Source organism: Pipistrellus kuhlii, unplaced genomic scaffold (genome assembly GCF_014108245.1).
Source record: "Pipistrellus kuhlii isolate mPipKuh1 unplaced genomic scaffold, mPipKuh1.p scaffold_m20_p_10, whole genome shotgun sequence".
Classification (NCBI taxonomy): Eukaryota; Metazoa; Chordata; class Mammalia; order Chiroptera; family Vespertilionidae; genus Pipistrellus; species Pipistrellus kuhlii.
Genome location: NW_023425405.1, coordinates 33,204,933 through 33,277,021, shown reverse-complemented (window position 1 = coordinate 33,277,021; position 72,089 = coordinate 33,204,933). Strand labels below are relative to the sequence as shown.

Below are 72,089 nucleotides of genomic sequence, written 5' to 3'. Positions count from 1 at the left end.
TTGGGACAGCATTCTATTGAGAACAGAACAATAACAGCTCACATTTACTGAACACTTGCTATGTGCCAGGCACAGTTCTAAACACTTTGTATGTGTTAATTCATTTAATCCTCAAAGTAACTCCGGGAGTGGAGTATGAGGTGGAAGACAGAAAAATCTCCCCAGGTTCTTTGAGAACTATGACTGATTTCGAATCATGTTAAGCTCTTGACTTTATGAGTCTGGACATTGTGGGACTCTTGATCAGTTTCTGCAGGCTACTAATCCAAAGATATATATTTTATTTATTTTTTTACACACACCTTCATGAAGTATGTTAAGCAATGAGCACTGGAATATCTAGTGTATTTTCCAGCAGCTGGCCAAAGTTAAATATGATGCCAGGAACAATTCTGACAAAGGCTTCTATTGACATTCAATAAATATTGACTCCTTCAAGCCTTGTGTTCACAATAAAAGATGCTGCTCACCCAAAGTAATACTGAAATGAATGAAAAGATAGAGCCATGTCTCTGAGAAAGGTGTCTGAACTGATGAGAGTTATTATTATTATTTTTTTTTTTTGCTACGTTTTAATGGAAATGTGATTGCAAAAATTTGAAGCTGGGCATGGGGAATGTATAAGCTATATAAAGAGATGACAATAGAAAATACCAATTAATGGGGTATTGGTCATACTTGTTTTTAGCACATCTTGGTGATTTTTGATTTCATCTAGATAATCAAGAAAAATTTTTTAATGTGTCAAAACCCAATTTTTCTAGTTTAAAAAAAAATCCAGTCTAGCTACTTTGTAAAGGTTTCCTTTTCTCTTTATTTCAATTCTATGCAAAAATTTCTCTCTGCTCTCTCAGCAGTATTCTTTTCCCCTTGAAAGTTGCAAACCCTGTTCTGAAGCTGTTTCATGACTGTTTTCAGGTTCCTGGTGAAGTACTGCAGGGTGTGTCTGTGTGTGTGTGTGTGTGTGTGTGTGTGTATTTGTGTTCACCCACACAAGTGCATTCATGTGTGTTTTTAACAGTAAAAAAATAAGAAACTACCTTTCCATTTGGGTTAGAACTGAGATGAAATGAGGAACGGTCGCCACCAAGCAGAAAATGTGCTCACTTTATGTGTGCCAGTTAATTACGACACTTCAGAAGCGCTTCGGAAAGGATAAGGCAAGCTGCATAAATTTAGCTGTAATCCAGGCAGGCAAAACTAATTTGCAGGGGATGGCCTTATCTAGCCACTGCAGCTTTCTCAGAAAATTAACCTTGGATATTTGGGCCCAATTCAGAAAGTGTTTGATTTTTTTTCCTTTCCCTGCTCAGCATAAGAGAATTTTTGAATTCAATACAATACCTGACTTTTAAGAGGCACGATGAATGCTGTAGGCAGTTCAGAGTTATTACTGACAAGCAAAAATATATATTTTATATATACACACAGATGATTGTCCTTCATGCCCATTATCCTGCCTTTTTACATGCGCACCAGAGGGTTTATCACTGTAGGTATAGGAGGTTTCTCAGATTAAGAGAAGGATGCAACTCATTTTTAATGTACTTAGAAAAATTCATCAAAGTTCATTGCAGAATAAGTCATGCATACTGACTTGTTCACTCCAGTGTAAATGAAGAAATCCCCATAAAAATATAAGTTTAATTAAGTGTTGAAGCCAAGTGTTGTCTGTCATTGCAATTATCACTGGTTTTGACCCTTTCTTGATCCCCCATTATTAATTAATGTCATACAGTCTAGTTAAAAGTCTACCTTTTTTAAAATCATGCAATCATTCATTCAACCAACAATTACTGAAATCAGAAAACTTTCATATGTTTTTTTTCATTTAATCCTCATAATAACCCTGTTTGTATTTTAATCATTTCACCAGTGCAAGAGTCAAAGATTTCATATGTCAATGTTTTCAATATATTTTTTAAATATCTCAAAGCAATGGCAAAATATAAGCATAGAAAGAGCTCTTGTATTTGCATAATATTTAAGGGTTCCCCAAAAATTTTTAAATTCTGTTTTAACAATATCTTTACAACAAAGATATAACTGGTACCTATTTTTCTAAATTTTAAACTGTGACTGATTTTTTATTGATCAGATTTACTCATAAATTCATACTATGCCACACATGACCACCATCAATAGTGGCTGAATTGAACTTTAAAGAAAATTTCTTTTTATACGTCTCATCAATAATATCATTGTTTCATTCATTTCAAACTATAGGATTTACTTACTCTAAAGTACCATGAACTCATTTGGCAGTAAATGTTCTTGAGGATGTCACAATTAGGCAAAAAAAAAAGAGAGTATTCACAATAATAAAAGAGCCATTTTAAAACATAGATTGCACACTGAGTCATGAAATGTGAAGAAATGAATCCCATTTGGACCTAAATTTTCCTCATACTTGTTCAATAGCCAAGGCTAAATGTTATGGCTATTTATAGTTATACTCTAGGGTGAAAAGGGAGAATTACATGTCATAAAGAATCATACATAATGCATAGAGACTTAAACTATATTTTATGAGAACTGAAAATTTTAAGAAACTCTGGCTAAAATATAGAAATCTCACACCAAGCAGAACTTCCTTATACACAATAATGTTAGTAAAGATTTAGAAGGCAAGAACACAGTAAACCCTCAAACCATCCTGGTCTGATCTGCATTTCTCCTACATGTAATATATTTTAATGAGAAATTGGAATAAATATGTTGAGGCTCAGTTTGAAGGACACTGGGAAGAAGACATCACTATAGACACCAGTGCATTAAATATCTGCTATCTATAGAATAAAGTTACAAAACAACTAAAGAGATGTTTGCTTACTCTTCCCTATGAATAAGTCATTTGTAAATGACTTTTTAAAAAGTCCTAATTTTTTAGAACAGTTTTTGGTTATAACAAAATTGAAAGAAAGGTAACAAACAACATTTCCATATACCTCCTACCACACACAATCAGAATCTCCTCCATTATTAATCTCACTCACAAGGATGGTACAATTTTTTTCAAATGTATCAATGTTTTGTTTTTTTATTTGGTTTTTCAAAAATATTATTTTATTGATTTTTTTTTTTTTTTAGAGACAGAGGAAGGGAGAGGGGGACAGAGAAACATAGATATGAAAGAAAAACATCTATCAACCACCTCCCACAGACACCCCAACCTCAGACAGAGCCCATACTTGAGTATTTGCCTTGACTAGGAGTAGAACCAGTGAACTTTCTGCGCAAGGGACAATGCTCATCCAACGGAGCCACACCAGCTGGACAGATGGTACAATTTTTACCAAGAACATCATAATCACCCAAAGTACATAATTACCTTGCCCTTGTGAGTAGTAAGCCTTGAAGACTTATTTAAAATATAACATGATCCTAAACTTTCCTGAGTCATCTGGGCCAAGTTGGGCAGTTAGCTCCTGGTACTTTATAATACTTTGTTCACACTTCTACTGTGTCACTTTTCACAATATATAAAACTTTGAGCCGAAACCGGTTTGGCTCAGTGGTAGAGCGTCGGTCTGTGGACTGAAAGGTCCTGGGTTCAATTCTGGTCAAGGGCATGTACAATATATTGTTTGTGGGCACGTCCCCAGTAGGGGATGTGCAGGAGGCAGCTAGTCGATATTTCTCTCTCATTGACGTTTCTAGCTCTCTATCTCCCTTCCTCTCTGTAAAATATTAATAAAATGAATTTTAAAAAAAACAAAACTTTGAGCTGCAGGAAGTCATAGGGAATAGGATCATTATGGCAAAAATAGTTAACCAATTCTGAAACTGTTCATGGTCTTGATCCCTTCCTCCCAATTCCCCTCTATGCCACACAAATAGACCAATGATCAGTTCTAATCAGGCCCAATTAAAAGAAAAAAAATCAACTTATAGGTAACACTTCCTATCTCTTTAATTTTCTTTCTTTTATTTTAATGTTTACAGTTGAGTCATAGAAATTATTATTTTTAAATCCTCTACATTGACTTTTAAAAATGCCAAAGCACCAACTATAACTAAGTAGGCTCTAATGTTAAGTAAGTGTTGTTAACAAATTTCTACACACTCATTATCTAAAAAAAAAAAAAAAAAATTAATTCCAGAATATTATTTTCAGAAAATAATTTCCATACTTTTTGCTTTTCTAAGCAAGACTTTGCAGAGATTACTTTTCCATATTATCTGGTACCTAGTAAAGGAATTTTTACTAATAAGACTTCAAAATACCATATAGTTACCGTTGAACTTAGCCCAGGGTAGAATTCTGCAGTTTAAAGTCAGTGATCCATTGTAAAATTTAACATTCCAATTGCTTAAGTAATTTACAATAAGTATACAATTTAATAATATCTAACAGGATTTGCATATTCAATAAATATAATAAGCTTCCAAAAAGAAATCTAGGACAAGATTCCAAAAGTACTCAAGTTCTTATGATTTTTTACTAAAGACAATCAGCAGACATTTAAAAAAAATTAACTCACTTTACCCATTATGAAGTATATAACATTAGAAAACCAAAAATAGTCAGCCATTTATTTGTGAAATATGGAAACAAATAGACTATGCCACTTCTTCATGTCACCAAATTCCCTATGAAGCTACCTCACCATTGATACTTTCTGAGTAGCCCCTGTAAACATCTTAATTAATAATTAAGCTTAATTTTATTTTTGCCATGTATTACTTCTTTGACGATCTTCTTTAAAAATAATAATAGGAATGCTAGTGACAAAAGGACACCTCTATCTTAGAAATGAACAAACTAAAGTCACATAAAATACCAACCAAAATGATTTAATAGTGTGGAAAACTATTTACAATATGAAAAATTATAGGGTGATATCTGTCTGATATTTTTGTCTCAAAATATTGATATGAAACTTACACTATTAAGAATTCATTTTGCAAATAGCATTGAATAGAATATAATTGCAAATTATAAATTTTGAATAGAAAGAGCATAGATATTAGGGTGAATTTGACCTGACCTCACATCCTCACTCACTCAGCCCTCTGAGCTTAAATTTCTTCATCTGGAAAATATCTTCTCATTCATTCAACAAATATTCTCCTAGCAACATCTTGGGCAAAGTACTGTGTAAAACATTTGCTGCTCCCCTCCTGGGGCTTACTTTGTTGCTAGGGAAACAAATATTAGACAGCTAATTTCACAAATAAAAGTTTAATCGTCATTATGGCAACTCTGAATTAAAAGCATTTATGGTGAGTCTTGGCCTGTCTATCCTAGAGAGTCAGGGAAGGCTCTTGGAGGAAGGGCTACCCAAAATGAGTTTGGAAGCAAAGGAGTAATTAACCAAGAGTGGGGGTAGGGGGGGCCTGGAAAACTGCTTCTTTGGCAAACTGGAACAGAGCCAGAGGATGGGACTGCATAGAGAAGGGAGTGGTAGGAGAAGGGGCTGGTGAAATAGGCAAAGGCCATAGCACATCTGTTAAGTATTTTAGTTTCTATCCTAAGGACAAGGAGGAGCTACTAGAGTGATTTAAGGAATAAAATGTCTTGAGAGCTTTGACATTTTTTGAGAAAATCTCTGCAGCTACAGCAGTGATAATGGATTTAAAGGGATTCAAGTGGGTAGAAGTGCAGTGAAACCAACCATTGAACTTTCCAGCTGAGAATAATGGCCATTTGTAGAACAGTGGTAGCAATACAAATAAGAGAAGTCAAGAGATTTGAGAAATATTTAAGATATATTTGGTATGATTCAGAGATAGACTATGTTACGCATGAAGGGGCTAGGGTAGGGTGTCAGTTTTAGGTATTCTTAGCACAGGGTGCCTGTGACATATCCAAGTAGATACCCTCATTAAGCAAATGGATACTAGTAAATAAGATACATAGTTCAAGGCAGAAGCCAGAGCTACAAATATTAATGAAGATAAATATATTACCTTACATATATTAGGGGAATTCAATATAAGGAGTGCCTAACAATGCTAAAAACTTAGTGGTATTCACCCCTCTCCTAAGCAGCCTCCTTTTCTACTTGGTAAATTTCTTCCCTGAGCAAAGACAAGTAGTCCTGGGTCCAATTTCCCAAACTCCTAAGATAGATAAATGAACAGAGTACTTGCTTTATTTCCAGGTAATATCCAAGTCCTCTTAAATTACCTCTATGGTGACTCTAAGAACCTCCCACCGAATATTGAAATAGGGGAAGTTGTGTATGAAAGCCCTGTCCAACCATTTGGCAGGAGAACTCAAGCAAATAAGAGTCCCAGGTTTCTGTAGGGAAAGCTTCATGTGGTAAAGCATATGTTAAGTCAGCCATGTTCAGATACCTGACCACTGAGCCAAATTTCTCAAAAGAAACCTAGGGCCCAAAGAAATAGCCACACTTCTCCCTCTGTGTGCTTCCTCATTGGCTTTTGTGTCTACCCCCAGTAGACACTTCCTGGGGTTCTTATGTGCTACTTATAGCTAGAGTTTAAAAGCAACCCTTTCAAAAGGCATTCCATTTGGGGGTGAACTTACTCCTCATAACAAGACACTACTTGTCATAATTCTAGGTCAGTGGTCGGCAAGCCGCGACTCACAAGCCACATGCGGCTCTTTGGCCCCTTGCGTTTCTAATGCCGCTTCTTCAAAATAGACTTGCCCAGGCCAAAATCCGACCTCTGCGCAGGGGCCATGAAGTTTCAATCGCACTGTATGTGCGCCCGCACATGGTATTTTATGGAAGAACCACACTCAAGGAGCCAAAGAGCCACATGTGGCTCATGAGCCACAGTTTGCCGACCATTGCTCTAGGTTAAAAGACTATTCCCAAATACAACTTTTATAGACTTTGGCTGAAAGACTGATTATAAAAGTAAACATCTCTCCTATATCTAATCAATAGATGATTTGGGAGGGGGGGAGGGAATTCCCTTTTTTCTCCCTAGAGCAGGTTATAATTAATCTAAAGAAATTGAGTCAGTGAATGTATATTTCCCATGTTCAGATCTGTGGCATATGTCCAAACTTTGCACATTTTAGTTTTAAAAATAATCTTCAGAAATATCATTCTTGTCAGTCAGCCAGTAACTGCCTACATGCTGTTCAAAGCACAATTAGTTAAAGCTTTTTCTTACCTTAAATTGGGCTCTCTTGCACCAAAATGTTTTGACTCAGCTCAGAATTTACAAAATTATGCTTTAGAATAAGCCTTAAAGTCTAAAGCTAGAATTATTTTTGCATATATAGATACATGGTAGGTAAACAGATAAATTATAGGTAGGTAAATAGATGATTGATAGTTGATAGATGGTAGATAGATAGATAGATTAAAACATTTAAATTATGTGTGAATCAGCTAAATCAAGATCATTCCTCTTTTCTAGTCTAAGAAATACAGATTTCCACCGAGTCCATACACATTTCAATCAATTAAACTTTTATGAAACATAAAATTCTGAGAAACACAAGGACACAGTGTCATGTAAGGAAATTTGTTATGATCTCCTATGAAACATTTAAACTGAAATAAAGTATGATCCATTAACCTTACATCACAGCTTATACTTTCTCTAAGATCAAGACCATTGGTAACTTGCCCTTTGTAGAAAGCAGCACAAAATATCAGAAAGACAACCTACAGTGGGACTTTTGGCAAGTCATTTAACTTGTTTGAGCCTATTTTACCACATCTAAATGAGGTGACAATTCCTACAAGCAAAAATAGCTGAGAATTAAGCTATTTTATATGAAGGTACTGTCAGATCATAAATACTAATAAAAGAGGGCCATTATTGTTTACTATTGTTATGATTGTTATTGATCTGAATTTCATTTTGAGATAATTTATTTAAGTATTTTATCATTTCTTACCCAATATCAGTTCATCACTGAAAAAAAAAAAAAGTTTATTGCTGGATTGCCGGGAGTCCTTGTTTTGCATTTCTCAATAACTAATAGGTAGTCTAGCCTGTTTTCTATCAAAATATCATAATAAGCATAACAAGATTGGTTAGGTCATTCATGAGCTATCAAATTATTTTATGTTTCATAATGTTGCTGTACTTGCTTAAGTGTTTTATTTTTTTAATCTGAAAATAGCGACAGTTTCTCTTGCTGATCTGTTATAATGAGAATCAAGGATTGCCTTTTTTATTTGATAGGTGGAATTAGACTCATCATCCTGACTTACATTAATGTATAAAGCCATAATTTGTACTAAACCATTACACAATGTGTTGAAAAAAAATGTCTTCCTAAAATATTGGAGTAGGAATTCTCTAACAAGAAGAAAATATATCTTACCCAAACTAAAGATATGGACATGCCAAGGCAACTAGAGTAAACAAGTGGCTGAAGAGGTTAATTACCTAAACAATTAAACTTTTTATTTAAATTGACTACATTTTTCCTCTTATCCATACTAATAAAATGGTAATACACTAATTAGACCAAACGTCTTCCTGATGGTCCTTCTGGACAAAGCCACAGTGGTAGGGTCAGAGGCAGATGTGGTTAGGGGCAATCAAGCCAGGAGGGGAGCAGTTAGGGGGTGATAAGGCCAGCAGGGGAGAGTGGTTAGGGACGATCAGGCTGGCAGGCAGAGTGGTTAGGGGCATCAGGCAGGCAGGCAAATGGGTTAGGGGCAAGCAGGAAGGTGGGCAGGTGAGCAGTTAGGAGCCAGTGGTCCTGGTTATAAGAGGGATGTTGAATATCCCCCTGATTAAAGAGGGTACAGGCCAGGCTGAGGGAACACTCCTCCTTCCATGCATGATTTCATGCACCAGGCCTCTAGTTTTAGTATATAAAACTGTATTCTTAAAATGATATTGCCATATTATTCATGTGAATGTTTTATAATGTACTATAATTTAAAATGATTACTTTTTAATATTAAAACTATGGCACTAACCCATATACCATATTGGCATAAAATTATAAATTTTGGATAAACACCCAGATACGTTTGCTCTCCTCTATGGAAAAATATTAATGTTGGAAATATCAAAGAAATTAGGTAGATATTTCTTTTTACATTCAGATGTGTTTTTTTTTATCAGATAAGAAGTTCTGTATTATTTGACTAAACATAAACTCAAAAGGAAAGGTAAAATTTCTTATTTAATGTCACAAAAATGAAAGTAAATTGGAAAAAACAGCCTGAATATCAAGTTAACTAAAAGTTTCAACTTCTGCACGTGCGCGCACACACACACACACACATGTGTAAAAAGGATAGATAGATAGATAGATAGATAAACAGATAGATGATAGATATTCCTTTCTGTTCCCACTTCAATTGCACTTAAACTACTCAAGTGTAGGTTTATATTTCCTCTTGTTTAGTTACTAAAACTTCCTGCCTCGGTCTTTCCTCCATTTCCCCTGCCAATCCAGACCTGACTTGGGTCACACGGTCATTTGTCTCATAGCCCAGTTATTCTCATGAACAATCTTGCCAAAACCATCAAATGCTTTTACTGCCTACTAACTACATTCCAGATAATATAGCTTTGCAATTTTGACCCAGAATGTCTTTCTTTCTTTATCTCTTACTATTTCCAAAGTCTGTTCCTCCAACACTGCTTAGATATACTTCACAAAAAGGACATGAGTTGGGAAGAATTGCATGCTAACCTCTCCTGGCTTTCTCTAATATAATAAATACAGAAATAAATTAATAAATTCTATAGTAAATAAACTTGTTTCTTTTATTTATTAGCATTTTCTTTCTTACCTGACTTCAAAACTAACACACTTAGTGAAAACTAACACAGTCTCTCTCCCTCTCTCTCTTCAAAAATACTTATTAACGTATGGTATTCTGCAGACACACTTTGGGAAATTCTGTCCTTAAATTTTCCCTGTGCACCAGGCAAGTGGAACACCTATCTATCCTTTGATTACACTTGTATCTTTGATACTGAGTCATTTCCATGTTTTTTCCTCCATCCACAACACCTTAGCTTCTACTTTCTGCCTAGTGATTTGTGCATTTATCTAATTTTGTGCATTGGAATATTTTTGAGGACCAGGTTACATCCACTTAACTTTATATGATCTTCAGAATGTCATATATACTTCACAAATGTTCCTATTTATAATCTTAATGAAAGCACAATCAGAGATTACATGGCGAAGACCATTGGGAGAAAAGACAAGAATTAAGGGACTCGGGGGCATGTCTGGGGGAAGACAGAGCTTTCATAGTATTTTGTAGGCAGAAGAATATTGCTTATATCCGTGATGGTGAATATAAGAACACTCAAGTGGTGCTTCTTTGCTTGCAACATAAAGAAAGAAGATGCAAACTAACAAAAGAACTATGACAGACAGCAGAACTCTTCAATAAGAGAAACTATTTTGAAAAGGTGGAAATCTTAAAGAAATAATTTCCAAGTTCTCAACTTCTGTACTTATTCTGTCTAAAACTTAATTTGTCCGTAAAGCCACTGAAGTTCAAGTTCTCTTTTCCACCTTCCTTTTTATACTCATCAGTTCGCCTTGCAACAGAAAAAAATCACAGCCCTATTATGGCTTATTGCTTCCTATAATATACTGATAAATCTTCAACAGCAGTCAAAAGCAACTTTACTATCACCTTAATCAAAGCATTGTAATTAACCCTCCCATCCATCCATAGAATTTGACATTTTACTTTAAATAATTACATATGAAAAATCATAACATATTTATATTGTTTTGGTCAATTGTATGTTAATATTTATAATGCTAACTCAAGGCAGGAAAGGAGTTTAATACTTCAAGCCTTTGGTTATATGAAAAAAAAATTCAATTTGTAAATTATTTTTGTTGCAGAGAAGTATGATATTGTGATTAATAAAAACCTTTCAAGCATATAAGTATATTATATTGGGATAAAATGTGTTGCAGAAAGTGGAATGAAAGCACAAGTTCAAGGAGAAAAAAGAACAGTATAAAATTTTCAACTATTACATTAGGTCTTATATATACATATATAATATATACATATACAAACATATATTCCTATGCATTTTAATAGATAATGGTTATCAAACTACTTATGTTTTTATATTGCTTTGAACATATTTAAAGGAGTGATGGAAATTTTTATTTCTTAATGTCAATACTTATAGTGTATTGGTAATGACATATTTTCTAGCTATTTTAAAAGGTTTTTGTAAAGTTACAAATGTCTATTTAAAAATGTGAAATGAGTAGCTTTTAAAGTGGTTTTTCAGAGGTACCTGGGCAAAAATGAGACCATATGCTTAAGGCTAGAAGGAAGAGGTTTGAAGCTCCTGGCTACTACTGCCTCCTTCCACTTCTGACACCTAACCCTCCTCCTCTGCCTATCTCCTCCACCACCTGGTGGTTAAGCCAAGCCAAGGGTTTCATTCTTTGGTAAGAATCAAAAACCAGGAACCTTAAATTACTCAAGAGCAATCACATGTGTATGTCACCCTGTCCCCACCCTAGAAAGAGCCATATTCGTGGAGCTAGAGGAAACAGCAGGAAATATAGGCCCCAAGGAAGTAGTAGCAAGTACATTGACCAATGGGGGAGGTTCATCAAGGCCCATATACAACTTGGGAAAGAGTAGAATGCATTTTGAGTGAAGACAACAGCAACCACTTCAGAAAATGAACAGCCCTAAAGACATTGCTGTGACTAGATTGAGCCGCTCCAATCAAGGCTGAAAGATTAAGAAGTCGGCTGTGTAGATGGAACTTTGTGAGGAGAGAGATACTTAGTTGGTTCAGTGATCAAGAGTGGGGCTCTGACCCAGACAACAAGATGATATGGCCCTGTGTTCCTTGTTGTCTCAGGACAAAGACCTCCATGGCTGGGTTGCATGGGCCACACAATTTTTGTTCTGAAAATCCCCTTAGAAATCCTTTCCCTCTATCCTCTTTAAACCTTGGTTGCAGGAGTAAAAATTACACAGAGGGCTAAGAAAATATTTATTCAATTAAGATTTAATTGAGGGGGAAAAATAGTTTGTGATTTTCCACATGAATCAAATTCTGAAAAGAATTACTTGATCTTCCACTTAACTTACATGTGTAGGTCAGACTGCCTTTACCGGAGGGAAAAACACCAGGCCAAAACATGTTCAAGGCCATGTGCAGACCACAGGGTTGCAGATTCAGGTCTGTGATCCAAGTTTAGTATCATTAACAATGTTTTTCTCCCAAACTCACATACAAATACATATATTATCAATTACTTGCCAAGATGCAAATTCATTTAAGATAAAGTTTATTTTGGTATACAAAATAGCCAAGGAATTAAGCTTTTGAAATTTATTTCCAAACAAAGGAAAGTTCTCTGGCATTCTCTTGGATAAAGCTTTGTCTATACCTAGGAATTATGTGCTGTGACTTGAAGAAAGGAGCACTACACTGGAGTCAGATGGCCTCTATTTCAACCCAACTATACCATGTACTATTTGTGTTACCTTAGCCCCTCAGGTACCTCCTCCTTAAAATAAGGTCATGACTGCCTCAATGGCTTGTTAAATAAGAATACAGAGGCAAAACTGAAGTCCTTGTTAATTTTTTTTCTTTTTGATACTTGAAAGGTATTATCACAGCATTAAGTGTTTAGATTTGAATTGGTCTCCACTTGAAAGCAAAAGGACAATGAAAAGAAATGGAAAAATAAAAAAAATAAGGACATTTTTATGGATTCAACATCAAGATCAACATTAGAAAAAAGCCAAAGCCTGCAAATTTTATGAATCTAGGCTAATTGTTCAGGAGCTTTTTCTGGTTGCTGTGAATGCTTAGAAACTTAAATCACTTTCATTCATGAATATGAAATCAAATACATCTAATTTAGCCTAAGTTGATCTCTCAGCATAAATAAACAAGTCATATAATGAGTCACAGAATATTAAATTTTTAAATGAATACCCAGAGGATTATTTTATTTTAAGGGGCTAGTTTCATTTTTTTAGAAAGCAACTGAAGCGCTCTAGTCAGTCTGGCTCACTGGACAGAGCATTGGACCCAGGACTGTATATGGGGTCACCAGTTCAATTCCAATGAATGGCACGTACCTTGGTTGCAGGCTTGATCCCTGGCCAAGGTCTTCCAGGTCCAGGTCGGTGCACGTTCAATCAATGTGTCTTTCCCACATCAATGTTGCTCTCTCTGTGTCTCTCCCCCTTCCTTAAAAAAAAAAAAAAAAAAAAAAAAAAAAAAAAAGGAATTAAAGATATAGAAATGCCAGTGGAAAATACTAAGTATAATAATAATAATAATAATAGTGACAGTGATATTTAGCTAAGACTAAAAAATACTTACATTGCCCTGCCAGTGTGACTCAGTGGTTGAATGTCAACCTACAAACCAAGTGATCCAAGTGATCATGGTTTGATTCCAGGCAGGGTACATGCCCGGGTTGTGGGCTCAGTCCCCAGTGTGGGGCATATAGGAGGCAGCCAACCAATGGTTCTCTTTGATCATTAATATTTCTCTTTTTCTCACCCTCTCCCTTCCTCTCTGATATCAATAAAAATATATATTTTTTAAATGCTATGTTCTAAGTACTGAATGTTAAATATGTTAACGGCATTGGTGGGGAGATTTTACATATACTACTTTTTCACAACAACTCTACAATATAGGTATTATTATTATAGCTCAGTTGTGTTATTATTATTATTATTGTTTCCACTGTGAGAATAAAGAGCACAGGGCCCAAAAATTCCCCACGACTAGAATGGGGAAAGGAGCTATTAAACAATCCAAAATTCAGCTTGCTTAATCACTAGCCAGTAATATTACTAGAACTGCTCTGTGACTCCTGAGGAAACTAGAAATAAAAAGTAACCTGCCAAAGGAATTTTTCCTTCTGATTCTGTTCTCACTCCATGTGCCCATGGTGCTGATACAAGCACAGATCCTTTGTTAGAGCCAAGGAAAGGAGCATATTCTGCTTAAATCAAGGTTTTTTTTAGTATAAATTTAGAGATGTGATGAGTCAAGTCCTGGCTTTATTATTGTTGTTGCTGTTGTTATGATTATTTCCATCTCTAAATGTATGATACTTTTCTCAGGAATAGTAAACTGTTTAAGTAAGTGAATTCTTTTTGCCGTAAGCAAAAAAAAAAAAAAAAAAAAAAAAAAAAAAATCATTTCTAATTCTTGTCTAGGATGTCCATATGGTCATCAGATGTTCAGTGACACTGAAGATTCAGTTTGCATGACTATCAATTTTGACACTAGTGTCTGGAAGCCTTTTCTAACTTGTAACACCATTCATGGTCTCGAGTTCTTATACACTCACACTGCCATAGAAGGGCAGCCAGAAAGGCAGATTGGTGCCCTAAAGGAATAAAAAGAAAACTGAAAACAATATAACCTCTGTTTCAAGGAATCAATTTAAATCTAATAGGAAAATTGCATAGCAATGATAATAACAAAAGCAACAACCAAATTAGCATTATTTAATGTCATAACCACTATGTGGACTTGGCCTAAATTTTCTAGACAGTCTTTATGTTGGAGCCACCTCAGACTCAAAATTCTTTTTTGCTATTAAGCAAATGTTTGTGCCTATTATGCATCAGTCATAAACTAAGCACCAGATTCAAGTGGATAATTAGCAACCAGACACAGTCTCCAACCTCCTGGAGCTTATGGCCTACATCTGTTCACACCATGGAGACTGAATTCTGTCAGAGCAAGACCAAGAGGTGATGGACAGTGGTAAGATGATAGAGTGAGATGGTAGAAATGAGAACAGAAAAAACAGTGTGAGTGACATGATGAAAAGTGAGAAAGAGAATGGTGCCCCCAAAGACTCAGGAATGCCCAGCACTGCCCTATTCATTGATCTGAGAGCACCTTCCTTGTAACATTTTTATATCACCCAATCTTTCATTATTACAGCAATCTTTATGAGGAGCCTAACTTTATATTCTTGGATTAATATTTATAGTTTCTAAGGCAAATAGTAAGTTTCATATTTTATTATATTACATTTCTTTTTCATTAAAACTAACATGCTACAGAGTTCAGAATCTAACAGTGAGGTGATAAAAAGTGAAAAACTAAATGTCAGCTGCTTATGAGATCATAATAGCTTAATGACCGATACTGCACCAACAATGTGTATAGATACAATATGCACAACATACGTATATTTTAATTAACTTTATATTATCTGAACTGTATTTTAGAAAATTACTATAAATAGGAATAAACAAAATTAATTTTTGTGTTTCTACAGAAATAATTTATTTCTAAAATAAACAAGTTTTTATTATTAACTATATGTATATATTATGTGGAATGCACAGTTCTATATATTATAAACCTCATATATTTAAGAGCAAAATGCTATGCTAAATTAGGAAAGAACATTTTTTAGCCATTACATGACTATACCATTTAATTCACTGAAATTTTCAAATATCTTTATTGTTAAAAAATTATTTTAGCGCCGAAACCGGTTTGGCTCAGTGGTAGAGCGTCGGTCTGTGGATTGAAAGGTTCCAGGTTCGATTCCGGTCAGAGGCATGTAAGTTGGTTGCGGGCACATCCCCAGTAGGGGGTGTGCAAGAGGCAGCTGATCGGTGTTTCTCTCTCATCGACGTTTCTAGCTCTCTATCTCTCTCCCTTCCTCTCTGTAAAAAAATCAATAAAATATATTTTTAAAAAATTATTTTAGCATACAATATAGCATAATATTTCCTGTAATTATTAATTAGAAAAATAATTTTGACGTTATTTTTTTAATTTCTTTATTGATTAAGGTATCACATATTTTTAAAGGTAACTACATGATATCCTCCCAAAAAATGAAATGCATTTTAATAAACACTGCTTTTATCATTATATTTAAAGTATTTATACATTTTTGTGGTGACACCCTATATTTTGTGAAAATAATGTTAAATCTCTATATCAGTCAAAAATTTTACATGGTTTGCTTTAACATTAATTATGAAAAGCATGACCAAAACAATATATTTCATACAAAGAAAGTTAACTACAACATAGACTCAGTAACTCTAGTGTTATAGCACAGATGATTTAATGGGATCACTTAGCAATGGATAACTTTTTTAAATCAGCACTGGATATTCAATGGTGAATAAAATAGACATGATCCTTGGCATATTCAAGAGTGTAGCCTACTCAGAGGAATCGTAATATCTAGAATAGATCTATTTGGACATTACAGAAAGAACAGAAATTATTATTTGAGAATGATTTGAATTCCAAACTCTAGGCTATTCACAGTTTATGAAACATTTCACATAAAGTTGAACTTGGTACTATATCCTAAGTTAGCATGAAGCTTGTATTACTCCAAACCTAGTTTGGTACTTATATTTTTCTAAGATGCCACTGGTTACAAGACATATTATTTTTTTTTATGTTCGGCGCGAATGAAAAAAATACTACCAATTAAAGATGGCATATCCTTGTTTGCAAGACACATCCCCTTTTCAGAAGTAGTAAAGTATGAAAAAAACGTGCATTTTTAAAATCAGTGAAACCCAATAAAGAAAATCTCACTTATTCCTCCCTTTGGTCTTACCTAGCCTGTTCATCATTAATGCTTCCCCACTTTTCCAAGCTGGTTCATGTCTCACATCCAGTGTCAGAATGGTAACTTTCTTGAAACAAGTCTTCTTTACTAAATTCTGAATAGTCTATCCCCTTTCTTGCAATAGATAAACTTAGTCACTTCAGAGTGGACTGCTTTCTAAGATAATGCTGGGGTGACTAATAGAAAGAAAAGAAAATGAGTAACATGCCTGGTAATTAAGAATGCAAAGACATGTTGCATGAAGTAAAGGGAGGAAGAACGGAAACTATAAACTTCCCGGGGGCTCAAATCGCTACATGGCTCTGTGCTGACCATGATATTGTGCTGACCATGAGTAAAGATCCTGTCTTTGAATTTTCAAGATTTTCCTATTCTCCAATCTATCACCAACTAAAGACCCCAGATATGTGGGACCTGCTTGTCCAAAGGTACAATAACCGTCACACATCCAGCACATTCCTGAGTAACTGCTGGGAGAGTAAGTAAAACATAGGTCAATTCCCCAGATTTACTGTCCCCCAAGGAAATATATTTCAAGCTTGAAATGGCTTTTTTATCCCTGTATACATTTTATTTCCAATTCTGTTTTGTTTTTGTACTGAAAGAACCCTTTTTATGTTGAGCTTTTATCAGAAGTCTCTCTCATTGAACAGGCATTGGGGGATTTATTACATGCACTCTGACACAAGCGGACACTGTCCTGTCCACATCAGAACAGGGCATTAATATTTCTGACTAACCACTCCAAGTCTACTAACAAGTGGAATAATCCACATAGTTTATTCAACATGTGGAGCACACTGGCCGTGGGAGGTTTGATTCTTTAGGTAGAACTTGCTGATATTCTAATGACACTTCATTAAAGAAAGAGAAAAGGTGGGTGGCACATTGAATTATAGAAAGTTCACTTCCAGCACCTACCCAGATACACATGTAAATGCTAGTGAGAGAGAAATATGGCTCACCTGGAATGGATGTTGCTTCTGAATTCTTTCAGTTCTGTTCTCACATCAAGAAAACTAATCATTAGGGATTAAAACCTACACTGTTTTATTTTTAGCTCAACTGAGGAGAAATGTGTTATTTCTTCCACTCCCTGAATGACACAGAAAACAGACTCTTAAAGTCTAACAATATGAATAATTCTGCTGGTTTTTCCAATTTGGGGGGAAATGCCTATATTTTATTGCAAATGAAGATAAATTATGAGTCACAGATGTGAAGAATTTTTTCTATTTCTAAAATTCCACTTTGATTACAGATAAGACCAAGGGCGGCCTACTTCAACATGCAGGGCTGGGAAATGGTCCTGAGAAGGTTCTGGCAGTGGGGGGGTTGGGCCCATTTCTACGTGTTTCACTGTAGTGGGTGGTGACAGGGGATGCTCTGGACCTGGGGAGGGAGAGAGTCAGCACCAACCGAACTATATGAAATGGGTTTCTCAACCAAAAAGGGGGAGAGCTCATACTATTATAGAAGGGAGCTGGGCAGACACTATTTTATTTTTTTAATTAAAATTTATTGGGATGGCATTGGTGAATAAGATTTTATAGGTTCAAAATGTGGGTTTCTATAAACATAAACTGTATATTGCATTGTGTGCCCAAAGTCAAATAATCTTCTGTCAACATACATTTGCCCCTGTACCCTTTACTAACTCCCCTACTGCTAATGTCACTTTTAAACCATCAACTCTAGGACCAGATATAGGAACGAAGCATCCCGTAATGTAACACCGAAAAGCAACATGATAGATTTGAATGCCTCAAATATCAAGAACATCATTTAGAAGGAAAGTGTGCTAGACTGTGAACCAGAAGATATGCTGCAGTGCACTGCTTGGGAAAGTCAGAGAAGCCTCTTAATCTCTGTAAATTTAAGCCATTCCCAGAACACATTGTCCAAGACTAAAATAAGAAAAATTATCACTGCCCCTCCCTGCTGCCAGGAGATGTGAAGAATTGTTTGATAGTACTCTGTAGTTTTTTAATAATATTTATTTTTTCCACTTATAAAAGCAATATATACTCATTGTAGATTTTTTTAAAATCAGGACAAAGATACAAAAACAATTAAAAATTATCCTACTGCCTGGCTGGTGTGGCTCAGTAGTTGAGCACCCACCTATAAACCAAGAGATCACATTCGATTCCCGATCAGGGCACATGACTGTGCCCTGGGCTCAATCCCCAGTGTGGGGCATGCAGGAGGCAGCCAGTCAATGATTCTCTCTCATTATTGATCTTTCTATCTATTCCTCACTGAAATCAATAATAAAAATATATTTTTAAAAATAAAAAAACTACCCTGAAAACCTACTATTCTGACATAACTTTTTATGTATTCTTTAATGCTGTTTCCACAATTTTTATTTCAATGGTATAAAATTAGATATGTCTCTGTACATTCCCTCTGACACTTCACATTGTAAGTGTTGATTTCAAGCACTAGCACAGCAATTTAAAATCGAGTGACATATTATGATTGACTGCACATTATGGTAGGGTAACAAAGAATAATCTTCAATATACTTTCATCAAATATTTCTCGATAAAGTAGGCAAAGCAAATTCCTTTTATGCAGTGATCAGGCAGCAGTCACAGAAGCAGTGGTTTCCTGATATTGGTACTCTTCCCAAAAAAATACTAAAACTGCAGGACACACTGTGGGTCACCAGGGATGGATGCAGGACCTGCTAAATCCACACAGCCTTATGCAGGCACTATATAGACAGGACAATCATCTGTGTATTCTAAGAAGCTTAATCATCTATGTATTCTAAGTGAAAACTCTAGAGCCAGCACCCCACACAACATCTACCTGCTCACCCACCAAGCATTACCGTGAAGTGGGGGTGTACACCACCACCAGGTAATTAGTCCGATAGACTGTATCCCAGTTGCCTGGCTAGGGCCACCTATTCCTACTATACCGCTCTAACAAAATGTTTTGTGTAGTGTTTAGCTTAGAAAGACCGGGCAAATCTGTCTGGTTTGAAATCTACTGGTTTGAAAATAAAACTTTTTAGTCACTTTGAGGACATCTTTTCATTTTCCGTAGATGGTAGGTCCTAGAAAAGCAGTCTAAAAATAAGGTAGAAAATCATATTTTTATTTGTTTTTACAAAATAATGTAGGCTTCTCCCTAAAATTCAGAAGAACAGTCTATGGTCTGTTTGCACCTGGCTATGACAACTGCCCATTCAAAAAAAAACACAAACCTAGCTTCCTCCCCATGTGTGACAGCAAAGTGGATGCTTCTGTGTGAAATGTAACTGGTAGAAAATTTAATACCTCCAACTCTATGTCTCCCTGGACCTATTGTTATAATTCTATACTTCTATGCTACCAGTTTGAGTTGGGCAGGTGTGTGTAACCTGCCCTCTTGGACTGGAACTTTATTTGATTTTTACTGTGACCACTCATGAAAGCTGCATGGCGGGATTTGGAATGGGAACTTAAGGCTCAGTCTTCACCAAATAGTTGGGTGATTTTAAGCAAGTGACTGAATGTCTCTGATCCTCAGTTTCCTCATGTGAAAATGGAGCAAAGCAATGTCAAATCTTTCTATGTTACAGTTATTTGAGGCTCCAGTGAGATAAGGTTTATCTAAATGTTTACTCACTAAAATGCTAGTGTAATCATAGCTTCCATTCTTAAACCTTTGAATGGCTCCTCTATCATTTTAGAGTCAAGTCCAAAATACTTATGGAGTCCTTCATTATCCTGACTCATTCCTATCCAGCCTCATCTCCTGCCAGCACTCAACATTCCAGGCACACTAGCCCATCTCACTGAATCATTTCCTTTTCTAATATATAATGGGGGAAGGGGGGTTAAATTGACTATCTTTTCAAAACATCTGCTACCTCAAGGCAAGGTCTCCCAAAGCTTGCCTCCAAAATGTCCTTTTAGGGTCTGAATCACCACTGCCAAGTCTGCATGCTTTCTGCAGATATTGAGAAATACCTATTTAATATCAAAAGTGTAATATTAATATCAGAGATCTGGTATTATGACTTTATGTCTGGCCTTCAAAGAAAATCATTTACTCATTTCAAAACTGTTTATAAATCAACAGGTGTTGTGCCCTGTTTAGCTAATTCACAGTGGAGTCAACAGCAGACGGATGAACAGCTTGGCATCTGGCTTTGGCCCTACTGCAGAATTGCCAAGAGAAGCCCAAGCATCCTGAATCACCTGCCTTTTCTAAGGCTTCTGTTGTCATACAAATGGCTCATTTTTTTTGGCTCTAGCAACGCTTGAAATTGGCTGTCTGGTGTTACAGAATGCCTGACCCTGACCAGGGGGCAAATGTCAAGCCGTGCCAGAATGCACAGCTTGGTTTCCAAATGACTAGGAAAATTCACTTCTTAGGAAAAGGGCATCGTGCTGGCTTGTTGCCAAGGACTATGGGAAATTATTTCATACTTAATTTAAAAATTCACTTCCCTGCCTGCAAGTCAGCCGCTGTGATGCTGAAATTATAGAATGGCACCCCTTCTTTTATCTTTTCTCCTACATTTAGTCACTGAATTGATCAAAAACTTGAGTGGAAATACAAAGTATTCAATGCAGTCTGATTTTGCAACGAATTTGCCTTATGTTGGATTCCCTAGAAGCAGAGCTTGAAATGGATGTTCTTAAGCAAGTATAACCTATTGAGGTAGTGCTCTAGAGAAACTAAAGGAGGCAGGCAGGGAAGGGGAAGAAGCTGGGCAATGATGGCACTTTAGGAGAATTCTGGCCTGAGAGCATAAGGAGTCTGGGAACATGAACTGAACCTCACAGATTGTGTCAACAGGAGGCTGTCACCCTTCCATGTCAGCCAGTCATTGACCTCTGGGCCTCCCAGGCCATTTCAGGCCAATGTCCAGAAAAGTGCAGCACCTACAGCATCTGGGGATGGGTACACCAGCCTCATAAAGGAATCTGGGGGGAAGCTGTACCTACTTCACTGGTCTATTATACTCATCCCATAAATCTTTGCCATCATAATCCTATATAATCTTATATAATCCTACATAATAAAAGCATAATATGCAAATTGACAGAACAGTGGAACGACCGGTCACTATAATGTCTACTGACCACCAGGGGGCTGATCCTCATTGCAGGAGCTGCCCCATTGTGGTCAGTGTGCTCCCACAGGACACAGCCAGAAGCTGCGCTCACAGCTGGCAAGCGCAGCGGCCATGGTGAGAGCCTCTCTTGCCTCCGCTACAGGTGGGCAGTATGAGGTGAGCGATCCCAGACTGAGAGGAAGATTCTGACTGATGGGGGATCAGGCCTAAGCCAGAAGGCAGACATCCCCCAAGGGTTCATGGACTATGAAAGGGCACAGGCTGGGCTGAGGGACTGCCCCCCCCCTCCAGTGCACGAATGTCATGCACTGGGCCTCTAGTTATCATAATATTGTTATAATCACTGTGTTTTCTAAGGAAGCCTATCTACAAGTAAGAACTATATTTAAGTCCCAAACTTGGCCATACCTATTACAATTTTAAAAAGATAATAAGAAACTCAGAATTTGGAAAAGATGTCATTTGCTTTTGGCCCATCATATTATAGATAGCTGATCATGGTCAATAGGAAATTCATATGAAACAAGAGTTGTGTTCCTGACCCATGTGGCTCCATGGTTGAGCATTGGCATATAACCCAGGAGGTTGGGATTCAATTCCCAGTCAGAGCACATGTCCAGATTGCACACTCAATCCCCGGTAAGAGGCATTCAGGAGGCAACTGATCAATGATTCTCTCTCATCATTGATGTTTCTATCTCTCCCTCTCCCTTCCTCTCTGGAATCAATAGAATACATTTTAAAAAAATAAAACAATAACACAAGGGATATGTAACAGGTTTTTTTTTTTATAAGGACTCTACTTCCATTCCACTATTGCAAAGAATTATTCTAAGAACACAAACAATATAAAAGCTAAATTTTTTTCAAGACTCATAACTTATACAAAATAATGATTTATCTCACCAGTTAGAATTCAATAAAAATCATCTTTATTTCACTGGAGCTAGTCCAGAATTGCAGTCCTGAATGCAAACTACAGTGTACTAGATGGCATTTTACTGAAAAAGAGTTGTATTATTAAAGTCCAATGATTTATATAGTTATTCAATTCCTGTTATCCCTGTCTGTTTTTGTTTTGTTCAAGTTCTCAAACACCCACTGATTACTGTTTCCAACGTTCTCATATCTAAATACTTGGGAGCATTTTTCCTCTATTTTGCCAGAACTTTTTCAAGCTTAAATAGACATTTTGGGTTTTACTTCTCATTTAACATTCCGTTTAATCCTGAAGAGAACACGAAGGCACTAACTGGCCAGACCTAAAAAACTCGAGCTGCAGGTGAGCACATTTGCAGCCAATCCTGACACTATGTCAGTGCCTTCAGCAATACTGCAGACCACCCATAAGTAAATAAATCAACAGCTTAACCCGGAACCCTAAACTATCAAAGAGTAGAGCAATTGCCCTAACCTTCCATACCCTAACTCTCCATAGTGTGCTAGAAGCAGAGAGAGCTTTTACCTCAAGATAATGAAGCTTGAATTTCAGTGCCCTTCCCTTGCTTGTTCCTATCTAAAGGGAGGAGCCCTACAGTGTTTCCACATGTTCATCTCTCTTTTTTTTTAATTTTGCAGAAGCCATATAGTTAATATTTCTTTTTTCTTATATAGGAACTCAAAAATTATAAATTTCATGTCCTATAAAACTTGGATTTACCCCCTGCCATGCCAAGACCCCATTTTTCTACTTATGTAGAAAAATGGAAGGTGATAAGTGGAACTGATTCTTTTGTCACCTGAGACCCACATATCTTTGGGGGCAGAAGATTCAGAGCCTGCTTTCATCAATTCTTCATCTCTATGACTAAAATCTTTCTTTAGCAATGCTTACCATGAGTATTCCCACCTCAGCTGATGGAGATACCCTGCAAGGGACTAGGATATGCAAACTTCATGGTCTCTTTTGGTTTCCTGCCCTACTTGCCACACGTTCTTAAATGATAGTTAGGTAAGGGGTTCTGAAGCATGTATCTTAGGATACAAGACTGTCTCTTTATTAATGTGTCTGCGGCACCTGAGCCTGCATATGCCATTTAAAATTAAAAGGCCATAGCATTTCAGAGCCAATCATAAAGTTGTCAATTAAGGTATCATTTGTCTTTGCATAGATAATATTTGGGGCTGTTTTTCTTCTATCCCCAGACTCTTATTTACTATAAATTTCCAGCAGGCAGTATGGACAACAGCTGCTCAACCTATTTGAAAATCATCCAGCTCCAACACAGATTCATTTGCAAATGGACGCTAGATAAATACTCATTGATGCTATGGGATGATTTGGGAAAGATGTTCATTAAAAGTATTTGATGGGGATCAAATCTTTATGAAAACACTTCTGAGCCAGGTGCCTTTCCCAGTGTCATGACTAGACCCTTTCACTGGATGTGGAAATCCCAAGTATTTAAACCAGCTCCAGAAATTATACAATGCCTCTGAAACCTTAGTCCATTCACAGCCTTAGAAAATATGCTTGTCAAGTCTGAGAAGAGCTAAACAATACCTTCTCCTCTACCTGGGAAACAAGGACTAATTCTGTTCACTCACTAGTGCACACTCCTCCGCTCTTGATTGGATCTCCTCATTTAATATTCTTAACAAACATATTTCCAGTATTTTAGAACAGGGAGACATACACTGAGACTTAGAACAATAAAATGACTTCAAAACAGTTGTCCTTTCCAGTTGGATAATGGTTGTTTTCATTAAAAAAAAAAAAAAATGTCAAGTACTTTGTTTCCTTCCTACTATCCTGAGTCGATAGATCTGAAGATCCCAAACAAATTTGTTCTGCCCTATCTCTGCTCACTGGGGAAAACAATATCCAAGACTAGTAGTAGAAGTAATATCTTATATAATAAGCTTGGATTTCATCATGTAGTAGAGGCAATATCCTATATAATGAAAGGCCAATATGCAAATCAACCAAATGGCAGGAAGACTGGTCACTATGATACACACTGACCACCAGAGGGCAAATGGCTGCCCCCTAGTGGTCAGTTCACTTCCACAGTGGGGAACACCACTCAGCCAGAAGCTGGGCTCATGGCTGGAGAGTGCAGCGGTGGTGGTGGGAGCTTCTCCCACCTCTGTAGCAACACTCAGGATGTCCGACTGGTGGTCTAAGCCTTCAGTCAGATATCCCCCAAGGGCTCCCAGACTGCAAGAGGGTGCAGGCCAGGCTGAGGGATAACACCCCTCCCCCCAAGTGCACAATTTTCAAGCACCAATCTATAGTAATTTTATAAAATCAAAGGAGGAAAATCTGAATTCCTGCCCTCTTTGTCTGCCTATTGTTTCTGTGGATAAGGAAGAGGTCTGGATCTCTCTGCTTGCACACTCAAAGGAGGCCCCCTGGCCATTCACTCCTGGTCTCTTTAAGAATCCCAGGGCCCTGGAAGCAGCTTGTCTCCAGACCATAGGTCTTATCCTCAGAATTTTGATGTCCAAATTAAAGTTACACATTGAGGGGCTGGGGGAGGAATAGCAAATCTGGCTGTTCATTGTTAAGTGTGATCATCAAAAATAGATTTATTGTCTATGACAATATATATATATATATATATATATATATATATATATATATATATAAAATTAAGGGATTCTTTTTGGTCATATCTCCAGTTGATTTAAGTAGAGTAAATTAATTTTTCATAGTCAAAGTGTTTGTTTATGGCAATCACCCTTCTTCAGAAAGGGAGCCCGCACATGTCAGTACTTCAACAGCTCAGCACAGGTCAATTTCCAAGGCAAGCTCCAGCTTAGTACTATAATCCAAACCACTTACTGTTGCAGAATAGCGGTTTGGTTCATGCTCTATCTGCAAGTCCAGAGACTCAAAGGAAATAACGGCCTCTTCCCCGGGATTCAGAGCTCTGGACAGTGATACATACAGCAAATAGCACACAGAGGATGAGCAGTCAGTCGCCAACAGGGTGCAAACAAGACAGAACAAGGCAATAGGTACTGCATCCATAGTACTGAGAGGACCAAGCTGTATACCTCCCCAAAGCCTTCAGACCCTTGTCAACTCATGACCAGCAGCAGATCCAGCAAAGAAAAACTTGAGAGGAGTCAAATGTCTGAGGATTGTGAGGTGGCACAGAGATAAAGAATATCCTCTATTTAACTAGCTGATTTTGAGCTGACAGAGCCACTGAAATACCACATTAGGAAAGACATATCAACATTTCTTTGCCAAGAATCCCCAAATACTATTCCTGGTCATATTACCTATACAAGATATTATTTGTACTATAAGTTATCAGTCAAATATGTACATATGTGAATAGTGTTTTTCATCTGCAAAGAGTCAGTATCAAGAAACAACAGGAGTGATAATATCAGCTAGCATATACTGAGTACTTAGCATGTGATGGGGCATGGCCTAAGAGCTGTGTATCCTATATAATAAAAGGCTAATATACAAATTTCCCCCTTGACTGGGAGTTTGACCAGGGGGTGGGGCCAGCTGGCCAACTGCCCAAGGCCCCTTCCTGGCTGGCCCCAACCCCAATCACCCCCCCCCCATCAGGGTCTAGGCAGCCAGCCAACCTCCCACGTCCCCTCCCCTCAGCTGGCCCTGCCTGATTGCCCCATCCAGTCCGGCTGGCCAGACCCCACCCACGCACAAATTCGTGCACTTGGCCTCTAGCATTAATATGATCCTCATGACATTCCTATAAGGTAATAGAAATTCTATTGACCTTGTAATTAAAATACTGAATTTATACCTCTACTCTCCCACTTATATATGGTGTGATGTTCTGTAAGTCTGTGTGACCTTGTGTAAGTCTCTGCATCTCTTAGTCTGTTTCCTCATATGAAAATTAAGAATCTCATTACCTGCCTTCTATACCCCATATGATTATTGTGCGGATCAGAGACAATGATGGGAAAGCTTTCTACAAACTAATAAACTCACAAATAAAATTATTTTATGGTCATAGAATAAGGTGTGTTTTTATTAAAGTGTTTATGTGTCTACTTGTAGTCACTGGCTATGCTTTGGGGAAAAAAAGTTTTAAAGGCATCAGTATTGTTAGTATATATGTCATAAACCTGTGTGTGTTTTTTCTGGGCCATAGCCCATCAAAATGGAGAGAACACATAATCTAGCTAATACCTGTTAAGATTGCCATTAAGTGTGTAAAAGCTTCAACAAAAGCCAAGGAAATTCTGTGAAAGCTGCAGGTGGTAAAATTATCAATTCCATCTAGGGTTTCTCTTAATAAGTTCCTTTTAAGATGGCTTTTTGTTATATCTTAGAGCTGTTTAAAAGGTGTTTTAATAAACACTTCTCTTTTATAGCTGCCAATGTATTTCATCAACTTCCTGTGTACCACAGAAGTTATCAACATCAACTTGCTATATCTTAAAAGTCTTCATTAAGCAGGGCTAATTATTTGAGAGTTGGGCCTCTCTTTTCTACTTCATGTTCTTAATCAATAATTCTGCAGAGAGTTGCCTCACAGTATGGGGTTTTGTGGGCTGAGTATTTTTTTTCTTCTATTTTGGGTCACACTAGGGCTACTTCTGTGAAATTCAATTAGAACCTTATAATAGCTCTCTGTAAATTTCATTACCTCAAAAACAAATGGTAAGATCTTGAAAGGAACCTACAACTGCTGGAGAGAGTTTATTAACACTTTGTCAGAAAATGTGTTTTTTGTCTTAAGCAGATCAATCACACCCGCTTCAACTGGTAAGTCCCTCCACACTCAATGTGGAGAACACAGGCTCTCTCATGTCCCCAGTTCTTTATCGCCATAACATTATTGGAGAAAATTTCCACTTTCAACTTGGAAAAAAAAGTCACTTTTCATTTGGCCTAACAATTACCTAGAGATTATAAGTGAGTTGGGGGCGGGAAGGGGGGGAGGGGGGGAAGGAGGATTATTTTGAGGTAAAGAGCTAAGAGAGAAAAAGAATCCTGTAATTTTAACAAGATTTAAACCTCATTTACCATACTATTTAATAGAAAGAGGTGAGTCCAGCTCAGCAAATCAATGTAATTATGAGCATATTAAAAAAAAAGAGAGCACACATGGAAAGATCAAAATTAGGTAATATCAGCAATTAAAATTTAACTCTGCATTAAACAGCCTGCTATTTAATAATTTTGACTATGTACAAAAAATAGACACTGATTTTTATTTAAGAAATGACTAAATTTTAAGATGTAAGTTTAAATAAACCAAGTAGCAATAACAGCAAATGAAAGACAAATCAAAACAAAACACACACACATACACATACACACACACACACACACACACACACACACACACACACACACACTTCTATTTAACCAATATTCAACATGGTCTTTTATTGCCCCCAAACTCTAACGAGCTAATTCTATCTGAAATCACTGCAACATCCAACCAAAGCACTCCGAAGGAGTAAGACATTAAGACTGAATGACAGCACCCTCAGGCTGGACATAATAATCTGGGTGGACAAGAAAGGAGTTGATAAGGAAATCTGATATAATGGAGGGATTGTGAACTGAATACAGTCACATTCAGAGAGTATTGGGATGGGGGAGCTACAAGACATGATAAGAGACTCTGAACATCTATTTTCACAGAAGTAAATGCATCATTTTCAATACCCAGAGCTGGCTATGTAATTGTTAGTATGTATATTTTCAATAACTCATTTGTGGTCTTTATTTCTGCTTTTTCTTCTTAAATTGCAAGCTATTAAAGATAGAAACACAGTGTCTGTTTCCATTATAACTAAATCCTTTAAGGCACCTGGTTCAGCTCTCTTGTGATGTTCTATAGAGTGCATTAAATTTCTTTGATGAACTGACTGGCTTACCAGTATGGCAAAATTTTTGTTAGTGTTTAAGCTGCAATAAAATCGGTAACAATCATGTCAATTTCTAGTCACTGAATGTATGACTCAACATTAAAAAAATATCACTTTCACTACCTGAAGAGTATTGCTTCTGACTGCCTCAGAGTCATGCAAATAATAAACTGTTATACAATGATTTTCTTTTTAATACTTTTTTACAATAAATATTAGATAGTGCTTTGTAGTTTACAAAGTGCGGCTCTAGGATATTATCTCATTTAATCTCACTTAACCCTACAATATTTTATTGAGCTTCTGTTCATTTTTCCAGTAACTTCTGTCTGTAGCTCCACTCTGTGTTAACCTTCATGTGGCAAGGAATTTACTTTAGAGAAAAAAAAGAAAACACTCTCAGAAATGTCTGCAGTCACTGAATATAATTTACACGTTAGTGCCATCAGTTAATTTATACATTGTCATCCACCTTGACCATGTGTACCAATTTGGCAAATAAAATTCAGTAAGAATTATCATCACAACTAAAATATACACCTAAACTACAAGGAAAAAGTAAGCCGAAACTGGTTTGGCTCAGTGGTAGAGCGTTGATCTGCGGACTGAAAGGTCCCAGGTTCGATTCCGGTCAAGGGCATGTACATTGGTTGCGGGCACATGCCCGATAGGGGGTGTGCAAGAGGCAGCTGGTCGATGATTCTCTCTCATTGACGTTTCTAGCTCTCTCTCTCCGGTCCTCCTCTCTGTAAAATATCAATAAAATATATTTTTTTTTTTTAAAAAAGGAAGACTGTAATGTCTTTGATGAATCTTTCCTTTTTCACAGGTTTTCATTCACAATGAGCTTCTTGACAAAATAATAGAATTATGAAATAATGACAGGTTTATTCTTTGTTACATTACTATTAGAGGCCCAGTGTAAAAAATTCATGCATGGGTAGGGTCCCTAACAGATGCTGGCTGCTGACCAGGACGTCCCTTCCCCCAGCTGCCTGCCGCTGCCACCAGCCAGAGCCTCCTTCCCATGGTTGGCCAGCCAGCCCCACCACCTGGTCAAACTCCCATTTGAGAGGAAAATTTGCATTTTGGGCTTTTATTATATGGTGTGTGTGTGTGTCTGTGTGTGTGTGTGTGTGTGTGTGTGTGTGTGTGTGTGTGTGTGTGTGTTTTAGAGGCCTGATGCATGAAATTCATGCACGAGTTAGGCTTTCCTTCCCCCAGCTGCTGGTACCAGCTTCCCTTTGGCACTAGGGACCTGGGCTTCCCTTGCAACCCCAGCTTCCTCCTGAAGGTCATCCAGAAAGACATCTGTTATAATTAGGATATTATGCTTTTATTATTGTATTTTTTGTCATAAAATTCCTGACCTCACCTTAAGAAAACGAATCTACACTGAATAAAATTAACACTAAGACCGCCTTTTTGGACATATACAGCATACATATTAGGTCCAAATAATAGAATTACAGGTTATCTCATCCAATGAAAAAGTATCAAAATTATTATATGATAATGGCTTCCTAAATGTATGTCCCTCACCTGATCCCTCCCCTGGACTCCAGATACTATACCCAACTGCTAGCTTAACATATCCACTTAACATATCCAAGCATCTCAAATTTAATATAACCTAAATAGGCTTCTTGATTATAAACTTCTCCCAACTTTGCTCTCCCGCTTTCTCAGTAAATGACACTATTCAGTTGCTCAAGCTAAAAACTTAGAACTCATCTTTGATTGTCCTTTCACTTATCCCCTCGTCAAATCCATCAGCAAGTTTTATCAGCTCTATATCCAAACCCAATTCAGATCCAATTATTTCCAACTTTTCCTCCTTGCTACCACCTTAGTCTAATGAACTAACCGAGGAGATAGGGTCACAGAAGAAATTAGGAAACAGATATTTTAAGATGTTTAGGAGTCTGGGGCAATATAATATCAAAAAAAAAAAAAAAAAAGAGGAGGGTGCAGGTAGGAAGCAATAATCTACATAAATACCTAACGATGTCAAGAAAGAAAAAGACTGAGAAAATAAGTTTGTGATGCCTAAGAAGTCAAGGTAGAATTTAAAAGACTACTATATACACTAAAGGAATGCATAAAGAAACAGTTTAAGAAAGAGAAGGGAAATGATAAGAGCGGAATGTGATCTTAAAAAAAAAAAAAAACAGTAATTTTGAAGACATCTTCCAAAGTAGGAGAAATCACTGAGGAGCTGAGGAAGGAAGGGAAGGTTTGAACACCCACTTCAAAAACAACTGCTACAGCAACATAGGATGCAGAAATAAGTAATTTAGTTAGCCTTAATGTGAAGTTGTGTTCCGGAGTTTCTGACCACCTCATTTATAAATGGGTCAAACAGATAGATCCTCCAATCATTAAAACACGAGAGGCCCAGCATGAGACTGAAATCTCACAAGGAGGCACTCCGTGGGGCACCAGACCCCGCACCTGACCCACCTAGCACCAGCTGCCACTTTGTGTCCACTGGGGTGGGGGCAGGCACTCCTGTGTGTTGTCTCTCCGCTCCCGCCCACCCCAAGCCCCAGCCTCTCCGTGTGTTGTGTCTCTGCTCCTGCCCAGGCCCAGCCCCAGCCCCAGCCTCCCTGCTGCAGCTGGTGCTGCATGCAGTCCCCTCCCACCCATCTGCGTGCAATCATATGACGAGTAACACAGACCTAGCATTTCTAATTACATGGGACCCCGTCCCTTCCTTGGTAACTATTTGCATTGCTGTTTGGATAAGATGGCTACTTCAGCATCCAGGAGTGTCAGGTAATTTCTAGCTAAAATATTAAACGATGAGGAAATTACATGAATAAAAAAAGATGAACCTGAATACAAAGTGAAAGACATAAGCTGACCCAATGCAAAGCTAAATCTACAGTATATACAAAATAGTAACCAAGTTCTACCTCATATTAAAAGGTTATTTGACTCATGGGATCTGCAGGGGGAAAGATAACTGCTTATTTTTCCTTAAAGTTAGAAGTATTTTCCTCTTTTTTAATATATTTTATGGATTTTTTTACAGAGAGGAAGGGTAAGGGATGGAGAGTTAGGAACATCGATGAAAGAGAAACATGGATCAGCTGCCTCCTGCACACACCCTACTGGGGATGTACCTGCAACCAAGGTACATGCCCTTTACTGGGATCGAACCAGGACCCTTCAGGCCTACGCTGTATCCACTGAGCCAAACCGGTTTTGGCAGATGTATTTTCCGCTTAACTTCAGCTGAGTGACGGTATGTGCCTGGCCTGGTCCAGATGTAGGGGCCATGGAGCTGGCATCAGCACACCTTGGGCTGAAAGGGGCCCAGACCAGCCCAGCCAGAGCCCAGCAGCACCACTTCCGGAATCAAAGACAGGCAGCTGGCCAGGCTGGAGGGGCCAGAGAGAAGGCAAAATGCTGGTTGTTAAAGGCCATGGTAAGTACGAGTTTTCAAGACAAAAAAAGGGGGTATCCTTTCCTCATAAATCCTGGTTTCCCTAATAAGTGCTACTCAAATGAGGTCTGCAGACTGGGGCCAATCCACAAACTATTCCTGGTCCAAGATAAATAAATAGAAAAAATTAAAGCAAGCATTTGAAAATTTTGATATCAAATTGACAGGGTAACTATAAGTTTGTTAAATCGAGCAATATAAAGTCAGAATTTGTGTTTTGTATCTATTTGTTTTTATCCCATTGTGCTGGTAACTCACTTCCATTTGTTTGTTTTTTTTGAAAGTACTGGTCTGTAATACACAGGAAATTGTGTTTTAAAAAATTGAGTGAAAAACATGTTCACCCAAAAACATGCATATGAATGTTTATAGCAGCTTTATTCATAATTGCCAAAATTTGGAAGCAACCAAGATGTCCTTTAGTATGTGAATACATATGGAAATTCTGGTACATTCAGATAGTAAAATATTATTCAATGCTAAAAATAAAAATTATTGAGCCATGAAAAGACATGGAGGAAACTTAAATGCACATTAATAAGTGAAATAAGCTAATTTAAAAAGACTACCTACTGTATGATTCCAACTATATGATATTCTGGTAAAGAAAAATTCAGATAAGCAAACCAATAAAAAAAAAAATGGACAAAGGACCTTAATGGACACTTTTAAAAGAGAACACAGATGGCCAAAAGACATATGAAAACATGCTTAAAGTCACTCATCATCAAAATACTATGGTACATCTACACAATGGAATACTACACTGCTGTAAAAAAAAAAAGAAGGAACTCTTACCATTTGCAGCAGCATGGATGGACCTGGAGAGCATTATGCTAAGCAAAGTAAGCCAGTTGGAGAAAGATAAGTATCACATGATCTCACTCATTTGTAGAATATAATGAACAATATAAACTGATGAACAAAAACAGATCCAGAGTCATGGAAGTATCAAACAGACTGTCCAACCTAAGAGGGAAGGCAGGGACGGGGAAACAGGAGGTAAGAGATCAACCAAAGGACTTGTGTGCGTGCATATAAGCATAACCAATGGTTCAGATAGTAGGAGGGTGAGGGCATGTGCTGGGGGTGGGAGCAGCTGGCAGGAGGTCAAGGGAGGAGAAGAGATTTATGTAAGATTTTAAACAATAAAAAATTTAAATTTAAAAATTTAAAAACAAAATAAAAAATTAGATACAGTAAAGGAAAATCAATGATTGCCAGGGGTCAGGGGTAAGGAGGGTGAATAGGAAGGGCACAAAGGATTTTTTAGATCAATTAAATTATTTTTGGATGATAGTATAATGATGCCAACAAGTTATTAACAACTGTGAAAAACCACAGAATATTCAACACCAAGAGTGAACCTTAATATGGACTATGGACCTTGGGTGATAATGGGTGATATGTCATTGTAGGTTCATTGGTTATCACAAATGTACCATTGTGATGCAGGATGTTGATGGTGGGAATTTTTGCATATCTGGAGTCAGAAAGTGTGTGGAAAATCTCTATACCTTCCATTCAATTTGCTCTGAACCTAAAACATCTAAAAATTATCTACTAAAAAAAAAAAAATCAGGTTCTTCACCATGGTTTGAGAGAGGTTGCTGCATTTTCATTACTCTTTGACTCCAAATTCTACCAGAAACTCGGACTATATGAAACATCATGGTAATTCCTTCTAGAATCCAAGAAAAATGAGGGCGTAGAGGTGAATATTCACTGCATCTCACAAAGCTTCTTGTAAAATTCGACAGTAATAAAATTCAAACATTTTAGAAAAATGTAAGGTAAAATGTGAAAGCCCATCATAACCCCACAGCCCACAAACAAGAATTATCAATATAATAAATATTACTTTACTGTTTTTCATTTGTGGACTAATATAATCTATACTCTTGTAACTTTCCTTTTTTGTTTTCTTTATCTTGCTTAGTTTTCCATGTCAATACAAAAATAATAATAATAACTGCAAAGAGGTAACATTCATGATCTATGTGTCAGACAATGTTCTAAATATTTTACAATGTATTCCCCATTTGCTTCTCATGAACTTTTTGAAGTAGAAACTATTATTATGTCTGTCACACAAATGAGAAAGCTGAGGCACGGAGATATAAAATAATCTGCTCAAGTTCACATGGCTCCTAAGTGGCATATCCCAGCAACTGAAATGTATATTGTTCTACTTTTTACTTTTTAATGACTACTTTACATTTTTATTATTTAATAATATCTATCTTAGTAGGTATTTGGATTGTTTTGTTTTACTATTATAAGTAATGCTACAACATATCACTTTATTCATATTAGTGTTTCCATACAATAAATCCTTAAATGTGGAATGCAAGGTGAAAGTATTTAATACATTTTTATTATAATGGATGCCAGTGAATTGTCCTTCAAATTGTAGTAGTATCAATTGAAACTCCCACCAATCATGTCTTAAAATTCTCAGTTACTTATCTTTTATGAACACCATACGGTGCCACTTAAAAATCTTTATCAACCCAAGAACAAAAACAAATATCTTATTATAGAAATATTAAAGCCGCGTTATGAAGATGCAAAATTTCTGGAGATGGTTGTACATGGCATCTGGGCTTATGAATCAAATTCCTCTTTCTTCCTCCCCCTCCTGCTCTGCCTGGGGAAAGAAAGAACAGACGCAGACCTCCTTGGGAATCCCTGGCACTAACTACAACTCACAGGGTTAGGCCAAAGCTGGACCAGCTTTTGGAAAGTACTAATGTAACGGTCCTCCAACTTGGCTGCAGTCAACCACCTGTCAGTCACTCATTCCCGGACATGAGGCTCTGGTTTGATAACTTGGCTAAGGGTTGCACAGGGAGGGGGAAAAATCGCAGAAGACCATATCCTCTAGCAGGGTTCATTGCTTTTCCTTTTCACTTTCCTTCACCTTGAGCCCACCAGACATTTCATTTGCATGACATTTCTTCACTTGAGATTCTATTTGCCCTTTAAGTGGCCTCTTAGCATTCAAGGTCCTCTAGCTGTCTTCCTTCCCTTCTCCATTAGCTGACACTTTTCCTTCAGGTTTGTGAAAGGTTTGACATTCTCAGAGTTGAAGGTCTTCTGGTGAAACCAAAGGTAACGGAATGGAGGTATGATGAGCGCTGTGTGACATTATGTCTCTCGAGCACAGTTTGGCTCAGGCTATAGAACCTGAGCAGCTGTAACACAGACAGAGGCTGTGGCCATTTGCCTTCTATTTTATGATCATCTGTTTCATTACTTTGTGCTTTCACTACATCCTGGCCTCGCAGCCTGTGGCAGCAGGCTGGAGAGATAAGGCCTTCTGGTAATAAATAAAAGTAGAACGTTAAAACCACAAGAAAGGGAATGTGGAAAATTGTGATGACAAGGCCATATGTTTAGCCTGGAATATGTACTCTAAGAGTAGTTGGGAGCCGTTTTAACCTCTTTTAAGAGGACTTCACATTTATACTCTGCCTATCATACAAGCATTCTTAAAAGCATTATCAGCCAAAGAAAGAGACTGTTGGAGAACGCTCATTTCTCCTTCTATGCTTAAGTACAAACTACTGGCCTAGTGCAAGTGGCTTCTACTCAAGATACAATTCCATATAATTACTTATTTTACCGAGGAAAGATATTAGAAAAATATCAATATACTGATGATTAGCCGCAAATAGGACCACCCTTTCTATTCACCTTGATCCCCAAATGGCCAGATAACAGGGTTCTGCAAAGGAATGGTACAAAGAGGTGAAGGTAAATGCAAACTTAATTAAATGAACAATATGACCAATTGATAAATAAAGATGGGAAAATCCTTGGTAGTACCCATCATGTTATCTTTGACACATACTGGCTTGCAACAACTGCAGAAAAAAATCTACATAATATATAACAGTTCTTTTTACTTTCCATTCAAGTCCTCAACTTCATATATGGATCTGAATGCCATTGGTAAGTAAGTGTATTCCAATAATTGAGAAACCAGAGAATAATTTTAAACTTCTTTCCTATGCATAGAAGAAAATATTTTCGATTCAAATTTAGTAATATTTAGGATTTTTGTTTTGCGTAGCTCAATTTTTAATTCTTTTCAGTTTTTTAAAAATTTTTTCTGACCACCTCACCACACAGCTTTTTGTATGATCAAGACAGAAACTATGGAGGTGGGACAAAAGACTACAAATGAGAGGAGTGGCCTGGGTAGCATCAGATGTATTTACTAAAGCACAAAGGCTCCCCCTTGGGATGTGTTGTAGACAACTCAGGCAGCGGGCGAGGAGCAGCAGGGCCTAGTGCTAGCTGTCAGGAGTGCATCAGAAGTACTAGTCACTGTCTTATTACAGGTTTTTCATTGATTCAGATCCCCTCCAACATACGTGAGTAACTATAGAACCCAAGTAGTCTAGGTAGAGATCACTGAAAGTAGACGTGAGCATTTTATAGAAACCACAATAAATTCCAAATGGATTAAAGTACCTAGTGAAATCTTGATGAATAATTTTATGATCTTTGATTGGAGAAAACAGGACATTAAAGTCACAACCCTTAAAAGAAGAAGCTGCTAGATTTGATATATAAAATTCCTAAATGTTACCTAAACGAATTAAAAAAGAAAACGAAGATTAAAATGTTTATAATATTTAGAACAGACTGGTAGTCAATATGCTTATAAAAAATGAGCTCTTACACAATTTTTAAGAAATAGACAAGTACCATAGTATAGCTAAGAAACACACTAAGATATATTAAACTTCACTACTAATAAAAATAAATAAAAATGAAAGGGTCAATAAGATAGTTTTTTTGCATTTTGACTCAGATTTAAAAGAATAATAATACTCAATATTGAGTTTGCATAAATAGGCACTTTAATACATAAATAGAAATATATATGTATATATTTACATGTATTTACATACACCCACATTTCCTAGGAAACATTTGTTTATTATAATTAGATATTCCAAACAACATTAAATATTTATTGTTTTGGATTTGGTATAAATAAATTGATTCTTTTTTACAAAAGAATACTATGCAGCTGTCAAAAACGAAAATATAATCATGTTATATGATTCTAAAAATGTGCAGGATGAAAGTATTAATAATCCTGGGCAAATATTACATAGTCCTATTTTTTATAACTGAATTTATATATGCATTTTAAATGTCTAGGAAGTTCACGGTTTAACTTCAAGAATGATTATCCTTGGGAAAACTGGGAAGAACTTGTAAGGGAGAATAAATAGCGTGACTTTCATTTTTTCTTGATAGCTTCCTGTTTTCTGAGTTTGATACAATAGACAAATACAAATTTCATAATAAGAATCACTTTTTATTGAAAACATAGAAAAATAAAATTCTCATTTTAGACTTTTTTCTCTACCCTAACTGCAAGGACTTTAGCTAATGAATTGGAAAAAGCTAAAGACATAAACAGTTGACTTTTTAACTTATGTATGACTATTTTTAACTCTGTAGAAATTTTACTCTAGTAGTTCATTCTGAATATAGATAACTATAGCTAAAATAAATCTTTGAGTGAAATAGATATCTACAATTATTTCCTCCAAATGTTTCATTTTACAGATAATTTTTTTTTTAGATTAGAAAGATGAAATGCCTTTCCCAAGTTCCAGAACAAAGGATAACAAACCACAATGAAAATTCAAATACACTCACTCCTCATTAACTTCTTGTTTGACCCTCTTTTGTGACTTTTATAGAGACCCTGTGCACAGATTCATATACCACTAGGATCCCTCGGCATGACCTGTAGGGATCAGGCCAAAACTGACCCTCTGACATGCCCCCAAGAGACCCCAGATTCCGAGAGGCCAGGCCAAGGGACCCCGTGGTGCATGATCATGCCTACTGTGGGAGGGCTCTACAGCATGTCTGGCCTGTCTGTTCCATTCCTGATTGGCCTGACTCCAGCAGCAAGCTAACCTACTGGTCAAAGCATCTGCCCCTGATGGTCAGTGCACATCGTAGTGAGTGGTCAAACAGTCGAACGAACAGTCCTACACTTAGCATATTTATTATATAGGATGAATATATATACTACATTTATTATATAGGATAGGTATAGGAACATAATTTAAGATAGTTGTCATAGCATGTTAGTGTTCTCTTAAACAAGGCCATTAATATTGATAATAACTGCAGTAGCATTGCCTTATTAGAAAGGACATACCCCAGTGCTTACATCTCTTTTCAAATTTGTCTAGCAGGTCTTCCAGTTTTTACCAAAAGCCCCCCGCCTAAAAAAAAAAAAAAAAAAAAAAAAAAACACAAACCACTCATTACCCAAATGTTCCACTGGTGACAATAATCATGATGACGATGATGATAATGACAATGATGATGATATAGTACTATTTGAGCTATTGCAGTGTGCAAATCATTTCATTTTCACCACTTGGATAGCAACATTACTTTTTGCATTTTCTTAAGGAAACTATGGCTTAGAAAAGTGAATTAATCAATATCACAGAGCTGGTATGACATTCTAGCACCTTGTAGGTATGTCTAACACCAAAATTAAAAAATAAAGGATGTTTCATTATTACCTTAAATTGCCTCAAAGATTTAAGACATATCGCATGTTCCTTGATACTAGGTTAGATCTAATCACTGTTCTCACAATGTCCAGCATATTATAATGTATTACCAGTGGTGCTGCAATATATTTTCATGCCTCCTTTATAAATGGTCTCATAAATAATGTGTTAATCAATAGTGAACCTCTACATTACACCTAAAAGCACTGACCCATCACATACTTATCCAAAGACAGCATCTTTTTTCACTAAACAGTCTTCAGACAACTTAAGAGAAAGTAGTGAGAATATCAATAAATTACTATATAGCACTTATTCAATTATACTTGGACACTGGTTTAAAACAGGTAATGGATGTAAATCTTTAGTAGATCTGACTCTACAAAATTTTTCTGTAAATCTTCTTTCCTCCCCATTCATTTACTGTTTTTGTTATATTCTTCATACATTTCCAAATTATATTTTTAAATTTCCTTTTCAGTTACTGTTTGAATGTGTCTGCTGTAGTCTTAAACTGTACTCTTATTTTTTCTTCATCAGTCATATTATACCCCATGTACTATTCCTCACCCAATCCTTAAAAACTATCCCTGAGCTGAAACCGGTTTGGCTCAGTGGTAGAGCGTAGGTCTGCGAACTGAAGGGTCCCAGGTTCAATTCCAGTCAGGGGCATGTACACTGGTTGCGGGCACATCTCCGGTAGTGGGTGTGCAGGAGGAAGCTGATCGATGTTTCTCTCTCATCGACGTTTCTAGCTCTCTATCTCTCTCTCTTCCTCTCTGTAAAAAATCAATAAAATATATTAAAAAAAAAAAAAAGAACTATCCCTGAGAAACAGCAAGGATGAGCAGTGAAAGAAAGCAAGACGAGCCACTATAGAAATCCTGAATAGACTAGAATTTAGGAGTTAATACACAGAACCAACTAATTACAGAGAAAAAAGTCCAGAGCCTGACACAGAGTCATCCCTCCTTCTGCTGAAGTTTAAATGTGACAAATTGTCATTGACCAACCTAGCCAGGTAGGCTCCACTGAGCCCTCTTCTCAACTAAGCCTCAACCCTGACTTGAACAAACACTAACATAGTTTCTAACAACTCTAGGCCACTAGCTGAGAATGGCCCTACCTTCCTTAAAGTGCCTGCCTGAGAAAAGTCAAGGTATCTAAAAGGAATTTGCTGCTTGTTCCAACCAGCATCTGAAGAGGAGGTCCCTGTGTCTCAGTCTCTAATGGGAGGGTAGAATCCTAACTTCAAAAAGTGCCAGTTAGCAAACACAGATGAATTTCACATAAACCTACTCTTGCAACAGTGGACTACTGATTTAAAACTGTCTTCATTTATCTTTGGCATGGGAGGCATCACAGAGCAGGGATCTTTGGCAAGAAGAAAGCCAGGACGAACCCGGGGTGCTTGTAGATGTGGTGGACAAGCACCTCCTTCAGTTTTCTGAGAGCTCTTTTTCTTATTGACACTCACACCCTGGAAAAGACTCTGAGTGGGACTCAGAAGAGAGGAAGGAGGATGTCATTCAAATAGGGCTTGTTTTATGTTCAAGGGAAAAAGAAGCAGAGGAGACCTTCAACTTTCCTCTAAGTCTCTGCCAATCAACTCTCCAAAGTAAAAAAAAAAAAAAAAAAAAAAAAAAAAAAAAAAAAAAAAAAAGATATAAGAACTTTGGCTACCAAACAATAAAGATTATCCACTTGCACTTAATCAGAGGTAACTTCCAGGAGAAAGTTACAGCCCTGCATCAGTGGTGGGAGCAAAAAACCCAAGTTGGAGAAATATGACCAGTGGGAGTGATAAGTTGCTGTGAATCCAAAATAGAGGGCAGACAGTGGGATTCCTGGGCCTGAGAGTAGGCAGGAAAAAAACAAAAAAACAAACAAACAAACAAAAACAGTGAATGCGATAAAGAGTACATAAGGATCACTGACCTGAAACCAAACCCTCCCTCTTGCCCTGACCAGTTGTGTATTTGAGTCACTATGCGTATTTCTGAGTTTCAAAAGTTTCCCTTGTAGCAAGTTGGTAATAATACTTGCCTGCAAAATAACACATAAACTATGTTAAATGCTTAGCATGGGACTGGCACCTAAGAGTAATAAAATATAAAGTGGGATTTTCTGCTGCTCTGTATTGTCAATTTGCATCTGGAATTGCTAGATTTAACTAATAAAAACATAGGATGCCCTGTTAAAGTTCAATGTCAATAAACAAGTTATAAAAGCTCTTCAGTTTAAATACGTTCCATGAAATATTTGCCCCTTATTTATCTGAAATTCAAATTTAACTGTGTATCCTATATTTTATCTGGCAATCCTACAAGTTGCATTCAAAGCTGGAGTTAAGCAAATCATTGATATAGCATCTTTGTAAAGAATCTACAAGCAATGGAGGGTCAAAGTCTTCCCTGGGTCTCAATGGAACTTAGCCTAAGTGGCTCTGCCACTCCCTTTCACATCCCCTCCTCACCCCCATCCTCTTCCCATAGAGATATGAAAACTGTTGGAGAAATATTAGTTGGAATACGGAATTATCAGCATAGGGAGAGAATACTTTTCACAACTACCACCAAACCAAATGGGGGAGGGACGAGGACCAGCTCCTTCCCTTGGTTGGAAGTTTAGTTATGCACCTGAGTTGCTGACATCCCCTCTGAACCTATGGGCTAGGGGAGCATTTTTGTCATGACAAAGATGCTTGCGCTTCCTAGGATACCAGTAAACACTTCAGAAGATATGAGGGTTGAAAGAGTGCTGAAGAGAAAGTCAGAGCAGGCTGGCTTGCATTACATGCAGTGCAGTGATGAAGCTCCAGTGAGCCGTCTAAGGAATTCACAAGTGAATCTCAACTGAGAGACAATATTTAGATGCCTTTTGTGCAGAGAGCAGTGATGGCTAGTCAGTGTTAACCAGAGAAGCCTAATAGTCGAGAGAAATTTCCTCCAGTCCCAGGTAAGTGAGAAGACTTTTAACTCCTCTCTATAAATGGAAAGACTTAAATTCTCTCTAACTCCTCCTCCTGAATACACCAGAGGAAGCCAGGAGACAAAAGGGAGGAAACGGGAGAGCAGACCATTAATCTTCGCGCGCCCCCCCCCCTCCCCCCAAGTCCCTGAGGCTGAATCCTCACAAATTCTGAAGGAATGAGGATGAGGCCTAGATTAGATGTGAGACACAACTAAGTTGAATTAGACAGGGCTACATTTTCTAATCACATAAAGTCTGGGAGCCACCCAAAAGGACATGAAAGATAACAAGGAAAGTAAGATTTGACCAAATATGTTTGAAATAGTAATTGAGGAAAAATAAAACTGTTTTATGTTTGGACCTGTGAAGGAAAAGAGCCACATGTTAACCTGACAAGCTCAGGGGAGACTTGCGTGGCAGTCTTGTAAACTCAGAGACCTAAAATAACCACAAAAGATGGTTTGAAAATTAAATATCTAACTACAAGCAGGTTATAGTGGGTAGTCATGTCCTAGACTGATATTTTCCCAGACAAAGATCAACTTAGATCTTCTTTACTGAGACCATTTGCCTTCCTGCCTCTAAGACAGCGTTTTTCAACCGCTGTTCCGTGGCACACTAGTGTGCCGCGAGATGTTGCCTGGTGTGCTGTAGGTGCAGACAAGACAAGAATTTTATAATTTTTCACTATTTTGTTTACTTAATATTTCATAATAAAGTAATTATAAAATACTTTCTTTGTGTTTATTTGATTCCTATTCAAGAGAATTACTTTATATATAGTCAATATAGGCACAGAGTTAAATTTTTTAACATTTTCTAATGGTGGTGTGCCTCGTGATTTTTTTCATGAAACAAGTGTGCCTTTGCCCAAAAAAGGTTGAAAAACACTGCTCTAAGATAACATACTAAGAGATGTCTGGGTAACTTGTAACTTCCCTTTTTCTGGAGCCCTTGGGGCACAACCAAATGTGGTTTATGCCAGGACAGATGCCTCAAATTCCTTCATTATCATGTTAATTGTTCCTGCACTCACCTAAGTACACCTTCCATCATTTTACTTTTATCCAATCCCAGGGCTTTCTCACCACTTGGCTTTCTTCTGCCTCCTTAATCCATCACCAATAAACTTCATGTAACCCACCTATGTCCCTCCTTTGATTTCAGTGTATAAAAAGAAATTTAACCCGCCATTCTTCGGAGCATTATCTCAATCCGTTGAGGTTCTGCTTCCCGGCATATGTCGACAGTTTGGCTCAAATAAACTCACAAAAATTCTTTACATGTTTCAATGGCTTTTTCATTAACAGACCTCACCAAGTTCAGACTCTCCTAGTTGGCCCTCAGTATGCACAGAGTGAGTCCAGTCAAGTGAGAGCCCACACAGGAGCTTCCATCTAAGAGATCCTTAAACAAAGGAAGGAGTTTCCGAAGGTAGGCTGCTAGGGTAGAGAAAGTAGACATGGATTCCAACTGGTAAATAAGGCATCAATTAAATTGCTATGCAACAAAGATCAAAGTGTCAGGGATAGGGCAAGGCTAGTAGTGGTAAGGTAGAAGTTGGCTTCAGCCACCAGTCCACTGTTGGGTTTTGGAGATCCCAGGGATCAAGCACCCTGGTGAGAAAAAGGGGCTTAGATTTGGAATTCTGCCCTTCAATTTAGTGTCTCAGGAATATAAGGTCATGGTCTCTGAAGGAAAAGAGCATGGAGAAACCACTTCAAAATTAGTGAATGGAAAAAGACCTCTTTGTATTATTTGAGCTGAGACTTTGTAACAGGTCAGGGGGTAGTGAGAAGACTAAAAGATGTCATCCTCTAATTTGAGCTTCTGAAACTTAAGCAATCACTGGAAAACCTACAAGTTTAAAGATTCTCTCCCAGAATGTTGAATGTGCTTGTTAAAGGTGAACTCAAAGATTTACCTGCAGAGGGGGTAGAGATCAGGCCCAGGATCCTGCAGCAGCTAACATGACACTATTAAAATCAAATGCAATACATTCCTTATACTGCTTTAATTATCAATGCTAATAGAAGAAGCACAAGGTAATAAATTCAGAATTTAGCTGGCAAAGGAAAGCTAGTTTTCATGTTTCATTTTTAAAGCCATCATATTCCTATTTAAGCTTAAGTGTCCTTGCATGTTCTTTCAGACTGGTTCTTGCTCTCTTCTATAAAACTCTTACTGAAGCAAAGAAAAGGAAAGAAAGAAGACCACTAGGTTTTAATTCTTTTTGGCTTCAATTATTTACTGTCAAACTCATAGTAAAAAAATTACAAACTGTAGTTGCGCCACTCTTTTTTTTTTTTTTTTTTTTTGCCTTAAGATGATGAGGATTTTATCTGATTTTTGAACTGTCTGTCCATTTGAGAACATCTATAAATGACATCATGTTTACAACATATTTTCAGATATAGCATCTCATTTTTTTAAACTCAGAGTAAGCTTCACCAAGAGATAGAAATGATAAAAATTACTATTCTCTCTATACAGATAAAGAAATTGAGGCTGGACCCAATAGGGCAAGTGGACTGCAAATGGATTTGAATGAGATATTTTGATTTCCGCTCCAAGACTGCTTTGTAAGCATAAGTGCCTTTGGCTTCTTTCATTTCCCCTTTCAGCCATCCACACCCACACTCAGTAGGAATGACAGGTCATTGCTGAACCCTGGCTACTGAGATTCTCCAAATTTCAGGCCTTCCTGCTACCATTATTGACTTCCTTGGACCTCTTAGTACTCTTCTCTCTTTCCTACACAAAACTTCAAAATCCTGCTTAAGCTCTGTTCCCAGAGTGAAGCCTTCTGATTTGTACCAGGAAAGGCCTATCTCATGGATAACTTGGCCCTGGACTCCTGAAGTTAGACTTCGACATTGTCTCCCAGTGAGGTTATATGTACATCACAGAGACATTCATAGAACTTTACACTTGTATGCAATCTCTAAATTCAATCTCTTCATGGTTAGAGCAATTTAGACAATCATTTACATATATAACATCAGTTCTAATCTAACCCATTTCAAACACCCCCTTCTCAGAGACTTAATTTACCAATGTTTATCAGTCTCATCCTCAGTTCCTGCCAAGCCAATCTCCAGGGAGTTGCTATTTTTTGCTATCTATATTATGCCTATGTCCCTTCCACAGACTGTATCACCCACCTTGAGAACCACTTTAAGACTTCTTTCACTCATGAAACATTTTCTCAGGAGAATAACTTTATTGGTTTTATCCTAACAATCTCACAATTATGTATGCCCGTCCCAGAAAAGCACTATGGCAGCCCAAAGATATGTTAATCAACAACCAACAATAAAAACTTTAATAACCGAGTCCTAGGAACTGATCGGTGCTAGACACAGAAAACTATTTTCTTTTCCACTTCTGCTATCTGCCTTTTCATATCCAGCACTGCTCTTCTTATTGGAAACTCCTTTCTCTGAAAGTCAACTGCAGGCATCACAGACTGAAATTTAATGGGCATTGATCATAAATAAAGGTATATTTCCATCTCTCCCATTGTCTATAACTGCAAACAATGTAATTTTAAAGCTCTAAGTAATTTGCTTTTCTCCTTTCAATGAAGGAGCCATGCTAACTATCCTAATTTAAAGGATTTCCTTCCTGAGGAGCTACAGCAATGAAAATTGGCTCCAGTCTTCAGAAAGAATACTCCCTTTGCCTCTTCCCTCTCTCTCTCTCTCTCTCTCTCTCTCTCTCTCTCTCTCTCTCACACACACACACACACACACACACACACACACACACTCAGTTTTGTTTTCACATGAATCTTTTTGTGCAGAAACAATATGCAGGGTGGGGCAAAAAGAGGTTTAAAGTTGTTTGTATGAAAAAGAATATAATAATTAATAAATAATAATGCAAGAATAAACTGTGTGTCATGTAATCAGAACAGAAAGCTTTTTTCGCCCCGTCCTGTGTTGCATTTAGGCAGATCTCACTGTTCCTTTAACCTACGAAGCTGGCTGAGAATGTCAAAGTGGAAGGAGGACAAGATGGCGTAGTTACATGTGGACAAAGGTAATGCATACTGTTCAGGCCAAATAGAATTTTTCTAATGATCTGAAAGACTAATTTAGAAAGCCAAATCCTCCCCTATGCCTTGATAATATAGCTCATGAGAGCCCTATGGAAGCAATAGGGAGATATAATTTTCCTCTTCTCAGTGATGAGGAAATTAATACCCAGGAAGGTTTATGATTCAAACAGGAATCTGTACCCTCAATTCATTTTTCTATCTCTTGAACTAACCTGACATAAGTCAAAAATTCACCATTCTAAGAGGGAATTTAAATATGCAAAATATTTAAAATTACTCCTAAATGTTTGTTGATTCGGGTCATTACCACTCATTATTATATTTATTGATGGCAGACAACGGACATGACAGAGAAACCAAAATGTCAACCAAACAAAAGGATATGCAGTCACAGATTGCATTCCCATCTCATATTTAGAAGTTCAGAAGCTGAGCAAAAAGCAAGCATGTACTTTAGTCTAGAAGCAATAGCCACAGCACACATTTACAGATTATGAAAAGAGCAAAATGTTCAGAGTCTGCATTGTTCAGCACAAAGAATCCCCCAAAGCTTCGGAGACATGTCCTTTTAATGAGAAACAATAGTTTGTAGCCAGATGTTCTGCATCGTTATGAATAGTTTAGAACCAGAAGAGGCACAAAAGGGGGCTATGAGCCCAGCACTTGGAAAATAAAGGCCTCTATGGATAAATGCAGCTATTAATACAAATGGTTCTGAGTAGGTTCAGCTTCTGTTCCAAGTCTGTCAATTAATGGCAATAAAAATAATATTTATATACCATTCCAAGAAAAAAAGAAGACATCAGACATGTCCAGAGATACCTAATTTTCTAACTGTGATCAGATCTGTTGCATGAAATAAGAATAAGAAATCTCCTCTTGAGAATACTGACATCCCTTAGCTTGGTTTTACACAAGAGACAAAATAGCTAACATTATTCTGATTTTCAGCTGGTTTACTGTTGGTAAGGAATGGTCTAAACATATTTCCATTTAATAATAGAAATGTGAATATGTCTCATGGAAAAGTAGCCATGAAAGAAACATGAGTAAATGAATTGACATCATATTGTATTGGTACTTTCTCTTTTCATATTGACTTAAAGAATGGCAGTTCAATTGGTACTTGCTTATCTGTAAAATCAAAATAAGCATATTAAATTATCATCAAGTTATAATAGTATCTAAGAATTTGATGTCAGATAGCGTGAGTTTAAATTTCAGCTGTAACACTCCCCACCTGCATGACCTTGAGCCTGCTACTTAACTTCTCTAATCCTGTTTTCTCCTCTGAGAAAAGGGGCAGTGGAAAAAAAGTCCACATCAGGGAGTTGTTGTGAGGATAAAATAAAAATGATTCATATGCAAAACTTAACACAAGATGTTAAGGATACATATGGTGACTATTTTTATTAACACATATAATTTAAAGGCCTCTTGGGAGAATTTGAGAATTGTCATCCAGGAATTCCACAAGCAATTTTATACGTTTGGGAACTGTAATAGGTATATGTCCATAATATATTTTTTTAATCAAATTTACTGTCTAAGCTCTTTTTCCATGGAGGTGAATTAATGCAAATTAAACAGGATGACTTTCTCCAGTTATAATTGGGCTGAAATGAGGTGGAAGCAACAGTAAGACAATTAAGTTTATCTTTTTCTTTTTTTCTTTTTTTGTAACCTCCAGCAGTTCATAGTAGGTTTTAGTGCCTGATGGTTGTAGGCTGTCAATGCTGCCAGGAGAAATTATTCAGAGACCTTCAAGGGGCTTTGTTTATCTCATTTTTCAATTAACCTCTCATTTTAACTTCATCATAATGCCTATGCCAATTCACACCAAAGAACAAATAAAAATCCCCCTTTGCCAGCATTATTTCTTTGCTTCACAAATCAAGCTTTATTTTTAGTTTTCAGTGCATAAATTAAATGCATGAAGAATGGAAATTTCAGATTGCAAAAGACCAGCAAGGTGGCAAATTATTTAACATAAATAGCTTTTGTGTTAACCTTTTTCCCTTTCTTTTCTGTTTCTTGTTTCTTCAGTATGAGGTAACAAGATTTAGCACTGATGAAAGCAAAGATCAAAGTGTGCTTGAAGGCTGGGATTTTGTTATAGTCTTAGTTTGAGATTTTGAGGCCTACGTGGCTACATGTAAAACAATAGGTCAAAATCCATTTCTCCTTTCTTGAAAGTCAACGTCACTAAACTTACATCTAAATCTGGGTATCTCATTCAAATGTATGTCAATGGCTCTAAAACACCTCCCACTTATTTGAATTAAGTCAATCCCAAGGTATAAATAGCTCTCAGTTAAACATATCCAGATTTTTTCACATCAATTGAAATAGCATTGAGATTTTTAATCCTTAAGCTAATAAAGTTTCATGCAGAAAAGTTAAAATCCCCTATTTAAAAGTGCCAAATGCAAAGAAGGCACACTCTTTTTTATTTTATTTTATTGCTTGGGGACTAAAAAATATGAATTTTGGTATGTTTCTTATATTTAAAAATCTTCTTTAAAAGCACATAATAAATTTTAGATAAATAAAACTATACCTGGTATTATGTTATCTACAGGTATTGAATATCTGTAATAGGTTAGTTTAGGGCTAACCTGGCTATATGCCAGCATTAAGAAAAAGATAACAAAGCCCTAGCCAGTTTGGCTCAGTGAACAGTGTCAGCCCACGGACTGAAGGGTCCTGAGTTTGATTCCAGTCAAGGACACATACCTTGGTGGCAGGCTCCTACTTACAATTAACTTCCTTTCTTTTTTCTCCATATTAAGAAATAGGATTATATAGGAAGTTCCCATAATTATTGAATTACAGACTTAATTCATATTTCCACTGAACCAAGGCATCAGGTGACCTCAGAGTTCCATATAATCCAGCCCTGAGCCCTGACTTGAATGTGTCACATCTCCATGTCAGAAATACGTGCAGTCCAACGGAACTACAATGCTTTTCCTTTCTAGACAAAAATACTGAGATTAACATTTCAATATTCTTGCTTTGTCATCACACATACTATTAAAATAAGAGCTGGTCTGCCTTCACCAATCTTTTCCCTTAAGACTGAAAAAAATCATTAGTGAGTAAAAGCTTTGGATCATGATAAGCCTAGGGTGAATTTGAGCTAGATATGTAAACTACCAAACAAAACTCTCTATAGCCTACTATTCATCCCCACGAGCCAGGCAGAAATATATGACATTTTATTCTTTGGAAGAAAAATAAATCATTGAAATATCACTATAAATGGAAATATATATTTAATTTCAACAAATAACCCCAAATTAAAAATATAATTTAATCAAGAAATTCTGTGAGAACCCAAGTACATTTAAAAGTATAAAATGTTGAAAGCATTATGCTAATTCAGAAAAATGTTCTGTACTCAAAGGTAGTAAGCCTCCAAATTCTACACTTTAAACAGAACTTGGACTGCAACAGCAATACTACCGTTTCCCCAAAAATAAGACAATGTCTTATATTAATTTTTGCTCCCAAAGATGCGCTAGGTCTTATTTTCAAAGGATGTCTTATTTTTCCATGAAAAAGAATACGGTACACATTTATTGTTAAATGAAAATAAAGGAAATTTATTTCCTGTATACGGTATGGTAGTACAGTAGTTGTCAACACAAACCAGACAAACTGTGAATCCTACAGTATCAAGAATTTACTCATTTATTCAATGACAATTATGTCATCATCTTCTGGAACATCTGAATTTCTTGTGACTCCATTTCTTTCAGAATCAGTGGACCAAATCTCTCATGTTTAGCCTAGGGGGCCTTATTTTTGGAGGATGCCTTATATTTCACTCAGAAGGAAACCTGTAAGTAGGTCTTATTTTCGGAGGATGTCTTATTTTCGGGAAACACGGTAGTAGCCCCAAGAAAATCAATATAGTTCTCGCTTTCATCTTTCTGATGTTAACCAATTTTTCCTCTAACTTGCACAATCCAACTCTTAACTGGAGTACAGTCAAAAAGGACCTACCAATGCCTGTGAAAATTTGTCTAAGCATATGATGCTGTCATGAAGTTTCCATTTTGCTCAAGACAGGCTGGCTGTCAAGGGATTACGAACTGTGCCCTTGTCAATACTAGAGATCTCACTTTCCAAGTGACTGGCCCCAAAGATGTAGCCCACAGAGCATGAGGAGGGTGGGGAAAACTGACTCAAGAATATTCTTGTTCACATCAGACACTTGCAAAAGAAAAACATAGGAAAGAATACCCTAAAATTCATAGTATACATTGGTTTTTAATTGTACATGGGAAGTTACCCAATCACATAAAAATGTTTTATGATTTCTAAAAATTATATAGATATTTCAGCTATTTATATTCCAAAACATGTTCTACATAAATCAAGAGTTAAACAATAGTTCAAAAAAAGTACTATCCTTTAGTTTTGTTCCAAAAAACATTTTGTTTTGAATAAAGTGAAAACTCTAAGTAGACATTCCAGTATCAAAACATAATTTTAGTTGACTTTTTAAAAGTGTTTTTATTGATTACTTACATTTTTCTAATTCTTTCTATATACAAGTTAGTATTGAGCTTTCCAATTATGGCATTTGTATTGATAAATAAAATAGTTTGTGTTAGAATCAATTTAAAAATTTGTTTTATACCCCATTTATAAACATTCTCATTAAAGTAAGTTTTATGTTTTAATCACCCACATAGGGCATTAGAAAAGATAAAAAGAATGCGTGAAAATTAATGTACTATCATAGTAATTTAATAAGGCTTCCATAAAGATTATAGCATCACTTTCTAGAGCTTCCTCTTAACATATATTCATAGCCAGCCCAGGATAGTACAAGAATCATCAGCACTTAAAAAATAAAACAAAAAGAGTAAATTCACCAGCCTTACCAGCATAAATGAGCAAGTAAATTCTTATAAAAGTTTCATTGGAATTAAAGTAATAATGAATACAAAAGATGTTATTATATTTATACAAGTTAATTTTCTCTTTATTTAGAATTATAAATATAACATCAACTCTAGTGATGGAAGAGCCATAATAGGAATAAGAGAAACTACAGGTGACATTTAGAATACTTTTCCCCTTAGTGCCATCTCATATTCCAAGTCATTGACTTTCACAATATAATTTTTATTTCTCCCAATTTTACTAAACCTTGTTTTATTTAAAAGAGAATAAATAGATCAATGGGTGATGGTCCATACATATAAACCAACAAACAGGCTAGAGTTGCAGACAGATTTATAAGTAAATCCTTAGTGTACTGTGATCCTATGGATGGTATTGAGTCTACACAGGGTTTTGTGGACCTCAAAGAAGAAACTGAATGCACCAATAAGGAAGCCAGGCACACTGGGAGACCTGTGAAAAAGTGAAAGGCCTCCACTCAAGAAAATGTGAAATGAGATTCTCCTCAGTAGAGCTACCATGTTAGTAGTCTATGGTACCCTGATGGCTAAGAAACACCATGGCTTAATGCCTACAAAAATGTTTTTAAGTTACCAATCATAATGGTAAAATAGCATGGACTTAATATGTATTCCTATTTCAGAGATAGTTAAGTACAAAAATTGTGAATTTCAGAATCATTTATGTTGAGACACAAAAGAGAGTTCATTTGAGGAGCTTAAAAATGTAGAGTTTGTGTCCCAAAATCAGAAATTACAAAACAACAAAGTCTAAGGGGTTGGTGAGGGTGAGTGGTGTGTGTGTGTGTGTGTGTGTGTGTGTGATGAAGGACAGAAGACAAATCCCAGAGAGTTTGAAGATACAATTAAAAAGCAGACTAAGTCATTAGGATGATGCTGCATATTGGGAGGCATTACAAGAGAGAGAGGGAAGTAGGCATGGAGACAATAATATGATCTTTTTCTTATTGAGCTAAAGGTCTTTCTGTACCAGCCAGGCTGGAATGTCTGGCCTAAGTTTAATAATGTTCACAGTCTAGCAAGAGCCTGAAGTTGCAAAACCCAGCACAAGCAGAGATGCAAAAGGTCACCATTCTTACTATTGTCTCTGTTGGTGTCTGGGCAGCAGTCCATGAGACTTCAAAGAAAATACAGATGGTGAGATCCCATAGAAAAGGTGTATCCCTAGATGCAGACATTCAGTCATATGCTAAATTTTAAGTAAACATTATATTAAGGTGTTAGCAAAATACCTTTTCTCTTGGACAATAAATCAAAGTTCCCACTAACCTTAAAGTAGACTTAAGTAGAGCACAACTGTCCTGAGAGAATTAATCATCTCTTTATCACTAGTCGGGGACCTTTCTCCCAAGTGCCAACACGTATCCTCTAATCATTCACTTCTACCTTCTGTGGATGCTTGGTTGTGTGCCCGAGCCCTCTCTCTGACCTCAGTAGAATGAGCTGGCTGCAGTGCCATGCAGACTGTCCTTGAAGACCACCTGGGAGCCCCAGATTGTGCCTAGCGCAGCAGCCTGTCGGAAACAGGCCACTGCCAGCACGGAGCAGGGAACACCTGTGCATCACCGTCTGTACCGGCCACTCTTTCACTCCTAAAGATCTTGCAAGATACAGGTCAAGTCTTTCTCCGGTAATACTTGAGGTACAAATATTCTTCAGTTTATCTCTCCCCACTGCACCATCGGTACAGACTAAGGACTTGGGAAGGGGATGAGTTAAGTTTCCTTTCATTTCCCATGTGCCATTATATGAATAGGATTTCATTCTCTGACCATATAACTAGAGTATCCTTCTTGTTATAAATGTGCCACAAACCCACACACATACACACACAACTACATAGACTATATCTGCTACAATTAAATTAAGACTCGACAACCAATCCCACAAATATTTATGGAGTTTTCAGTTTCTATTTTGCATTGTGCTGGATGCTAAGACTTCAGGCACAATCCTTGCCTTCAAATAGCTTCCAGTCTCAAGGGAGAGACAACACACAGCTTCTTATCTTTAATATTTTGTTGTTGTTAATCCTCAGCGGGAGCGGGGGAGAAAGGATTATTTTTTCCATTGATTCTAGAGGAAGTGGAAGAGAAGGGGGAGGGAGGGAGAGAGGTAGAGTGAGAGGAGAAAAAACATCGACTTGAGAAAGCCACATCAATTGGTTGCCTCCCACAGGTGCCCAACTAGGGAAATAGCAACCCAGGTGCATGCTCTTGACCAGGAATCAAACCAGAGACCCTTCGGTTTGGAGGCTGATTCTAACCATTGAGCACACCGAGCAAGGCTAAAATAACACTTTTAAAGATCTATCAATTAAGACCTTACATCTATAAGCAAACAGAGTTCATCAACGGAAGATGTTTGTTTTTCTAAACCTGGTCCAAAACCTAGCTTTCTTACTTTTTTTATTAACTTTATCCCCTTTTGCTATTTGGCTTAATTTGAAATCAATATTTAAGTTTTCAAAACATCTGGAAATATTAATTTTTTATTAATCAGCTTAACAATAACCCACAACCTTCGGACCAACTTGGAAATATTAATTTTTTAAAGTAATTTAAGATTTTTCTTTATATACTACCTCAGAAATGTGTAAAGAAAGGATCATGATTTTGTTACCTTTTTGTATTCAAAGTACAGTGAAATCTCAGTAAATGCCAGCTGACCAGTTCTTTTTGCTGGGTAGTCTCCCATTTTACCCACTGTGGCAACACCCACCTAGTAGCTTCTTCTTTATACATAAGAATGAGGGTTTTAAGTCCTACATCTTTATCAGCATAGCTAAGAGGAGGAGTCCAAATTGGAGTACCCATATTGTGGGAATACTTGCTTCCAATATATGAAGGTGCAGCACCTAGTACATTTTTTGGTTTTTATAAGTTGGGTGATACAAATAAATCACAATGTTCAAAACAAAACCTCCTGGAGTTCGGAATTTTCCTTTTATCTATAAAAGCAAAATTTGGGTCAAATATTTTTCTGTTTTATTTTATTTTTTTGTGGTTCAAAATGTAATTGTATTTTTAAAACTCTGACTGGTTAACATTGAGAATCATTAAGACAAGCCAGCCCTCACTGGTTTAACTCAGTGGATAGAGCATTGGCCTAAGGGCTGAAGGGTCCCGGGTTCGATTCTGGTCCTGGGCACATGCCCTGGGCATGCAGGAAGCAGTCTTCAATGATTCTCTCATCATTGATGTTTCTATCTCTCCCTCTCCCTTCCTCTCTGAAATCAATAAAAAAAATATATTTTTAAAAAAGACAAGCTACAGCTGAAGCTGGTTTGGCTCAGTGGAAGAGCATCAGTCTACGGACTGAAAGGTCCCAGGTTCGATTCCGGTCAAGGGCATGTACATTGGTTGCGGGCACATCCCTGGTAGCGGGTGTGCAAGAGGCAGCTGGTCGATGTTTCTCTCTCATCGACATTTCTAGCTCTCTATCTCTCTTCCTTCCTCTCTGTAAAAAATCAATAATATATATTTTTTTTTTAAAAAAAAACCTGAAAAAAAAGACAAGCTACAGTATTTTATATATAATAATAAAAGCATAATATGCAAATCAACCAAATGACCAAACAGCAGAACAACTATCCAGATGACCTTTCGGACAACCACACTTTGACACATACTGGCGCCAGGCTAGCCAAGGCGGGTGTGATGGGATTGGTCAGAGGGCCCCGCCATCACCCCACCTGGCCAGCAGTGCAGCAGCGGGTGGGCGGGGCCTCCCTCTGCACAGTGATTGATTGCAGAGCTCCCACAATTGATCACCGGCCAGTGATGCCGTGGCAGGGGTGCAGGGCACCACAGAGGGAGGCCCAGGCTAGCCAACCATGACTGTCGCCCACAGAGGGAGGCAACCAGTGGAGGGGTAGAGGGGACAGTGCCACACAGATGGCAAGCAGCGGCAGTGGCAAGGGCAGGGCCAGCTGCTGGCAGCCAGGGGGAAGGAAAGCCCTGATAGGCCCTGGTCACCTGTCAGGCTTAGCGACCCTACCTAAGGGGTCCTGGATTTCGAGAGGGCACAGGTCAGACTGAGGGACACTCCCCCCATGCATGAATTTCCTGCAGCAGGCCTCTAGTTTTAATATAAATACTTCCACTCAAAGTAGTTATTCCATTTTTACTACTATCAATGTAAGGAATAGGAGTTTGTTTGTTTTTTTTTTTTAAATGGCTTTTGGTAAACAGTTTATAAATAACTAGAAAAGCATAATATAAAAAAAATAACCATTTGGCATTCACAAAGTAGTAATTTTAGCTGATTTTAAAAATTAATAATGAATACATTAAGATACTGGAACATCTGAAAAACTGAACAGACCAAAGGCCTGGATTCCAAACCTTATTCCACCACCTAATGATGGTCTCATCTGAGTAAGTCACATAAATCTTTTGTAGGTCAGTCCCCTCTTTCATAAAATGTGGCTGATAGAACCCCTAAACAGGATTTGAATGATATAAAACATGTAGTGAGTACTTACTATTAATTATTTACCCTTCTAAGCACTTTAGATGTATTAACTGAAGCCTCATAATTGTCCCAGTAGTAGTAGTAGGTATTATTATTACCTCCATTTTATTGACAAGGAACATGTTAAGTGGCCCACCAAGGGCTGTTTGAGTAGCTAACAGGATTACAAGGGCATAGCAATAAACTTTGTTTACAGTGCATAGTAAGGAGCTGAAATCAGCTTAAATGGCTTCTCGATTATCAATAAAATGACCTTGGGTGAATGATAGTTTACTTTTCCTCCAGAAAAGTGTTTTGAAAAGACATAGTCCCCCTCTTCTTGCTCAGGAAAGCCACAAAGTAACTGCACGACACTAGGTACTCCAAAAGATAAAATGTCATTTCCATCATTATTTTAAGAAATGTTCAGTTAGTGATAAAAAGCCAAATCTAAGAGAGAATTCCTACCACAAAGCAATATTTCTTTCATACTCTGCCTCATATGTGTATCCCTATGAATAGAAAATACCTAAAATATATAATAGGGAAATGGAAATTCTAAAATTGAAAATTCTGGAAGTATTAATTCTGGGATTAATGAAGTAAATCACTGAGTATATGTTATTTTCAAAAATAGGAAGTCCTAAAATAAATTCCTTCACCCCAAATATTCTTCTTTCTCCTTTTGATTTTATCAGCTGCTATCTCTGTGTAATTATGTACCCTAGTCTAGCCTTAGCCAGGAAAAGGATTTGTCTACAATCTCTAAAGTTTGTGGGGCACACCCAAAATCATATAAAACTGGCTAAAAAGCAGTCAGTACCTGACCTAGATTAAGAATTCACATTGTTGAACTTGATGACTCCTTCTGACTTTCCAGACTCTAAATTCTGCACTCATTTCTTTCCTTCAAATCTCAAGACTAGACACTTGCTTTATTGTCCTCCTCCACAGAGCCTTACTTTCTTGCCCCTGTATCCCAATCCATATATAGAGCCTAATAATTTATCTGACTCCAGTGAAGGCATGGATTCGTGAGAATTATTTCAGCTTCAATGCAAACAACAAAGAATGAGAGCCATGGTTCAAGTGTGATGAGGAGATAGTAGCTTGGAACAAAGAGGTTAAATCAAAACCAGTGCTGTCAAGGTATAATCCTTAAAGAATAAGAGAAGAAACAGTAGTTTCTTTATCAATTACATCCTGATATTTTGAGTTTCTTTTGGAAATTCTGAATAAATCCAAAAATACACTGGAGATATCTCTGTGCTGAATCCCTACTCCAGTGTCATTATTTTCTCTCTAATCTAGTTTTGTCTTTGGGTAGGATATACTTGATTCTCAAAAATGAGGTTTGTGCCAAAACGGGTTTGGCTCAGTGGTAGAGCATCAGTCTGCGGACTGAAAGGTCTCAGGTTCGATTCCGGTCAAGGGCATGTATCTTGGTTGCGGGCACATCCCCAGTCGGGGGAGTGCAGGAGGCGGCTGGTCAATGTTTCTCTCTCATCGATGTTTCTGGCTCTCTATCTCTCTCCCTTCTTCTCTGTAAAAAATCAATAAAATATATTTTAAAAAATAATTTAATAAAGAGGTTTATATACTCATAGTGACATTTCCAAATATGAGGAGGAGGACTTAACACATTTCAAACCAGTAATTTTATTGCTAGCTTTACCCAGTGGCCAGATAAGTTTCTATTGAATGAGTACAAAAAACGTTTTACATAAATGTTAAAGGCACACTTTAAAATTAAATACCCATTGCATTTTGAAGTTATTTATTATATGTTCTTACAAGCTAATATTTTTTTAAACTATGATACTTTTAAAAACACTGTGTAATATAAAGGGAGAATTCTCCTGATCTGTCCACAATGTGTTAAGCTACTTTTATCAGCACTGTAATGAAAGGATGAAAATCATGACCATTAGGCAGAAACCTGGTCTCTCCCCAAAATTAAGAAATATGGAAATATAAGTGGAACTAAGAAATAGTCTTTTCAGGCATTGGGTTTACCTAAAAAGGGTGTATCCTCTATAGTGATTTACAATACCATTATACAAGTTGAGGAACTTGGTATTTTTAGCGGTACATTTTGTTATTCGCAACCTTTGGTCAAAAACTCTAGGTAATTGCTTACAATTGATTTGAAGGAAAAAAAATGTATGTATTTCAAAAGATAGCTAAATAGATGTGCCTATAATGCCAATAGTTGTTTCTTGATACACTTTCTCTTAAAAATATTCTGATTAGGGCAGCTTTAAGCTAATCCTTTTTCACTGATCTTGGCAGAGGCTTTTTAGCAAGTAATTCTTTTTAAATTACTATACAGAATTAATCCTTTTCATTGCTTAAGGCAAAAGGAAAACCAGAGAAAAACAAAGACTATAAAACTGGGGTTGAGATAGTTACATTGAATTCATTCTTTCTTAATTGAAAAAATTGAATGGGGCATTTTGCATTATAAGTAAATCCTTTCTATTCACTTGGCTTCCTTCTCTGGGAGTAAAAGTCGTGTTTTACAAGGCAGGTATAAAATACTAGTTGTGAATTTGAGTGAAAATTTATGATCATTTCCAGAATACATAAAACTAAGATTCCTGTGTCAATCAAAATGAAAGGTAATAGAAGAACAGCAATATGAAGACATTTTTCTCTTATTATAAATTCAGAAGAAAATCCTAAATTGTGCTTCTCTCACATTGACAAAAATTTAGCTTGTACAAACAATGTTGCCAATAGGCTAATCATTAAAGCTTTATATGCTTTTTTTTTCAAGTATAAGGTTTTCTTAGGGAAGAATTTTAAAAAGGTAATTAATTAAAAAAAGAAAGTTTTCATTGTCCAAAATAGTGATTACCAACCTATCAAGTGCCCAGATAAAGGAGAAATGGAGATGAGGCAAAGGGCATACTAATATATGCATTGGCTTCAAGGAAGTTTCACTAGAACATTCATGCTTAAGTAAGCACTGGTCAGAACTTACAAAGTCATGTAAGAGCAAGGTATACTAGGAAATGCAGTCAATACTGGCACGTGCTTAGCCAAAAACAGGATTCTGGCACCATGGAAGAAGCAATAGATATTAAGGGCAACCAGCAGGCTCTGCCACACTCCACCTCTTTGGCTACCCATAGGTTCATTCCTTCCATATGTGGAGCACACTCAGCCCTTCCCCAAATAAAGGGTGGTTTCCTAACCAACATATACATTTGGAGAAAACAAAGTTCTGTCCTTAACAGTAGGCCTGAGAAAAAGGCAGGCCTTTAAACTGATCTTTGCCTCTAGCTTTTCTGTCATAGTTGGCTTGGAAATTGCTTGGAACTTCCTGCTAAAGCTGCTGCCTTGAGTTATAGAAGCTGTTGGTTAATTTAACCCTGCAAGGCATTAAATTACCAAACTCTCAATTTGCATTATAGCTAGAAGCAGATATTGAGCTTAGCAGAACAATATTTCCACTATCTCTGTTTGCACCCTGGTCAACTCTAAGTGAACATCTCACTTCTAAGCCCTGCTGAAAGCAACCAAAAAAAAAAAAAAAGTTTATTTGAATTATTGTTACCATTTTCCCTAAGGCTTTGAGGATAAGCAGGCAAATGAACTGTTTTCGAAGAGAACTTTGGGAATGGTAATCACAAATGCTTACAATGCCGTAACCCGGGGTCACCAGCTTTCCAACCTGGCAACTTACACTAACCCAATACCACATGTCAATTGCAGCATCCATTTCTTTTAAGAAAATTTGAATTAGTTGAAATTAGATTAAGTTACAAGGGACAGAAACCCCAAATGATAGTACATTAAACAAGGTGACAGTTTATTTGTTTCTCATTTAAACTCCTGGTGTCTAGTTCACGATTGGCTGGGTACTACACAGGGTTTGTTCCCAGACTCCTATTTTGTTGTCCTGACTCAGTGTTCTGGATTTTGTTTATTGACATCTCCTTATCACAATGGCCAGACAGTAGATATCTATACTTTTCAGCCTTCCTATCAGCTAGGGTTGTAACACTAGTTGTGCCAAGGAGATACACATGTGAGAGATTTGGAGATGAAAGGCAGATATTGTCTTACTTTAGTAGACACAGTGATGGCTCTCAATCAATTTCCAAGAATTGTGTTTGCAGAAGCCATATTCTTAACACTACTTTTTAGCAGAAGGAGGCAGCCCAGGTGATCACAGAAAGGATACAATCGGTAGCTGTCCTCTGCCTCAGAGGTACAATGACGTGAACTTAAACCTTTTCTTTGGGTGGCTCTCTGACTTCTTCTTCTACAGCTCTTCTGGTCATTTTGTAAATATTTCATTCACTGCTTTAGGTCCTTGTCTGCTCTGGAGACCTGGAGTGGTTTCTATTCCCTGGCCCGAACCCAGACTGATATAACTACTGTGTTCTCATCCACATGTTAAAAGCTGAGCTGACTCACCTCTCTCACATTTACTGTAGTAGTATTTCCATCTGAAGAAAGGAGAAAAAGAAAATAGAGGGCATGAACTTCTAAGGGCATGAATTTAGAGGAGCACATGTTACTTCCTGAAACTTCCATCGAATAGTCATGTGATCACATGGAGTTACAAAATAGGCCAGAGGAGTAAGACACCATTAGTGCAAACATATGATCACCTAGAACTCAGGGAATTTAATTGATAAAAGGAAGAAGAGGAGAACTGGGTATTGGGGGGAAATTAAGTCTCTACCACAGATCCCCTCAGTACATCACCCACTTTCATAAATAAAGCATACATGGTTTCCATTAAGGAAAGGAAAGGTATTGACTGAAAAGATAGTACAAAGAATTAGAACCAAAACCAGACAATGTTTTGACAATAAGTGTCACATTTCAGTAGTAGCTAACCACAGGCCAGACACAAGAAAAGGTCATCTTGTCATAAATGTAATTCTATCAGTAAAACGTACATAAGTTATTGAATTCTCTTCCTTTCCTCTCATTCTGGTCCTTTGAGATCTACTGCAGTCTTCCCCACACACACAGGTGACATTCAATAAAGCAGCACATTTCAATTATCTGCTTTGTGTTAGACCCGCTTCCTTTAAGTCCCCAGAGCACTAATTTGCCAAGGTCTTGGTTGATTGGGGCAGAAAATTCAGTACCATATATAGTCATATATCTTATTTTCTTAAGAGATTTTTATTATGACCCTTCGTCATAACCTTTATTGTTTTGTTTTTGTGGCCTCTCTTTTCAAATTATTCTGTTCAAAAAAGTCAGGTCCCAATTAGGAGACATTTTCTTTACTTCAGAGAAATGTGGTGGCATTTTCAAAACTCTAAGCTTAGAGCCTTAAAGAGTTGATACAGAGAGCAGTACTTGAATCCTATAATTACACTATATCTTGGAGCAGAGTATGACAGGCATGCAAGTAGGACCAAATAATGAGAAAGTTGGCAAAACTGTTAAATTGTCACTTAATTCACTGGTCAAAAGCTAATCATTGGTGGTAATAACAATGGGTCTTTAGGAGAACTAGAGCTTCAATTCTAGCTGAAAATCTTTTCCAATCAGAAATTCAAGTATGTTTTAATATATTAGCTAGAATGTTTTATCTAATAGTTCAGTTTCCAATTCACTTAGAAAGTATCTCATATAATAGTGCCATATATTTTACCACAGAATAGATGATACTGTAAAACCTTAAAGATCATCTTGTTCAGTACCCTCCTTCAAGAAGGAATGTCACTTCTCGTGACCATTGTTCCACATTCCCTGTTAAACCCCCAACAACTCAGTTTGCTAAACTATATTAGTTTATTTTTAATAGATTTTTCACTGATATTCAACCTAGTCTATGATGACATTTTTCTGTTCAAATCCACATTTACATAGTTTCTCTTCATTTCTAGATGTGTAATACAAAGAATTCTCTTACTTTAAAAAAAAAAAAAACAAATTCAGCAAACTTTCCTATGAAAAACATAGTTCAGTTCTATTCAAAAAGAAAAACAAAGAACACCTACTAGAAATATCAGACATATGTGCATCAACTTTGAGAAAGAAAGAGGCCATAAAGAATGCTTTGTTAACAGAATGTATCTCTTTATTTAATGGTCTTTGCCAACTATGCTAAATAGTGAATAGACTGGTTGGATGACAGTTCTTTCTCAAAGCCATCTGCTCCTCTGAATGAATCCTGTGGGAAATCATTTATACTAAATTTGTCACATCACACCTTATTTCCAGGTCAACAGAGTGATAGCAGTAAAATTCCAATTCTTTCACTTATTCATATCTAATGTGGAGATGAGTATGGCCTGGAAAATACATTTGGAAATTTGGGAGACCACAAGAGGATAGCTGGCTTCACAACATGTGTCCTAGCCAACTTGACCAAGACACCGCCTGTCATTTCCACTAACAGATGCCATTCTTAACAATGAAACTCTTTAAAAAATGAAACCCTTTCCTACTGCCTACAGCTTTATTTGTCTAGGCAAACACTATGGGTAAGCTTTAGCCTAACTCATCTGCTTATTCTATCTGAAATAGATAAATAAATAAAAAAGAGAAAGCATTTTGTTACAGACATTGTACTATGTAAGTACTATTCATGAGAATTGTTTTGGGTACAAGTTACTGAACCCCCCCTCCCCCCACAATACCTTAAGACATCAAGAGAATTACAAAACAACCAAGAAAAGAACAAAGATGAAGTTAGGCCCCAGGAACTGTTAGAACCAGTGGCTTGAGTATCATTAGGATGCATTCTTCATCTCTCACCTCTGCCTTCAACCTGGTCTCATTTTTCCTTCTTGCAATAGACCAGCTTTCTCTCTACACTTATATTCAGAAGTTCAACAGCTCTTGAACTTAATAAGCAATATTTCATTAACGCTAAAAGGGTCTGGCTTGATTATAGGAGACTTTACATTTTATCACTAATAAGAAAATATTATAATGTGTATTCCACAAACCATATTTTGTAGTTTAGCATACGAATTACTCCACAGCCTTTTATGGAAGATATTTTACACATATTTTACATTTCTTGGTAACTTTCTATACAATAAATAATAATTTATTAAAATGCACCAACTGCCGGGACTGGTTTGGCTCAATGGATAGAGCGTCGGCTTGGGGACTGAAGGGTCCCGGGTCCGATTCCGGTCAAGGACATGTACCTTGGTTGCGGGCATATCCCCAGTAGAAGGTGTGCAAGAGGCAGCTGATCGATGACTCTCTCTCTCTCATTGATGTTTCTACTCTCTATCTCTCTCCCTTCCTCTCTGTACAAAATCAATAAAATATATATATATTAAAATGCACCAACTGTCTAACTTTGTAAAGTTTATTGAGGTGGTCATCACTATCCCTGAGTTAATAACTTTAGAATATTCTGATTCTCAATAAAATATTAATATTCTTATAAACAAAGATATAAAACACATAATGCCCCACTTACCCTACGTCCTTTTTCCCTTGAAGTAAAAACTACCCTAACATCTTCCTATGAATATTGTAATACTTTTACCACAAATGTACATGTGGTATTTTAAAATATTTTGCATATTTTTTTATTTTTTTTCATAATCCTCACCCAAGGATATTTTTCCACTGATTTTTAGAGAGAGTGGAAGAAAGAAAGACACACAGAGAGAAACATCAATGTGAGAAAGAGACATGGATTGGTTGCCTCCTGCCCACAGAGGCAGTGATTGAGCCTGTATTAGTTTGCTAAGGCTACCATATCAAAGTACCACAGAATGAGTGGCTTAAACAATAGAAATTTGTTTTCTCACCATTTTGGAAGCCAGTCAGCCAAAATCTATGTTGGCCAACTTAATTTCTTCTGAGGTCTCTCCTTGGCTTATACAATAGATGGTCATCTCCCTTGTGTCTTTGCCTGGTTTTCCTTATGTGTATGTCTATTTTCTAATTTCTCCTTCTTATAAGGACACCAGTCATATTGCATTAGAGCACACCCTAATAACCTCATTTTAACTTAATTACCTCTTTAAAGATTCTACCTCCAGACACAGTCACCTTCTAAGGTTCAGAAGATTAAGACTTCAAATTGTGAATTTTGAAAAAACACAAGTCAGTCCATAATAGCATCATTGTCAAGTTTTTAAAAAGAGATACCATAAATTTTTGCTTTCCCTTTTCAAGCTCCTTTTCAGTCCTTATTCATTTGCTCACATATTTCACAATTTATACATAGTGTTGTATTCTGCATTTCCCCCCTAAATATTTCATTGGAAAGGGCTGCTCTCAGATTTTCATCTGTGTGCACATCTAACATTTTTCAGTTCAATTTGGTGAATTGAAATTGTATATATACATATAAATATCAGTTATCAATATTCCAATTTAGATTTTTTTTAAATATTACTCTAAAAAATGAAGAAGAAATAGTAGTGACTCGTATCTTATAGACACTCAATAAATATTATTTAAAAGAGTGAGTGCATGGCCAAAACTGGTTTGGCTCAATGGATAGAGCATCATCATTGATGTTTCTATCTCTCTGTCTCTCTCACTTCATCTCTGAAATCAATAAAATATACATATTTTTAAAAAGTATCTTCTCCAAAGTCACAGAGCTAATAAATGCATAGCCAGAATTTGAATATAAAAATTTTAACTCGTCACTACATATCACCTCTCAATGTCAGCACCCTGTTGTGTGATTTCTATAACCTTCTCCATGCCAAAAGAATACTATACAAAGATAGCCACTCAAGTGTTTGGTCAGTGTTTGTTTCCTAAAAGTGAGACAATTATACCCTCTTCCTTACACTGTCTTGCTCTTCTCACTTGAAAATCTTCCCAAGTTCATATGCAAAGACCTAATCTACACTTTTCAATAAAACACAATATTATATTGCAAGAAGGTACCATAATCTATTCAGCCATCATTCTATTTGTGAGTATTCATCTTGTTCCCATCTTGTTCTCACTATAAATATTCCAGCAGTAAACACCTTGCACATAAATCTTTATGGACTCATGCTTTTATTTCTATGGGCTTCATTCCCAGTAGGCCTGCTGATTAAAGGGTATTTGTATTTCTGTAATTAGCAGACAATACAGGATTATATTCTGAGTCACATTTCGCCAGCAAAGTATGAGAGCGCCCTGTTTCCCCATACCCATCAGAGGAGATGAATCACCCCTTTAAAAAGGCACCAACCTGATGGCTATAAAGTGATTTCTCACTGTTTCTTTAAGTTAAATTTACCAAATAGTAAAACTTCAGCTTCTTAACAAATGTGACCAGCCATTTAGATTTGTTCTTCTATCAATTACAGAGTCAAAAATGTTTTTTCACATTTTTAATAGGGCTGTTTTTAAAATTGATTTAAAATTGCATGTTTTTAATAGGGTTTTGTAAAAATAAGGTTGTATTATTAAATAGCTCTATATATTAGTTAAGGGATTTATTTATTATAGATAGTAGTCCTTTTTCTGTCCTTTGCATTTTAATTTTCCCCCAAATCTATGATTGCTATTGAATTTATTTTTTAGGAATTTTTATAAAAAGGTCTCAATTTATAAATGTCTGAGTATATTTCTCTTTTCCTTTATAGATGCTGATTATCCTATCTCTAAGAAAAGCTCTCTAATCTTAAACTCTTATATAAAGTCATTGATACTTTCTCTCCCAATTTTCATTGTTTAAGTTTTAGTTCGTCTGAAGTCTATTAGTATATGTGATGAGGTAGGCTTCTCAACTGTTTTCTTCCAAATGGGTAACCAATGCTAAGTAAGCCATTCTTGTCCTATTGAATTAAATCTTTATCACAATTCTCCTATTTGGTGGGATATATTCTGGACACTATTCTGCTTCCTTGGTCTATTTGTATTTTTCTGTGCAATATAAACACTGTAATCACCAACTATTTAAAGACTAAATGAGAGGGGAAGGAAATAAACAGCAATCTGTATGAATTAGTAAAAATAAATAAATTTTACAAGAGAAAGTAGCATAAATAAACAAAATCAGATCGAAGTATATACATTGTCAGACAAAATTCAAGCTTTATTGCTATTGTCTCCAGGATGGCTAGCACATTTATCAAATTGCCAGGAGAACACTAAAGTAATTAACTATTTTATATCAATAATAGTAAAGAATGTTTTACAAGACAATGGTTTCTTACTCTTGGTACAATAAATATCAGGGCTAATTTGATGTAGTTTTAGAAAGTCAGTATCAGAGTAAAGCAAAAAACATTTTCTTTTTTAGACTGAAGGCATTGAGACAATGTCATTATTTCTATAATATGTCCTAAAGTTTTTATGATTGAAATTGTTTTCTGAATAATATTTACAGGTGACTATCAAATGATAGCTACTAAGATTTCTGTGATGACAAAATTTAATCTGAGGAATATTGGTAGGTAAAAATCAAATAAGTGGCAGCTGTTCAGGGTACCATTTTTGACTCTCTACCTTCTCAGTAGTGTTTGCAACCAATCAGAAAAATGATTTAGCCATTAAGATGTTTTTCGCTTGTTCTTTTGGTCTCTACGGAATAGCTTACATTCCACTTCCGAAGATCTTTTTAGATGTTTGAAATATTATGATACGTAAAGGATTTTTTTTTTATCCTTGTGGATTTGAAGTTGTTTTGTAATTGCCATCACCATTATTATTATTTTAGCACTGCTATCTTGAAATAATACTTTGTTTAAGGTAAAGTTATATGAACATTAATTAAAATACCTATACTAGAATTCTGGTGTATTTAACTCATCTATAATCATCCTATAACATCTTGTCAATGCCAACTTTATTTAAGTAAAGCTTTTCCAGAAATAAGGATAAGTACCTTTACTCCATAAAATGGTTCATTAGCAATGTGGAGAAGAGTGGAATAATAGACATTGCTGTCATTCCTCAGCATCTAGTCCTGCTTTCAGTTGGAGATTAAATTGCCTGATGTCCTCACTTTAATAATTGCTGAGGCTGACTTTTATGAGGTTATCATGAAGAATGCTTCAAGTTTTCAAGGGAATGTCATTTAAAAGACAGAAAGTTAGAAGCTGATATGCCCAAGTAATTGCTGATAATTAATTAAAAGGAGTTTCAATTAGTGAGTTCTTTAACATTCCACCTCTTTCTTTTAAAATGTTAATAAAGTAATCAATAGGCATTATTTGGAGAATTATATATTATACATATAAAGTAATGATCAACATTATATGCTTCTTGGTCTATGATTAGCTTTAAAAAAATATCAAAGTGTCTACTTCATGCAGAGGAGATGCTGTACTTCTATCACCCTAATGGTGTGAAAATGTAATGATGTTTTCCTACAAAGGAAAACCTCTTTTCTTTGATGTTGGAGCTTGGCTTCCATTACCACAGCCTTGGCAAGCTGAGAAGAAAACACACATTACCCACACTTTCAAAGATGCTGCTGACAAGCATATAAATAATTGCAGGATTTAAAATGATGCCTCTTCTTTTTTTATTTCCATGCTGATAACTCTTTACTAAAACAATATAAGCAGTACTACCTAAAAATAATAGATGTAATGTCCTATTATTAATACTTCACAGAGGTATCTACCAGAATAAAGTAGAAATCATAAAGATAGTCTAATGAACCACTGTATTCTGTCATCTTTGTATTTACTTCACTCTGAAATATTTAATTTGACATAAACATCTTATGCCTGTTGCATAAATATAAAACTCCCATTATTCCGAGAATCACAAATTAAGCAGAGTCTAAATTATTACAGGCTAAATGCACAAGATATTCTAATAGATGTATTTTTTTAGTCCAATTCAAATTTATCCCAAATTAAAAAGTAGTCTGTGAAAATCACTCCTAAACATGGAGGGGGGGGGGAGGAAGGAGTGAGGGAGGGAAGAAAGAAGGGAGGGAGGAGGGATGTCATTGCTTGACAAAATAGAGAATAGCTCATTTGTAAGGTTTTTGTGAGGATTAAATTAGATAACACATTGCAAAGTACCTAGTTCAGTAAAGTATTATAAATTTTTTCAGCTTCAGAGTTAATAAAATATAAAAAAGTATAAATCTTATGGTTTGTAGTATTTTATGGAAGGGGTGGGAGGAATAAAAGGAGGACAGAGAAAGAGGAGAGAAATAAAATCCGGGAAAGAGATAAACAGCTAAATGTGGGAGAAGAGGATTGGGTTGGGTCACTGGGGATCCACTTTAGTGAAAGCCATTTGAGCTTCTTTGATGAGGAATGTTTGCGCCCCAGGGAGGTCTTAGTGTTGTAACAGAGCTACCTGTCTGGACCTTCCTGAAGTGACAAAAATATATTTCTTTTGTCAAAGAAGCTGAATAAGTTTCCACAGGAGCTTGACCACTGATACAATCAGTGTGTCTTTCTATCAATATCAGGATTCTGAGCATCCTAAGTGAATTATTAAGTGAATTCTGGCTATAGAAGTCCACATGGCATGAATTCTGATTGGGGCAGCGGGCAGGAATAGAGGAATATCATCCACTCTGTCAGACATATGTCATATATTAGATCCTTAGGAGATGGATATGTTGGCTTGATTCTGGGAGTTTGAGCTGGAATGTTCTTCTCTCCTATAGACAAACCTTTTCTCTCATAACAACATTAATTCCCTAAGGCTTCTCAAAATAAAGTCAATCCATTAACTGGAGTAGCTGTTATCTAAATCAGGCATGCCCATTACTTCATGGTCCAAATCTATTCCTATTGTATTTACCAAGAAATCTGATACATTGCTAACATATATGACTATAAGGAATAAAGTTCTTGCATGCACCAAAGAGCCATAATTTCAACAGCACACAGAATGAAATGGCCTACCATTTTTCAAACTGATACCATCCCTGACCTCTAAAATAACCAAAAGTTCACAATGGTTAGCTTACAGATGTCTAGCCTTTCTTTATGGATATCCCTGATGGCCAGTTAATTGGCAAGTTTTCCTAAGTAATAAACATCAAGTGAAGCATACAAAAATATGGGCTTCTGAATATCCGGACATATGGCAAAGCAGTAGGAGAATTTTAGCACATGTTGCCTTCATAATGTAGTCTACTTTGAGAGTCAGCTGTAGTATTCACACAATTTGTCCACAAAAGCAAGGTGTTACTCTAATGCTGCAAAACACATACTCCACAAAATATATAGTCCACTGCTGCTTCCATTATCTAATACACGTGAAAAAATGCATGAAGTGTGGAGTAGGTTGTTGAGGCCTGGGACTCAGAAAGGTCCTAGAATCCAATGGCTTTCAATCAACAAACTAACTAGAGTGAGAAGAAAAGATAGAGGCATATAATAGAATGAAAGGTCACTATCCATAAAGAAGTGTAACCAAGAATATTATGAAATGGGGAAAGAAAATACTAGGATACTGGCTTGTGCCAACAGAGAATAGCTACTTCCAAAAGGTTAACAAGGGAATGCATTTGGCAGAGTTCTATGATCCGAGAAAAGCTTCACAGCCTGGATTTCAAAGTAGGGCATGACTACGGAAAGCCGTAAGCTTTCTAAGCTTATCTGCATATCATCTATTTACAATGTTTTTACACTTAATAGTGGATACATAATATAGTAGATATGTTATATGTATAGAATCTATTCTATTAAATAAATTTACTAATGAACTGTGGTGAATAAATCTGCCTTGGATTTTAGGTATTTCCTAAAGTCCTCAGAAGGGAGAAAATAAGTTACACAATTGTATTCCATGAAATGAAACGAGACAAAATTCACAAAAATTAGCAAAGAAGTACTGTTACACAATAAAATATAAATAAAGCAACAGAGAAGTATGCTAATTCACTATTGTGATTATAAATTACTGATAAATGTTTAGAAATCTACATTCACCAAATTAAGGACAGATGCTTACAGGTTCGGTTTACAGTTGAGGCAAATTTGGTTACAATGTTCATATTCACACCTAAATACATAGGTGTGAATACATAATTTGAGTGTTAGCTATTGCAAATATTTCAGGACAAGGATTGGCTAGGTTCTTTGACTAAATTAGCCAATTATTTTCAAATAAAGCTTAGATTCTGAAATTATACAATTGTTTGAACCAAAGTTACCAATAAACTTCACAATCCCCGCAAAGACATGAAACTATAAGAAAAGAACAGTCAGAGAACAAAAAAAAAATGGCTCTTGGAGATTAAAAATAGAAAACGGAACTCCAAAACTCCATAGAATAAGCCACTCAGAAAAAGGAACAAAAAGACAAAGATAGAAATATAACAAAATAAAGAAACAACCCCTATGAATTTGTGGTAATAGGAATTTCAGAGATGTTACCAAAAATGAAAGACAGAAATCATCAACAAAATAACTTGAGAAAATCCCCAGAACAAGTATCTATACTGAAAACGGCCACTAAGGCAGCAAGGCAGGGGAACCAGTGTCCACCGCTGCTACAGCTGCAACCGGTTCCTGCAGCCCACACAGGCCCTGCCTGACCCACAGGATCCTCAGCTTCCAGAGCAGCCACCGGACTTCTCCTCAGGCCCTAGAAGCTGACAGTGGCTAAGACCCACATCATGAAGTCAACGGACATGCTGGTGAATTGCATATGTCATCCATCCCCAAAATGATGTTTGAAGACATTTTTAAGAATCCAGCATGGTTCTGACCTTGGGATTGAGTTCAGTGCTGCAGATGCATAAACAGCTACCAAGAATGCTTTAAGTGGCCTGTGTGTAAGAGTGGCAGGAAAGCAGGTCAGAGGGTAGACACTCCAAAAATGTTATTGAACCACTAGACACCTAGTGCATGAAAATTCTTGCACTAAGAAAGTGGGGGGAAGGTCCCTCAGCCCAGCCTCCCACAGTCCAGGAGCCCTCAGGGATGTCCAACTGACATCTTAGGCCCGCTGCAGCTGCCACCATCACCACCGGTGGCCTACCTCTGCGGAAGGCCACAGGCAGGCCGATCAGGGGATGGCACCAGCCAACAAGCAGCCAGCCCTTCCTCCCCCTCATCGCCTCTCCACCACCACTGGTCACCACTGCCCCCCGATATCTGTCCCCTCTCTCTGCCCACCGGCACACACCTTAGCTGGCCTGGTGTTGCCAGCTGGCCATCCCTACCCACCCCCGCCAACCAGTCATTCTGCCATTTGGTTGATTTGCATAGTATGCTTTTATTATGTAGGATTATGTAGGATATGATTACACCTATACAATAGATTATAAGGGAGCATTACCTGGAGAATCACTTAAGTTAAAGGTTGTACCTACAACAGGTCATAAGATGCAGAGAAATGGAAAGCCAGAGAACAGATTACGATTTTTGAAATTCTGTTTGAGGATGAACTTCATGATCATGGAGTTTCAAGCCTAAGTGTGAAAATTAGAGTAATGCCTTCTGGTGTTTTCCTGCTGTTGGCCATTTTTCTTGAGAATTTATGGAATGCTTATCAGAATGAATGACCAGAGACTTTATTACAAGGCCAACAAGACCTTTTTGTTATGAGAATATACAACACAAGAGAGCAAAATTGCTAATTTAATGCATGTTTCACTTTTCCCTTTTTTTTTTTTTCCACCTTCCCTCTTCATGGAACCTAATAAAATATCACAGTATTTATTGATCAAGAAGGCAGTATGAGAAAAGCTAATACTTCCAGGAAGAATTGATCATAACCCCGCAGACTCATAAAAAAAATTCACCTCAGGTATCAATAAACTCACCATGAAATCTGATGGAGTCCTTGACTATGTGGACAGGGGTATTTTTTATTGTGAGAATTAATTGCCTTGTCTATGTGCAGATTTCCGGTAGCCATGAGGGGCCCAGAATAATGGATAGAAAGGACAGTGTCTAAGAAAGAACATGGAGCATTTAGAAATTTTACAACACTGGAAACAGATTATCCCTTGAGCTGACAGGGACACTATATATACACATATGTGTGTGTGTGTGTGTGTGTGTGTGTGTGTGTGTATACAGTGGTGGGCAAAGTAGGTTAACAGTCATAATAGAAATAAATAATAAAACAAGAACAAACTTTCACATACTCACAAATGTAAACCTACTTTTGCCTACCCTCCTGTACATATACACTTGTGCGCGCACGGACACACACACACACACACACACACACACACACACACACACAAAACCAGAACACTATTCCCTCCTAAATAAATCACCACTCAACTGTTAAGGTGGAAAAAATATACTTCTGATCTGAAAAAGTTCCTACCATACTACTTTTAAGTAAGGCACTAGCAGAAACACTCCACCAAAAAGAAAAAGTAGCTGAGACCGGTTTGGCTCAGTGGATAGAGCCTCGGCCAGGGGACTGAAGGGTCCCGGGTTTGATTCCAGTCAAGGGCATGTACCTTGGTTGCGGGCACATCCCCAGTAGGGGGTGTGCAGGAGGTAGCTGATAGATGATTCTCTCTCATTGATGTTTCGAACTCTCTATTCTTCTCTTCCTCTCTGTAAAAAGTCAATAAAATATATTTAAAAAAAAAAAAAAAGTATCTCCAGAAAGCAGGGCATCCAAACAAGAGAGGCAAATGAAATCCACATTCATAAAAGGAGATCCAAGAATGATATTGTACATCAGGTCTCAATACTATGGCATCCAGACACAGCACAAAAGATTCCAAGTAAGAAGTCTCTAATAAGTTTCAATAACTGAAAGAAGATTTACACATTTGGAAAAGAATTTAGGGTAGAATTAGTGATACATACAAAGAAAAATAAGCATATGGAAAACCAAAGCAATTATTAGTTCCAGGAAAACATAAAATTGTGTAAACTAGAAAAGTAAGGTTATTCGATATGGCTTACCTGTATGTACTGGTAAATACCAATTACTTATCATTGGTCTGAACAAAATATAAAGATACACTGAAAAGGTGCTTGTATATGATGAGGTCAGTGGTGGTTCTGTGAGAATGAGTTGAATCTACATCTTCTAACGTTACTCATTACTTAGAAAAATTACAGTAAACTTTAAAATATTTTAAAACTTGAAACTACTTCTAAGAGCAAGAAACAAAGGAAGGTAATGTAGGAAGAAATTGCTGTCATTTATAACAAGCTAAATTTGACTTTTATATAGTTTTACATATAACACTTATATCAACAACAAAAATTCTGGAAGCAAGTCTACAATTTACAGCCAAGCAAGAAGTATAATAGAAAAATCATAGAAAAATCCTGAGATAATCTGCCCAGGTGTTTCAACCAACAATTAAACTCAGGATCCATAAACTGAACTTTTCTGGGACCTATATGTTAGATT

The 72,089-nt window shown here is 36.7% G+C and overlaps 1 non-coding gene and 1 pseudogene across 1 annotated transcript; both read left to right on the top strand.

The window, feature by feature from the left end:
• Positions 1 to 31,695: 31,695 nt before the first annotated feature.
• Positions 31,696 to 70,489, top strand: LOC118714578 (annotated as a pseudogene).
• On the top strand, positions 38,068 to 38,130 carry LOC118714612. Its single transcript, XR_004986620.1, has one exon. It is a non-coding gene; the product is annotated as a U7 small nuclear RNA (small nuclear RNA).
• Positions 70,490 to 72,089: the final 1,600 nt, after the last annotated feature.